Raw genomic sequence first — 72,089 nt, forward strand, 5'->3', positions numbered from 1 at the left:
ACGCTAAATGAAAGGACCTCCAGGAGGTCCCCCATATAATGAGTGATTGTTGTCCTTAATGTTCTTTCTTATCTCTCATCTCTTTTGCTGTCCCTTGGTTATCTCATATTGTTACAGCATTCCTCCTGGTATATTGTATATATGCATATATTGCATATATGCATATTTGGTTATTTGAAGTCAGATGGGAAGGGATGAAAACAAGATGAGGGGCAGGGGCGCGGGGAGTAAAATGGGGACCAAGACATGAGAAAGGTTATCAATGTATATGAAGTAATGCACCGTCTATCTGGTGAATCTAATGTAACCCTTCTATTAATTACAATAAAAATATATGAAAAATATAACCCCATTGACATCACTCCTTAATATATCACACTTATCTTCCTTTTCTCTTCTAACACATTTTCAGCAGTCTTCTGTTTTTTGTTTTTGAAAATTCATGAAAAACACTTTGACCCTCTTCACTGTCATTCACTGACTCTTCTCCATTTTTTCATTCATGTATATATCATCCACTTGTATTTTCTGCTGAAAGCCCTCTTCTCCACTTTTTCATACATATTTTAATTGTGATTAATAGAGTGGTTACAGTTATATTCAGCAGATAGAAGGTGCATTATTTCACACACATTGATACACCTTCTCATGTTTTTGTCCCCATTTCCCTCCTTCCACCCACTCCCCTCCTCTTGTTTTCCCTGTTCCCTTTCCTAATTCAAATATACAAATAAATGTATATACAGTATACCAGATAGAAGGTAAGATATTATAAAAATATGAGAATAATTGAGGGACAACAAAAGAGATAAGAAATAACATAGTACATTAAGAAAAACAATCACTCATTATATAGATCTTGTTTCCATATCTTTTTTCCATATTATTTAGCCTCATCCAATATGGCCTATGTATCTAGGTTTTGAGCTATTGTAATGCTCATCTAGGAGAGCCTAAGGTTTGTACTAATTATTACAAATGAGGGAAACCATTGAGCCTATGCTCCTTTGAGACTGGCTTACTTCACTTAATATGATTTTTCCAAGTCTTTCCATTTCTTTACAAAAGGGGTGATACCATTCTTTTTGATGGTGGCATAGAGTTCCATTGTGTATAAATACCACATCTTGTTGATTCAATCAACTATTGAGGGGCATCTGAGTTGGTTTCAAGGACCTTTATGATGGAAACTTTAAAATCCTGAAAAGGAAATTAAAGCAAAACTGAGGAAATGGAAAAACCTCCCATGCTCCTGGATTGGAAAAATCAACATTGTGAAAATGGCAGTCTTGCCAAAGGCTATCTACAAATTCAACGCAATACCCATCAACATACCAATGTCATTCTTTAAAGAAATAGAAGAAGCAATCCAAAATTTCATATGGAATAGTAAAAGACCCCATATAGCAAAAACACTTCTTAGCAGAAAGAACAGTGCAGGAGGAATTTCAATACCAAACTTTAGACTCTAATAGAGAGCCATAGTAACCTAAACAGGTTGGTACTGGCACAAGAACAGGCCTGCAGACCAATGAAATCGAACTGAAGACACAGAAATCAACCCACAGACCTATGGCCACCTAATCTTTGATAAGGGAGCCAAAAAAATAAAATGGAAGAAAGATAGCCTTTTCAACAAGTGGTGCTGGCAGACCTGGTCTCTTTATTTTCTTACTTATTATTGTGAGTATTTGTTGTTTTCCTTTTTAATTGTTCAAGCTCTTTGTATATTCTGGATATTAATGCTATACTGACTTTTAGAATTTTCTCCCATTTTCTGTGTGGCTTGATTCTGTTCATTTTTTCCTTTACCATGCAGAAAATTGTAATTTTATGCATTTCTATTTTTCAACTCGTACTCTTCTTTTCTAGACAGTTTGAGTCCTATTCATCTATATTCACAAAGTTTTCTTGTAAGTAGTTTCAAATTTTCAGATGTTCCTTTTAAATCTTTGATCTGTTTGAAATTGATTTTGAGTGAGAGGTTTTAGTTTCTTTCTGCCAAATGCCTTTTCTCTGGCATATGTTTATAGCTCCATGGTCAAAAAAAATTAGATGACTGTAGCTGTCTGATTTTATTTCTGGGTCTTTGTTCAGTGTCTCCACAGTTTTTTTATTGTAATTAATAGAAGGGTTGCATTATATTCACCAGATATAAGGTGCATTACGTCACAAACATTGATACTCTTTTCTTATGACATGGTCCCCATTTCCTTCCCCCCCCTCCACTCGCTCATCTTGTTTTCCCCCCTTCCCTATCCAATTTCAAATAACCAATTAAGCACATATAAAATATATCAGATAACAAGGTGAAATACTGTAACAATATGAGTTAGCTAAGGGACAGCAAAAGAGATGAGAGATAACATAGTACATTAAAGACAACAATCACTCATTATATGGCTTTTGTTTCCTTATCCTGTAGGTCCTTATATTCAGTGTCATACTGTTTGTCTCTAGATTTTGTTCTATTGTAAATCTCTGCTAGGAGAGCTTAAGGTTTCTACTGATTATGACAAATGAGGGAGACTACTGGGCCTACGTTCCTTTGAGTCTGGCTTACTTCACTTAATATGATTTTTTCTAAGTCTTTCCATTTCCTTACAAATGGGTCGATGTTCTTTCTAACAGCAGCATAGAATTCTACTGTGTATAAATACCACATCTTGTTGATCTACTCATCAATGGAGGAACATCTGGGTTGGTTCCATACTTTTGCTATGGTAAATAGTGCTGCAATGAACATCATTTTGCTACTGGATTTAGTCTTTCCTTGTTTCTGGACGATTTTACCACACGTTTTAAGTGGGATGGATTATCATAACTTAAAAATTCAGCATAAAGCTCATAGTCAGGATATATAAGAATTTGATAATATTCTGAAATGATGTTTAGGATATTATTTTAATGTTAATATGCATGATCAATTATTTAAATAATTGCATTTCATTATGTAATTTAGGAGACAATAGAAAGTTATTGAATGAAAAGCATAATTAAAATCATTTGGGAACCAGTACCAGTTTATAATTCTAGCTTTTCAGAGTTCAGAGATCTGAGAATTGTGGTTCAGAGCTAAACCTGACAAACAAGTCCAAGAGATTCCATATTTAATTAAGCAGTAAAGTCAGTAAAGATTTGCCTCACATGGGGGAATGTTAGCCATGAATGAAATTGACAAATGACAGTGTGAGGCTTCCACAGCAGCAGAAGAGCATTACAATAGCACAAAATCTAAGTACACAAGGGCATATAGGATGAGACTAAATGAAAGAACCTCTAGGATATGGAAACAAGAGCTTTATCTTGTATGATTGCTATTCTTAATGTACTATGTTATTTCTCTTCTCTTTTGTTGCCCTTTGGTTAATCTCATATTGTTACTGTATCTGACTGTTACCTGTTATATTGTATATACATTTATCTGTTTATTTGAAATAGGGAAGGGAAGGTGGAAAACAAGATGATTGGGAGAGGATGTGGGGAGGTAAATGGGGACACAAACATGAGAGGGTGTATCAATGTGGAGAAGTAATGCACCTACTATCTGGTGAATGTAACTGTAACCTCTCTATACTTTACCTTGATAAAAAGTAAAATGAAAAAAAAGTTTAAATTATCTTTAAAGAAAGTGACCAGAGGGCCAGGAGTTTGGCCTACTGGTAGAGTGTTTGCCTAGCATGCACCAAGTCTCTGGTTCGATTCTTCTGTACCATATATATAGAAAAACCTGCTTGTGGTCCTCTGGCTCAAGTGGTAGGGTTCTAGCCTTGGAAAAACCCAAGGACAGTGCTCAGGCCCTGAGATCAAGTCCATGACTGGCAAGAAAAAGAAAAAGAAAGAAAACAAAACAAAAGAAAAAAAAGAAAGTGACCAGAAAACAGCATTAGAATTACTAAGAGATTTTTCACATTTCCATAGAATTAATATTGTTAGTGCAGAAAACATGACTTACTTAACCTATATCAGGTGGACAGAGTGTTTCATTTCCAGTCTCCTCATTGAAGGTATTTTTGCTTAAAGGAAATGCTTGCAAATTTTGTTTTGAAATTACCGGAATACTTCGATGAATTCTGTTTTATTATCATGTTCTGGCTTACAGTAGGTATATAGATATTAATAAATTTAAGAGATTCCTACTGGAGTATCTTTTAAATTATATTTAAGTAGTTGGACAATGAGTTGCCATTCAACAAAGCAGTTTATGAATACAATGTATTTTAATCAATATCAACCCTCTCAAAACAAACAGCATAGTAAAATTTTCAGTGAGGAGAGACCAACAGTAAAATTTTATATTAGAGGGCTGGGAGTTTGGCCTAGTGGTTAAAGTGCTTGCCTAGCATGCACAAATACCTGGGTTCAATTCCTCGGTACCACATACATACAAAAAAAAGCCAGAAGTGGTGCTGATGCTCAAGTGGTAGAGCTCTATCCTTGAGAAAGTCCAAGGACAGTGCTCAGGCCCTGAGCTCAAGCCCAGGACTGGCAAAAAAAATTTATATTAGAAATAGAGAGTTTCTATACAGATAGAAAATACAGTAAACTTTACCATGGTTCTGGATCATGTTGCAGAAATTGTTAAGTACCAATCTGTAATGCGACAAAATTCCAATACATGTTATCTAATGAACTGTAGTTAAAATGCATTTTCTTTTATTTAGAGAAGTAGGATCTTTGACTATTTTTAAGAAATGTAGGACAATCTGATGAATATAATGTAACCCTTCTATTAATTACAATAAAAATGTAGGACAATGAACATAACCCTATTAGAAAAAAATGAAAGCAGATTCATTTTAACTTGAACATTTTATCCAGATAAAATTATTTCTTGATCTGTTGTACCTATAATGAGTAAATATTAATAAAATAATGTAAGATAAATTGAATTGAACCATTTTCTCTGGAGCAGTAATTGAGTCTTCTTAGAACCTTGTTATATTAGTTAATGTTAATGACTAGCCTTTATTGATTTGGCAGCCCTTTCAGTGTTTATTTTCCCTTTAAATAAGTTAGGGTGTTGAAAGCCTGGAGTACTGCCTGACTGAAAACTCTTCAGTCCTCCTGTCCCCAGTTCCCTTGAACAAAAGATTATCACCCAGGCAGTCAATCCAGTCACCCTAATACCAATACTAGCTGCTTTGTATACCCTATGTAAACTCTGAGGAAATGAGCAGGAAAACCACCATAGCTGCTTGCTGGAAAAGCCCAACACTGACACAACACTCACTCAGGCACAATTGTCTCAAATGACTTATACTGACTTTCCACCATGACAAAGGTTGTTGAATGTTATATGACCAGCAACAATTTTTGCTCAGGCCAGAGAAGGAAAACATTTTCTGGTGCCAAGCAGAAGCTGGTGACTGGTGAAAACAACTCCTTTATTTGCATAAAGAGCTACTTTGACTGGTCAAGTGTGACCCTTCATTTGCATGAGGGACATTCTTTGATTAGTAAGTAGTTCATATAGGACGTGAAGTTCTGCTTTGATTTGCATCTGCATCATTCTTGGCTATATAAAGCAGACTATGCAGCTCACTTTTAAAGTCACCTGGGAGCCAGTCCCTGTACTCTGCCTTTGGTCTTACAAAATTAGGATAAATGAGAGGTTTATAATCAGTAGTCTTTTTGTCTACTTTTGATCTTCATCATTGGTAGAGTTGATGGAGCTGGTAATTCAGAATGAGAATAGTGGAAATAGAAAGAGAGCAGTGGTGCCATGCAAGCACCTACATCAGTGGCATGCACAGGGAACAACAGTATTAGTAGAGATAAGAGGGCAGTTCCACAGAGCAGCTTAGGCAGAATCAGTGGGGAACAAGCCAGGGAGCAGAGAAAGATAACAAAATGCAGTCTCTTATCCTTTGAAGAATTCCTGAAATCTTCCAAGTCTTAAGAGACAGGGATCTTACACACACACACACACACACACACACACACACACACACACACACACACACACTGCATCAGAGGAAATAAACACTTGCTACTTCTAAGGTCTGAGAATCCCAACAGTCTAGCCATTGGAATTAGAATACTCGTGCTTGTTGCTCTATGGCTGTGAATCCCAGCTTCTGAGGCCTGTATGAGAGCCATAATACTTGCAGACCCCCCACCTGCTACTTCTGGCTCTTGTCTCTATCATCACTCAAAGCTGAGAATTACAACAGCTACCAAATGCCAGATCTGCTGCCAGCTGAAGCCCAGAGCAAGAAATCTCCACTGTGACTGCTTATATTTGTGGTCTGTAGCTTCTGTATCCTGAGATTTTAGTCCCAATACTTTCAGGGTTTGGAGTCCTAAGGTTCTGAGTCTAGCAATCTAGTCCCAAGACTTTGAGCACTTAATCTCAAGGAGATTAACCATCATTGGAAAATCTTCACTTCCCAAGGTTCCTATCAGGGTATCAGAAAAGTCTCTGAGAAGCTGACTCAGTCAAATTCATTCTGAAAAAAATAATCTCAAACTACACGAAGAGTTAAAATTCACAGAAGAATTATAGTTAAAATTTTCCCATCTGAAATCCTGGTTCTCAGGAAGCTTTGAAAGTTGTTTTTTACTTTGTCTCCCACCATTATTTTTCTGCCTTTCCATTTTCCTCTTAGATCAATCACTACAGGTGATCATTTCTATATGTGATCATTTCTACAGGTGATCATTTCAAGCATTGAATGATGAGAGGAATAATATAATTTTGGAGATTGATTTTTGGTCAGGTTATTTCATGATATATAGAATGTATTGAACAGAGATGACACTGGTTTTTAAAAATATCTAACTTAAGCCATATATATGTCAAATATTGTAGCATAAATTTTATTGTAAACGTACTTTTGGTATTAGACTCACTCATTTGCAAATGTCAAATGAGTGAATGTGGGTAGAAGGACTTTAAGTCTACATCTTAAAAAAATCTTTTCTTTCTACCATTACATCATCAATATGAAATCATTGCTTTATTAACTATTTTTATTAAAGACCTTATTAACATTGATTTTTACATCATATTTCAAATGACGTGTTTAACAAACAAGTATTCAAGAAGGGAATCTCTATATACAATCACTGGTACTTAGATTTTTAGAACATAATTAAAATTATGCTGAGGGTTTGTATGTCATAGAAGCATATTAATCTATTTTGATTAAATATTTTTAGTTTTCAATTAGAAAATAATTTTAGATTTATGGAAGATTACAACTATAATACAGTACAGTACCTAAAACGTTCATTCTCCAGTGGTTACAATTTTGGTAGCTATAACAAACTAAAACCAGGAGATTTCATACATAAGATATGTGTGTAGAAGTCTCTGATATTGGGCGGGGAGTTTGGCCTAGTGGTTGAGTGCTTGCCTAGCATGCACAAAGACCCGGGTTTGATTCCTCCGTACCACATACATAGAAAAAAGCCAGAAGTGGTGCTGAGGCTCAAGTGGTAGAGCTCTAGCCTTGAGAAAGTCCAAGGACAGTGCTCAGGTCCTGAACTCAAGCGCAAGACTGGCAAAAATAAATAAATAAATAAATAAAAAATAAAAAAAAGAAGTCTCTGATATTTTATCACATATGTGAATTCCTAAAACATTCCTATACCACAATACATAACATTCTACTAAAGTGTAAAAGAACCACATTCTTCAAGGTATCCTTACCAAGTACCCTCTTTTAAGTACTTTTTAAAGTTTTCATTATTTTTATTTTTAAAATATGTATTTATTTATTTATGTATTTATTTATTTTGGTCATGGGACTTGAACTTTGGGCCTGGCCCCTGTCCCTGAGCTCTTCAGTTCAAGGTTACCACCCTGCCCCTGGAGCCAAAAAGCCACTTCTGGTTTTCTGGTGGTTCACTGGAGATAAAAGTGCTTGGGTTGGCTTTGAACCACAGTTCTCGGATCTCAGCCTCCTGAGTACAATTATAAGGCATGACCTGCCACATGTAGCTCTATTTTATTATTTTTAAAGGATTACAGTTTCATAAGTTGGGTTACACAAACATCATTCTCCTTCTTCCTTTCTCTAGCCTTAACCTCAGAATATATGGTTGTTTTACTTATAGGTATAATGTACACTGTGTTTAATGATTGCTTTTGTTCAACCGCCCTCCCTCTATTTGTGTTTCTGCTTTCCTCGCTCTCCCACAGCAAACACGTTTCTAATTCATTTGATAAATAGTACATCAATTTCTCAGAGAAGTTTTATATTTAGATTTCTTCTCTAAGTATACTCAAAGTAGAGCTGGTTTGCTTACGTGGATGTGTGTAGAGCCCTACATAATATACTTTTTACAGAATTTCATTTATACACTGAGAATAATGTGGGATACTAAGACAGATGTTGCTCCACATGTCAAACACAATTTATAAACTCAAGGGAAAAATAAGAATATTTCCCAGAAAGAATAATATTCTGGAAAGAATGTCTAATATTAACCCATATGTTTCTGTTATTTTCTCTCCCTTTCCAGTGATTTAGGATTTTTTTTGTGTGTTTGAAGTTTTTAATTTGTTTATTTATACTAGGGTTTGAGCTCAGTGCTTTGTAATTTTTCTGTTTACTTGCTCAACTGGTGCTTAACTATATGACCCACACATTTAGCTGGCTCTTCTAAGCTTATTTGGGAAATGATTTCTAATGGAATTTCTTACCTAAGTTGGATTTGAAGCACATTCCTCCAGATCTTAGCTACCTGAGTAGACACCTGACCAAGGAGTAAAAATGCTGTATGGTAAGATGTTTTCTTCATCCAAGAAGGCATTTATTTATTTCCCTTTCGATCCCGAAGTACAACTGTCCAATACATAATTTGAGATCCATGTGCTTATCTTCTAATAGTTGAAAAAGTGTTACTTCTCCAAGCATCCTTCGTTTCCAATAAGAAGCCTGCATCACTTTGTTGGGGGCCGAGTAATGCCGTGTCTGATGACTTTCTGGTGAGGCCTGCAGTAGGGGTAAACAAGCAGACCTCTTTATCCTGCCCACATGTTGTGCTGATAGGCTCCCACACCCAATATAAGGAGGGGAGTTTTAGAGAGAAAAAAAAAGATTCCTGCCTTGATGAAGCTGCGTGGCGTTTCTGTTCGTGCTCCAGAGAAGCAAGGCTGAGTGCCGGAGGACAGTGGGCCCTCTCCTCTCGCAGCTTGGACTGGTTGGGGTGTGTTTTTCCCATCCTTCCTCAAGAGGGACTGGGGATGAAGGACCCCAACATCACTTGAATTGTGTTTTCTCTTTAGGTCAAGTGTTATTTCACTCATGGTTTCCATTGGCTATGGATTTCTCAAGGAAGTGGGCAAGAGAGGTACACATCATTGTTACTTTTAATGAAAATGGTACATTCCCATTTGGCCATCACTAGTAAAAACAACTGTCAGTAGATGAGAGGAGGCATGTGTTTAATGTACACATTATCACATAAGAAGACTGCATACATATATGCTAAGCTAAACAGACTCTACTGAAGATGTACAATTAAAACAATGCTATGTAGTTAAAGGCTTTTTTTCTGATATGTTCACAGTGTGATTTAAAAGGGAACTTGAAAGTACTACCTGAAATATCATTTTAGAAGAATTTAATATGTAGTGAGATATATAAAGTCCTATGTCAAAGTTCAAGTTCTTTGGTTCTATAACATGAAATTTGGGAGATCTTTTGTTTTTCAAGAAATGCTCAAAATTTTTTCAGATGTTTACTAAAATTCTTTATTTATATCCTTTAAAGTCATATAGGTAGACACACACATACATACATATCCATCTATCTATCTATCTATCTATCTATCTATCTATCTACACTATCTTATCTCAGGAGCATTTTCTATTCATTACATGTTTTTTTAAAACATTATTGTTTAAGTTTTCTGGCTGCCACAACAAATTATGACATGCTACATGATTTAAAGCAAGATCCATTCATTCTCTTACAGTTGTAAGGTCAGGAGACCCAAATCAGTTTCCCTGAGCTAAAATCGATGTGCCCTAGGACTCCATGAAGCTTTAAGCTGGCATTGGTTCCCTACCCTGGCTAGTTGCTTGTGCATTCCTTGCATTCGTTAGTTCTTGGGGCGAAGAGAGAATTCTTTGTAATAGTAAAATATTGGGTGGGAGGATCGGTAGGTATAAGAACGATTATTAATAAATCCTGAAACAATCCTAAAGCATTATTATTTTTTTCTTTTTTTAAATTTAATTTTATTTTGTTGTAAAGCTGGTGTGAGGAGGGTTACATTTACCCAAGTAAGGTAATACATACATTTCTTTTTTATATAATTTTTTATTGTAATTAATAAAAGGGTTACAAGATATTTGCCAGATAGAAGGTGCATTAATTCACATACATTGATATCCTTTCATATGTCTTGGTACCCATCACCCTCCCCCCCCACCCCCCCGTCTTGGTTTTCCCCCCTTCCCTATCAAATTTCAAATAACCAAATACAAATAAATTCAATATATCAGATAACAAAGTGAGATACTGTAACAATATGAGATACCCAAGAGACAGCAAAGGAGATGAAAGATAACATAGTACATTAAGGACAACAATCATTCATTATATGGCTTTTGTTTCAGTATCCTGGAGGTCCTTTCAATTAGCTTCAAGCATTATTTTTAAGCAAACCATTATAGAAGAATGAACAATTAATTCCAGGGTAGGGAACCAATGCCAGTTTTAGTCAGTAGAAGTTGTGAGTTAAGTTACTAAGTGATAAGACACATTTTGTACATGTAATTAAGGTTTTGAGATTGATCTAGGCATACTGTAATTCTAGCTACTCAGAAGGCTGAAATCAGAAGATCACGGTTCAAAGCGAGCCTTGGCACTGAAAAGTCTGTGAGATTCTTATCTCCAATTAACCACTGAAAAAACAGAAGTGATGCTGTGGCTCAAGGGGTAGGGTGGAAGCCTTGAGCTGAAGAGCTCAGGGACAGCGCCCAGGCCCAGAGTTCAAGTTCCACAACCGACAAAAGGAACAACATCAACGATTTTGAGATTGAGAGATGATACTAGGTTGTTTTAAATGTAGCCACAAGAATCTCTGAAAAGTAGAAGAGAAAGAGGCAAAATATGAAAAAGGAGGGATATGGAGCTAAAATAATATGCTATACTGCTAGTGTTAAATGAATTTTCAAAACTTTTTTTTTTTTGCCAGTCCTGGGCTTGAGCTCAGGGCCTGAGCTCTGTCCTTGGACCTTCTTAAGGCTAGAGCTCTACCACTTGAGCCAGAACCACTTCTGGCTTTTTTCTATGTATGTGGTACTGAGGAATTGAACCCGGGTCTTCGTGCATGCTAGGCAAGCACTCTACCACTAGGCCAAACTCCCAGCCCAAATGTTCAAAACTTTTAAGATAAATAATGACAATCATTTGCATTGATGCTTGTAGTATTGGTATTACTCATATTTAAATAAACACGAAACATAAAATTCAAATAGTCTTTTTTCATGTTTCAGAGGATATTAAAAGCTCTATACTTTATAATAGAGAATTATTGCACTGTTCTAAACAGCATGTGATATCTAATGCACACATTGGACAAAATATAATAGATAAAACATAGGTACAATCTTATCAGAAGTCACGCCATTGAGTAGATTCACTGAAAGTCACTAATCGATAAATAATAAATAAAGATATTATAGATGACTAGAATAAAAAGAGTTCGAGTCAAGTGTTAAATCATTTCTACTGGCTCAAGATACTATTTCCTTTTCTTCCTGAACAAAATTGAAGAAACTACTAGTTTATGTCATATACCTCACACATACTAGGTTTCAATTGTAATTTTTATTTAGTACAATATGAACCTGATGTCCTCATTTTTACAAACAAGAAAATAACATAAAAAGGATAAATGTAGCTTTTTGGGTCCCATTTGTTCTTTCCTTTGTCTAGACTGTTTTAAACTTTATTAGACCAAAACAATGTCAATTATCTTCATGTCTTTAACTGTTTATTGAAGCATCCACACAAAAGAGCAAAAAAAAGCCTGCACTTCCCACCACTCTAAGGTATCTATGCAGATCACTTTGTATTCCTCACCATAGGTCAGTTGCTTAGCGACCAGAGAAGTAGAGAACTACTAATTGAAACTATTTTGTATGGCTGGCAATGCTTGCAGCAGGATGCTGAATTTAGTAATAACGATATTATGTCAGATAAAAATGATGCAGGAGGAAGAAAGAAAAACAGTTCTAGTTTTATCTTACTAGGAGCATTTCTTATTTACTTTACATATAGTAAATTTTGTTGGAAAAATGGTTTGATCTGTTTCTGACCTATGAAAACTAGAATGAATGTTGAATTTTGCTCTTAAAAATCATTGCTACAATTAATGTCAAAATCAATTGTAAAATCAATTTAGCTATAGTAAAATAGGAGGCAAAGCTGGAAAACAAGGAGGAAAAGGAAGTGAAAGCAGCACTAAGAACCAGGTTCCTAAAAAAAGTATCTCTGTGGACTTTTCTAAATGTGTAATAAGGAAAAAGGAAAAGGAATAAAAAGAGGGGATGAAAAGGAGGCAGAAAAGAAAGAGGAAAAGAAGAAGGAATAAAGGAGGAGAAAGATGAAAAACAAAGCCAAACCTATTTGGAAGAAAAGCTCAAAATCAGGCCAAGGTCACATCCTTCTAACAGAGCAACTGTGTAAACAGATTTATTGACAACATTAATTCATCCACTACCTGTAATTGATATATTAGTGTAAATCTAGAAATCTAGATGGTTTACTCTTTTCTGTCTACATATTATACAATTCATGTGTCCACAAAAAGTAAGTGGTCTATAGGATTTTAGATAAAATTAGGTCAACAAAAGTATACATTTCAGTAGATAAACCTAGAAATGAGTTGATTTACTACCCTTGCTACATTATTGCTACATAAATTCTGCTATAATTCTTTATTTGTGAATTTATCTCTATCCATTATTTTATAGCACTTTCCAGGCATAAACATAAAAATATAAACATGTATGTGTGAGAAAGAAAATGAGAGAGGAGATTGAGAGACATAGAGATTTGAGTATAATTTTATATAAGTTCATTCATAGCTTTGGTGTCTCTCATAAACTTAAAAGGAATATATATTTAAAAGGAATTATGGAAAAGTAATACATATGTTAACCAAGTATCTATTCACATGAGAGTTCACCCTTCAGTTTATATGGTTAAAAAATACAGAAGTTTGGAAGTGACACTGTGGCTCAAGTGGTAAAGTGATAGCCTTGACCTGAAGAGCTCAGGGACAGGGACCAGGCCTAGAGTCCAAACCCCATGACCCACAAACAACAAACAAAGTAACAAAAACAATACAAAAGTTTTCAGTGACTTACTAAATGTTTAAGATTGCTGCAGGTGGAACTTCAAGTGTCAATTTCCACACAGTATATGAGATCATAGAGAAGCATTCAGAAGACAAATGGTCAGATCCATGACAAAAGGTGGTATGATCTCATTTTTCATTGGATCCAGGAGAAAGCTGCTTAAATTCTATAGATCAGAGAGCTATTTTATCCATTTCTCATAAAAGCCAAAAATACAAAAAAAAAAGCTAAAAATCAAGTTCAGCACTTTGGTTTTCATTCTTGAAAATTTTGTACCAGCAATTCCACTACTTGGCATTTACCCAACCACCCAGAAACAAGGACATACTAAACCCATTAGCACAACAATGTTCATTGAAGCACTATTCACCATAGCAAAGATATGGAACCAACCTAGATGTCCCTCAGTTGATGAGTGGATCAACAAGTTGTGGTATTTGTACACAATGGAATTCTATGCTGCTGTCAGAAAGAATGACATTGCCCCATTTGTTAGGAAATGGAAAGACTTAGAAAAAATCATATTAAGTGAAGTAAGCCAGACTCAAAGGAACTTAGGCTCAATGGTTTCCCTCATTCGTCATAATCAGTAGAAACCTTGGGCTCTACTAGCAGAGATTTGCAATAGAGCAAAATCTTGATACATAAGGACATATAATGTGAAGCTAATTGAAAGGACTTCCAGGATAGTGAAACAAAAGCCATATAATGAATGATTGTTGTCCTTAATGTACTATGTTGTCTCTCATCTCCTTTGCTGTCCCTTGGTTATCTCATATTGGTATAGTATCTCACCTTGTTATCTGATTTATTGAATTTATTTGTATTTGGATATTTGAAATTTGATAGGGAAGGGGGGAAAACCAAGACGGGTGGGGGGTGTGGGGGGGGGAGGGATACGGGTACCAAGACATGTGAAAGGGTATCAATGTATGTGAATTAATGCACCTTCTATCTGGCAAATATCATGTAACCCTTTTACTAATTACAATAAAAAAATTAAAAAAATAAAGTTATTTTTTTATTCACCCTACAGTCTTTATTTACTTTTATGTGGTTTACATATTTCCCCCAGAGTACAAGTTAGCAAGAGATAAAGCGAGTTAGCAGAACTAAAACAACATACATAGAGGCTGATCGATGTTTTAAGTGGGAGGGACAAGAGTGGAGGTTAAGGCAGTCTTTAAAGTAACCCTCAGTGAAACTGTAATAGGATCTGTAGCCCAGGATGGGCTCAAACTTTTGATCCTCCTATCTTTTCCTCTACAGCTAGGATTTCAAGTATGTACACTCACTCGGAGACTCAAGATTCACAAGAGATGGGTTTTTGTTTGTTTGTTTGTTTTTAATATAGAACATTCTTTACTATAGATATCAACTGACTCTGGGAATCTGATTTATCCACTCATATTTTTTAAATAAATCCTTGCCAATTGTACTCAAGTACTATTGTGTTCCAATGTGTTGTAAACTGAAAAGCACACCACATTTTAACACATAGCAGCTTAAAATACTGAATACCAAGCATTAACTTACTTGTGATTATGCAGGCATCATTAGGCTCAATTGTGTGGCCTGTCTCTCTTCCAGATAAAGTCTGCTGGAGTTTCCATTTGTTTCTACATCCAGTCAACTCCACTGGGTCTGAAGAATTCCTGTAATCTTGTCAGCTGTTATGCAGAGGAGATGACTGAAACTGCCTTCCTCTCTTCCCACATCTTTTTTTAAAAAAAGCAAAAAGAAACACTCTTCCTGGATTTGCTATGGAACACTCTCCGATCAAGCTAATCTAGACATTGTTTCATGTATCTCAAGGAAAAAGAGGGAGTAAGCAAATTATTTAGCCTCTTTGATCCAAGGATATGTACAGGAAAATGTACATTTTCAATTCTGCTGCATTCTGTTTGTTCAAGGAACTCTTTCTTGCATTCAGGTTGGAATGGACAGAAACCATCAGTGTTGGAGAGGTATTTAACCATCAGGGACAACTGCATAATAATTCATTGTAAGCTTGTAAATAGTTGAGATACTGCTTTTTCTGTATTCTTGTATTGATTTCTAAGATTTTCATATCAAATTAGCACAAACTTGGTGATAAAACCAGTAGAAAATAATTCTGTCATTCTTCTAAAGGCAGACATCTTAAATCAAAGTGTTATTAGTGTTGAGTTCTATTGCAGCCTTTGAGAAAGAAGCCAGGCCATGCTATCAAAAATTCTCTTTGTTACTTAGCTTATAGACACAACATTTTAATGGCCCAGTGTCTTTGCAGAGCCTGTTTTTCTGTATTTCTCTGTGGTTTACAATGATAAAGAAATTTACCATTAAGTTTAGCAATTACCATAGTTCTAGATGAACCCACATTCCATTCTCATTTTAATTCAATCTGCAAAGATGCTTATTGTCAATAAGATCAAATGGGTAAGGGTTTAAGTGTCTTTGGGGCAAAAACCATTCAAGCAACCACAATTTCCTTTGTACTTCTTCAGATGTCTTTACTGTCGAGTGGGATGTTTTCATTTCTTTCTTTCCTTTATCCTCTCAATTCATTTATTTTAATATTATAATAAATGAAGCAACACCCACCATCCCATCAGCAAAACAGACAACATGACCTTATATATGCTTATGTGTTCTCTACAACCTACCTCCTATTACCCTCTTCTTGCTCTTACATTTTACAATAGTACCTGTAAATATTCTAAAACAGCAGATTATTTTTAATTTGGGGGTTAAAATTTTTATTTTTTGTGGTACTGAAGTTTGAACTCAGGACTTCATACTTGCTAGTCAGGTGCTCTATCACTTGAACAATTCCCTAGTGGTGGTGGTTTGGTTTTTGAGTCTTGAACCTTGCATTCACAGTCTTTTGGCTTCTACTGCTTGAGTAGCTGGAATTACAGGCATTTGAGAATTGTTTTTAAAGTTGTTTAAGGACAGATAACCATGATGAGTAATTGGGGACTATTTTCAAAGTTCTCTAAATAGTTGCAGTGTATCAGTGACTACTATAATATGCTACATTATAATGTTTTACTAGTGTATACTTTCTTTTTTGGCAGTCCTGGGGCTTGAACTCAGGGCCTGGGCACTGTCCTTGGACACTTTTTGCTCAAGGCTAGTGCTCTGCCACTTGAACCACAGCTCCACTTCTGGCTTTTTTGGTGTATGTGGTACCTGGGAATTGATCCCAAGGCTTCCTGCATCTAGGCGAGCATTCTACTACTAGACCGTACCCCTAGCCTTAGCATATAATTCTTTAAATTTTATTTTATTTTTTATTGTCGGGGTAAAATATAGAGGGATTACATTTACATTTGCTAGGTAGTAGTTATATTATTTCTCACACAATGATACCCTTCTCATGTTATTGTCCCCATTTCCCCCAATCATCTTGTTTTCCCCCCTTTCCATTCCTATTTCAAATAAATACATAAGTGTATATACAATATACCAGGTAACAAAGTCAGATATAGTAACAATATGAGATTGACCAAAGGGCAACAAAAGAGAAGAGAAATAACATAGTACACTAAGAACAACAATAACACAAGATAAAGCTCTTGTTTCTATACCCTAGAAATCCTTTCATTTAGTCTCATCCTATATGACCTTATATACCTAGGTTTTGAGCAGAGGACTACAATAGCTCAAAACCTAGGTACATAAGGTCATATAGGATGAGACTAGATGTTTTCATTTCTAAGTACACTTAGAGGAGCAGATTTCAAAACACATTCTTTAGAAAATGTTTCCAACGTGTTAGTGTATAAACAAAGAATTTAACTCATATGATTTTAAAAATTAATGCTTACTATTAACACCTCCTGGTGTTCCAAACTGTATATCAACTCATTAAAAAGAAGTTATAGGGAGAAATCTTAAAATTATAATAACTACACTTTTCCAAACACATATAAACACCGATTACCTCCATTTTCATTTAACTGATAGCTACCAAAAGCTTCCCAGAAAAAGTTAACAAGAGGTTTATCTTTGTGATTGTTGTTCTTCATGTACCATATGAGGGTATTTCTTTTCTTTTTTTTTCCACTTATGGTTAATCTCCTGTGGTTACTGTATCTGACTTTATTACCTGATATATATATATATGTATATATATATTTGAAATATGGAAGGGAAGAAGAAAAATAAGATGATTGAGGGGGTTGGGGGAGGGAAAGAGGGACAAAAACATGAGAAGTGGTATCAATATTTGAGAAGTAATGCACCCATTACCTGATAAATGTAACTGAAACCCTTCTATACATTATCCTGACAATAAAATAAAATTAAAAATAAGTTAACAGGTAATGGTGTTTGATCTGAATTATGTGATGGACAATATAATATAAATCCTAAAATATTAATCACAAGCAACTGCTTATATTACTAAACATTTATCTACTGGTTATGTAATGCAAAATTGTTGAGAATAGTCTTTTTTAAAAAAAAATCCTGGTTTTTATTTAGATTTCCACAACTTTTCTCAACTTCTGAAGATTTTGTTAAATATTCCAGTGTCTTCTGTTTTTCCTTTCCTTTCACAGATTTAATGTCCTGCAGAATGACTACTACAATTACCTTGCTTCTTGTTCTTTATTTAGTTTCCGTCCACAGGCTTGCAAAGTTTAGAATTGTATGCTTGGGACAAAGCTGTAACTTCCTTAAATGCTTGTTGAAAATTAGATGAGAAAACTTGAAAATGGGTAGAACAGAAGAACAAGGTTAGGTGGCATACATATACCTGAAAGAACTTAAAATAGTCTCCAGGAAAATTACATGCTGTTTTCAAAATAAGTCATCTAAGCAAAATTTTCACACAGTTTGGGATACTACTCCTAAGAACTTTGATATTTTTTGGGGACTATCTTGTCCTAAACACCTGCAAAAAGGTAGACATTGATCAAGATGCAATACACTGATTCAGTGAAGGGCAGCTCATTTGTACAACTACTTCATGTTACAAATATTTAAAAAATTATGGGAAGTAAAATGTTAGAAAAAAACAACACATTTTTCTCCTTAACCATTTGGTAAAACAATTCAAAAATACCTATTTTTTTGACTCAGTCAATCATGACTAAATTAATTTACATCATTCAAACACTAACTTGCCTCAAAGACACAATGCTAACTTGCAAGATTAGGTTATATTTTTTAGGAGAAAAAAATAGCTGCTTTATAATAACCTGTCAATAAAGCCATGCAATATAATAACTGTGATGCTTTGTATACTTGCACACATGTACATGGGTACACATGTACATACACACCAGCACACCAGTACAGACTTAAACTCTGGGATTCATGCTCTCATTTGACTAGAGCTCCACAACTTGAGCCACCCCTTGACTTCTAGTTTTTTGCTGGTTACTTGGAGATAAGGGTCTCTAAGAAGTGTGGGTTTGGGTGAACTCCAAAACTCAATTCTTATTCCTGTGCCTCCAGAGTAGTTAGTTCTTCTTGTTGACACAAACCATTGGCCCCTGGCTGATTTTCTTTTAACTTTGTGTGTGTGTATTAAGAGATATTCATACATATGAACAACTAAAGCAACAAAAGTATGGCTAACCAATAACTTGTATTAATATATGCCAGATACATTTTAGTTAGAGAACATTCCATATCAGCTACTTATAGTCTTCCTGCCTCTTTATTACTAAGAATACATACACTGATAGGAAGGTCAAAATAAGATAAGGCAGAGACTGAAGAGGGGAAGAATGGATGGCTGCAGTCATAATATTCAATATACAAATGCTATAATGGAACCAGGCAACTTGAGGAGATCTGTGGTGTTGAGAGAGATGGGGGAGAATGATGGAAGAGGTGGCATTGACCGAGACACCTGTACTCATATACTGATATGTTGAATTGAAAAACCTTTGTGCAGCTACTTAAAGATAATCTAAAAAATTTAAAGGCCAGTTGTCAGTGGCTCATCCTCATAATCCTACTCAGGAGGATGAGATATGAGGATCATGGTTCATAAACCCAGGCAGAAAAATCTCCATGTGACCAGTGAAAAACTGGAAGTAGAGCTGTGGCTCAAAGTGGCAGAGGGCTACCCTGGAGAAAATATCTCAAGGCGGCACCAATGTCTCAAATGACAAAAGCAAACAAACAAATGAAACACTAGTAGGAAAATTTGTGAGTCATTGAGAACACTTTTGTTCAAATTTTTCTGGTGTTTTATATGTAAAATACTCCATAGACTACTTCACACTTTGAGGGGAAAAAAAAAACCTGCATAGGAGCCATGCTGTTTCTTAAAGTTTGAAAAATAAGTTGAATAAAAGTTTCAATATCATGTATTACTGATAAATAGTACATATAATGTCTGGACTAAAAATCATTTTCTTCAAGTATGTATTCCATCCTTTAAGTATGTTCCACCTGAAACCTTCCACTATAACAGTGTACAGTTCTCATCGCTCTAAAGGGAGAAAAACAGAATATTCTGGAAAGTAATTCATTTACTTGATTCTTCCCAAGATACAAGCAGGCTATGTTCTTGCTTATAAATTGCGGGCTAGAATCTGCCCTACCAAATGTTACTTATGCTGAGTAGACAGAAATGAAGCAATGAGTCAACGTTCTTTGATTTTTTTCCTAATATCCTTACTATGTACTCTTGTTCTCTGGCTGCAATAGCAAAAGCAAATGGGCCTCAATCATTACCTGTTTGTCAATTTCAGCAGGTTGTACTTTTCTAAGTAGTGTTTGATAATAAGCACATGGTAAGCAATTTATATACAACTTTTAGGCTTTCTAATGGGGCTTAGAAGAAAAAAAAACATGTATTTGGGGAGTTGACTATATATTTTTAGTTCTTTGTGAGTTATATTGTTCATTAGCCCAACAATCTGTGAAAGCCCCTCTATGAAGCCTCAGGGAGCATTTCAATAAGTTAGCTTCCATGTTTTCTTTTTGGTTAATGGTGATACTTTCTTGCTTTAATTTGCTAGCAGAAGAAAGGCCAGGTGCTGTTTTATAAGGTAAGAAAACACGTATCATACCTTGTTCCCCTTGTCATAATTTATGCTGTTCATGTGGGGCCCTGAAATTTCAAATCCATCACAAAGGCAAAAACCTTGGCTTAACTCCTACTGAACCAAAGAAAACCCCTACAAACAGAAGTACATTTTAACACTGGAGAATATCACTTGCTAATTTGCAAAACTCCACATCTCTAATGCAATCTTCTAATTTTTACAGCCAACTCAACTTGCTTTAACGTCTTCTGTCAGGGTTCACATCTATCATACATTGTTAAGACAGTTAAGAGGCCCAGCAGAAATGGCTTCAAAATATTTTTGTTTCCTAGGGAAGCTTAGAAATCTATGAAGTCCCTGGATGTTCTAGTTGGAAGTCTTTCATGCATTGTTTTCCCTTTCTTATTTCTCCACACACACATGCAAGCTATTTCGTTGCCTGTTGAGGGTACTTGGCTGACTTTCTGGGCACAGTGCCCAGTTGGGTTAATGCGTGTTTATTATTGTCTACAGCATTCCTGATTCTCTTTTGGAGCTGGGCACTCTATAAATTATTAAGCATTATTATTGTATTTCAGAAACTACTTTGTTTTGGAATTTAGAAACAAAGAAGAACATTGATCCCAGTGGGTAATAACCCACAATAATTTGAAAGTAAGAAAGGAGAAAAATAAATATTTTGAACTGAAAAAAAATTAGGTCGTTTCTGTAAAGTTAAAATGCACAGAAGCAAACAAAAAGACTAAATTTATCACTTGTCGAAGTGTTTACAATGTATACTTATTTCACCACCTATAATTTACCAGTATTTTTTCTATATTCTTTCTTCCTTTTTTTCTTTCTTTATTTTCTTCCAACTTTCCTTCCTCTCTTCTATCTGGTCTTCTTTGTGGTAGGCAATGGTGCTTGAATTCAGGAGCTCTTGCTCTTATTCAGGATTTTCTACTCAAATGTGATTATCTTGCCTCTTGACCCACATATCCATTTCTGGTGTGTTGATGTTTTGTTGAAGATGACAGTCTGGTGGTTTTCTCTTCTTGGGATGACATTGAACCTCACTCACCAGATCTCAGCCTCCTGAGTAATGAGGGTTATAGGCATGAGATAAAAGCACATATCAATTTGTAATTCATATCTATTGATAACCCCATTTATGCTTATGCAGGGCTTGAACTTAGGGCCTGTGTGCTGTCCTTGAACTTATTTACTTAAGGCTAATTTTTTGTTTTTTTACCACTTGAGCCACAGCTCCATTTCTCTCCTTCTGGTGGTTAATTGGAGATAAAACTTTCATAGACATTCCTTGCCCTCACATATCAGCCTCCTAAGTAGCTAGGGTTATTAGCATGAGCCACCCAGCACCGGGTCATAACCATATTACTTTTTAGTTCATAAAAATAAAGAAAATAGCTGGGTGCCAGTGGCTCAGGCCTGTCAGGAGACTGAGATCTGAGGATCACAGTCCAAAGCCAGCCCAGGTATGGAAATCCATGAGACTCTTATCTCTAATTAACCACCAGAAAATTGGAAGTGGTGCTGTGGCTCAAAATGATAGACTCTTACTGGAGCTGAGGAAAGTACTCTTTCCCTTTATTCAGAGAAGTTTTGTACCCAAGATCCTACTGAATCTTAGTGGCACTTAAAAAGTTATTGCTGAATATGTCTGCATGTTAATAAAAGTAAACAATTTGTATTTATTTGTACTTAGTTATCATTTCAAAGAAAAACCACATTTATGAATTATTTACAGAAAATTTTAAAGGTAGCATAAGCTAAAGAAGAAAAATAAAGAAGAATATATAAGAAAAACATTTCTTGTTTTGCAAAAGGAAAAAATATTGCTAGTGAATGGTTCTATAAATTTACTGCACTCTAGTGAGAGTCTGTATCTTAGTGCTAGAAATGTGTAACATTTGGAAGTTAGATTTAACTGAAGAGCTCTACATATTAAATAAAGGGGAAGATGCCATTTAAGAATTAATACTAATGATTTTATACTGAAAAACAACTGTATGAATTCTGTTATTTTCTCTTTAACATAAATATGATAGAATATTGTGTTTTCCAAAACAACTCCTCATTTACCTCCAATACGTGTGTATTGTGCTGAAATAATAACTGCATTTCTTATAATAATTCTTGAGACAGATTAGTATACCAACATTCAGTATTCTAATTGTTTACATTTTTGATCCACAGCAACACATCTGGCTTTTTCTATGTATGTGGTACCGAGGAATGAAATCCAAGGCTTCGTGCATGTTAGGCAGGCACTCTGACACTAGACTACACTTCCAGCCCCCTGTTTATACCTTTTATAGGTTTAATTGCCTCCAAACAAAAATTTTGAAATCCTAAGTCAGGTACTTATATATGCAACCTTACTTAAAAAGAGGATTTTCATAGATATTTGTTTTGTGTGTGTGTGTGTGTGTGCTCTGGGGCTTGAACTAAGGATCTGGATACTATGCCTGAGTTTTTTTCACTGAAGGCTGGTGCTCTACTTCTTGAGCTATAGTTTCACTTCTGGCTTTTTGGTAGTTAATTGAAAATAAAAATCTCAAGGTGTTCTTTCTGTGCTAGAGAGATTTTGATCAATGATTCTCAGCTTCCAGTGTAGCTAGGATTACAGGCAGGAGTCACTGACACCTGACAATAAATGTAATGTATTTATGCAAGTAGACCCTAACTGAGTGAAAGAGGACATTTTGCTCAGGCTGAGACAGGAACTTACAAAGGAGAAGTCCATTCAGTGACAGACTAATGCAGATCTTGGAATAATACCACCTCAAGTCAGGGGATAACACTTAAACATGTCAATCACTGAGTCTGCTAATTAACACACAACAAACCAAATGTGTGTGTGGGGGGGTTATGGTAGGTAAGTAGTAAAAGCAATTACAGGAAAATGTATTCAAATATGTTCTCTATTTCAATTCTTCAACTGCTAACCAAATTCAAGTTCTTGTTATTCTTGTATGAAAATAAAATGTGTCATCAATAAAAGTTAAAGGGACAAGGTGAATCAAGCTAAGGGGAGACTCTAAATCCTTCCAGAGATCTATCTAAGTCCATAAAAAGAGTACTGGTTGATAGGTAACAGCAGGGGATTAAAGACTAAAGCCCTTTACTGCAGGCTGTGAATGACCCGATCCCTTCATCCATCTGTCTTTTTATATGAGAATGTTATGCTAATTAGCTACGTAAATTGTTTCCTGATGACATTAATTTTGTGCCTTTTCGTTATTCTAGGCTTTGACTTTCATTGTGATAAAAATATAGTAAGGGACATTTCCAATTTAGATGGTCCTGATACTGATAAATTCCAACACAGAAGATATGTTTGGGGAAATAGGCATAAATAGCAAACCTAATCTATCCTCAGAAAGACATAGAGGGCTTCGACTTTCTACATAATCGTTCCCTTCAGCTTCTAAAGCATTACATTAACACACTTGAAATGTTGAAATATAACTCAAGTAGAACTTTTAGCAAATGCAATTTTCATTGCTCCATTTTCTTTGGAGAAAAATCAAGACTTGAATATTAACACAGAGGAAGTAATGGAACAGATAGTCGTGATGTGAAATCTTATTAGTAAACAAGAGCTGCATCTGAAAAAATATTGTCATTAAAAGCTATGTAGTAGTTAATTGAGTTTGATATGAAATTTAGTGCTGGAAAGTTAATGACTAATGCAGCTATTTCACAGAGCATGGTTGCTGCAGGCTCTGTAATGATCTCCTTTTGCTTTGGAGCAACAATGAAATTAACCTCTCTTTTGTCCTGCAGGTGTTGTGGTCTGATAATGCATATCCTTTACAAGTTTGGGTAAATTATTTGCTTTGCATTTAAATGAACCCGAGCTGAATCGATATTAAAGACAATGTAGAGAATATTTCTATTCTATGGAAACAAAGATGTATAGCAAAATACATCAACTTCCTAACTATAATTTCAGATGTATCTAAAATATTTTCAATGATCAGAAAGAATAGAAAGAAAACCAGACAAGAAATGCATGGTATTCATAAGAAAGTAAAATAGACTCATATGTAAGGGTGATAATATAGCAGGATTGTGTGTTACTTCATGTCATTAAACTAAATACTATGGTTTACCAAGGGAATTGGCAATTTCATTTGCCTAGACTCAACTTCCAGTCTCAAAACTCAGTCTTCATCCCAAATAGTGGCAGATGTATGCCATTGTGTGAGTGTGTGTTTGTATGTATGCACATGTGTGTGTATATTGGGTCTCAAGACTCAGCAGTTGCAAATACTGACCATATTCATTTTATGTAGAACTGTACATTAGACAATGAAGGAAATAAAAGTTGCAAATGTTCATCTACAATCTTCTAGTATTAACTCTTCTTTTTTTCCTGTGACAGATAAACATAGTATCAAGTTTTATTAATTAATAAACCTTAATGTTCATAAATTTTGCAACAAGCTGCCTACTATAGAATCACATAGGCTGGTATGATTTGTTTCTAAATAGTCAAATAGCATATATACAGTCATCTGAATAGGTCTCCAGTTACTTTTTTCATGGGTTGGGGTATAATAACACTCAGCCTCCTGAGTAGCTGGGATTTACAGGTGTGAGCCATTAATGCCTGGCTAGTCCTATTTTTATTAGAACTAAAAGTAAGTGAAGAAAAATTCAGAGTAAAGGAGACTGATCTAAAAATGGAGAAGTAGCAGGTTTTATTCTGCTTTTAGTTAACTTCTAGGCCCAAGTAAGGAGTCCATTCTTTTCAAGAAAAGCAGTTTCTAAGTCCCTTTTGCAGTACTTTCTGTTGCCTTTCTAAGTGAGTAGCAGGAAAATGAAAATGAAACAAATACTTGACCATGAGAAAACATTCTTAAAGAGACATTTTTTTTGAGGTTGACATGCATCAATGGGGAAAGGCATGTACCTGTATCTTAGAGATGACATAAATTATATCAATTCAGATCTAGATCTACTAGTTTCAAACTTCTCATTACAAGACTTCATGGAAACAGTCTAAGTATGTTAGAAGGGACAAAGGTGAGACTCAAGCGCATACAGAAATAAAAAGAAATTGAAACATTCTGAAATGTTAAGTACCATTAGACTTACAAGAGAGAATGAAATATTCGTATAAAAACGTATACAATGTAGGATGCTAAATTGTAGAACTTGCATGCTAAATTATGTACTTATGGGATATAATGTAATTTTATATATGCTTATTATGAGGAAATATTAAATGAGGGTAATTAGCCTTGGTATTCTTCTGGGCCCTAACCTATTGTACAAATTGAAATTGAAATGAGGACACTGGATCTAATCAGCTCCATCTTGGCCACAGGTGGATGATGGGATATTGGGCTTAACCGCCATCTTGTCTTCATGGTATAGGCAGAGAAGATCCATCCCAGATAAAGGGTACTTGTGAATTCCTAGAGACAGGGGAAGGGACAGGAGTTACAGGACCTGTCAGTCCTGTGCCTTGAACTCAAGAGATTCTCCAGTTTTCTGTGCCCCTATCCCTTGCCTCTGTCTCTGTTTAGGCCCAGGGCCTAAACACGATCTCCTCTCCTGTCATCATGGTGTTCCACTTCGTTGGTATTGTTTTTCTGCTCTTTCTGTCCTCTCCTCCTCTCATGGCTCAATATTCTAACAGTCTTAAGTAAATTTGAGCAAGCTGTAGGTCTATGAGGCAGTAGTCCACCTGCAGACAACAGCTCTCCAAGAAAGACTTTCCACTCAACCTCTCAAAATAAGGTTTCTTTCTTTTTTTATGAGAAAGTTCCGATGCTACAAGACTAAGAAGGTTTTTGATAGATCTATTGAATAATCACTTCTTCCATATTGGCCAATAGAATTATTTTAGGGGGGTAATTTTTATTAATTCATTCCTGGTAAATAGTCATTGATTTGTATTCTTGTTGGACAAATCCCTACAAATAGAGCATAAATTATCCTATTCTCTACTACTTGACATAGGCCTTTATGCCTCTTGTTCTGGGATTTTGCAGAATGACTGAAGATAAAAGTCTCTCTGATTTGGTTCCTTTTTTGAAAATTATGATTTTATTGTTTTTAAGAAATTGTGCAAACAGTTTCAGTTCAACACATCAATTTATGAGTACAATGGGTCTTCGTCAATGCTGTTTATCATCATTCACACTCAACCATATCAACCTCACCCGTGACTCAGTCTTCCCAATTTCATTTTCACACATATACATTGAATGTCACGCCTAATACATGTACTGGCTTTGAACTTCAGTCCTTAGATCTGTCTCCTGAGCAGCTAGGATTATAGGCTTTGATCAAAGGAAATCTAACACTAATTATCTACAATCATATGCTTAACAAGATGTTTGCAAAAAGTTTGACTTCAGCAATTTTGGAAAGTGCTAGTATCTAATTGTTAACTTGATTATCAGAGAAAGATAGTTGTGCATTTAGAGCATGTATTTCTTGAGGTCCTATCATTTATGTATAGAATAGATCACTGAAGAAGCACAGCTTTTTGAACAAAGAAATCATTACTGAATGAAAACCAGGTACTACTCCTGATCTTTTTCCTTCCTTGGCCAAAAATCAAGAAAAAAAGTTTGTGTTTGTGTGTGTGTACACACACACACACACACACACACACACACACACACACACAATGTAGGTAGTATATAATATATGTCAATTCTACAATGAATATACTATGTATATATGTCATGTGTAGACACTTCTGCATGTGACTATATTCATCTACATTAAACAGAGCTTCATACTGATTTAGCCAAGTTAAACACATTTTTACATGGCTTATTTTCTTGTTCTCAGATTATTTATCTGTCAACTTTTGTCAAAAATATAATAAATTTAGCTTTTGACATGTACAGTCCATCTGCTTAATTGCTCATTTGCAGCATAAATGTATCAGCACTATGGGAATTTGGATTTCTATGGGGATACAACTTTATTAACTCTAGTCTTTTTGCCTTTAATTTTAGTTTCTTCTGAAGTCATTTGATTAAATATGCTTTCCTCACTTGGGTAAGGATGCTTCAAATGGTTTAGGAACAATTATATTGTTGTGCTGTATTCTGCATTCTATCTTACTTTCCTCCAACTTCCTAAAAAATACTATTTTTTTGCCAGTCCTGGCTTGAACTCAGGGCCTCAGCACTGTCCTGGGGATTTCTCAATGCTAGATCTCTATCACTTGAGCCACAGAACAACTTCAGGCTTTTTTTTTCCCCTATGTATGTGGTACTGAGGAATTGAACCCTGCTTTTCGTGCCTGCTAGCAAGCATTCTACCACTAGGCCAAATTCCTGGGCCTAAACAATACTTTTGAAAGACAGCATAAGTTAAGATTTATTAGGTACTCTGTAACTCTAATATAGTTATATTTCTAAGCTTTCTCTCTTTCCATCTCTTGAAAACCCTAATCTTTTACATTCAACCTGGCTTTGTTTTTTCACAAGGTCATATATCTGCAATCATTACTCAAAAAGTATGTAGCATTTTAAAGTTCTATCGAAAGTGAGTATGTATTTAGTAGTCACCTTTTAGTCCTTATAGCTTCATGTTCCTTCAACTGAATAGACTGCCATTTATTTATTTATTTGTTTGTTTGTTTGTTTGTTTGTTTTTGTCAGTTGTGGGACTTGAACTCTGGGCCTTGGCACTGTCCCTGTGCTCTTCAGCTCAAGGCTACTGCCCTACCCCTTGAGCCACAGCACCACTTCCTGTTTACTAGTGATTATTTGGAGATAAGAGTTTCACAGACTTTAGTGCCTGGGCTGGCTTTGAACAGCAATCCTCCAGATCTCAGCCTCCGGAGTAGCTAGGATTACAGGCTTGAGCCTAGACTACCATTTATTAATTCAGTTAAATTTCCAAGTTGCTGTCAGTTGATATTAAGACAAAAGACCAAGAAACCTTAATTGAAATCTTTTGACTACGAATGAATTTCAAATTATTTAGATGAATATATAAGGGACTGATGGCTGGTGTAGGTAAATGTAATTATGGATTCTGGAAGACTTGGCAAGCTGTCTTCCAGTATGGCAGTGCCGTTTGCAATTCTCTGCATCTCAGTAAGTAAAGATAGGGTGGATGTGAATTTGAGGTTATTACTAAAAATCCATAAAAATCTATTGGGAACACAATTCAATTGAAACGTAAACTATGTACTGCAACTCTGTGAAACCAGCTTTGCAGATCACGAACAGAAGAATGGTCCTGGTAAGAGGCAATTGTGGGCAAAAAAGCAAAATCTCACCTTAAAAATAGTGATTACAAATAGGAATTGGATAGCAAAATTGAGGTCCAGAATTAAAACCCCATTGTTAACATTTCCTTTTGAACTGTTCCTTCTTTGGTTAGCCTCTGTGTTGACATGTTTTGTACTTTTTTGACTATATCCTTTATAGTCTTACCTTGATTAATACTTCTAAATTCTGTTTTATCATTTAGCCTTGTTGGGTTGGTTAGATTTGTCATCTTTGGATTCATTTCTCCATGCCTTGTGAAACAAAACAGTAACAATGAAACAAACAAAAAAATCCCCAGGTTGTATCAATAAATGGGCTCTAAGAAAGTAGACTTTAATATGGAAATATGCATTCCTCTGTATTGGAGTTGGGCTGCATTCAGTGTTTGCCACAGTTTTCAGTTTCAGAGGATCTATTTTCCTCTACTATGTGTTTTTTCTCTCCTTTCTTGACTTTGCACTTCCCTAAATGTTCATCCTCAGATTGCTTCTTATAATTCTCTGAACTGTAATCTTATTCTTAAACTGGAATAATGTTGATTTATATTTTAAATCCACAGTAAGAGGTGACCGATAGAGAATGTTCTGTAATGTTACGATTGAGCCTTGGTATTTCACTGGTCCTGTGTTCTTAGGTTATGATCATTTCCTCTTTCCCACACCCCTCACAACTTCAGTGGAGACTTACATGTTAAACACAAAAGATCCCTTCTCTCAGCTATCCTTGGGATCTGTTAAGTCTGTTTTCCTAGGCCTACAAGTTTTATTATGAAAGAGTCAGTTTTATCATGAAAGAGTCTATGAAAATTCATCTCCACATATAAAATGTGCATGGTAAATGTGCATATACATGGCTATTCTCAGCTGTACAAATATATTCACAAGAATATCACTTCAAGGCTGATGAAGGCCCAAAACACACAATGTCACCCAAAAGAATAAAACAAAGAATATATGGGGGTGTGGCTGACAAAGTACAGTGTCTGCCTAGCGAGCATGATGCCATGAATTAGAAGACTATCATGTTGTGAAAGTAATTGTTTAAATGATAAAAAGTAGCCATGGTCAATGACTTGCACTTACAATCATTAAGAAATCTGGACATTAGCAATGTGAATGTAGTGGTTCGAAGCCAGTCCTAGGGAAAAAAAATCCAAATTAATTAGTCGCCAATATAGTGGACTGGTGTCCTGCATTAGCACAAGCAAAAGTTGTATGAACTGTCTTATATATCTTTCTCAAAAGAAAGGCTAGCAATAAATTATTGAGCCAACATAGAAGCTCCAGACAAAGCCATGTACAGGTCCTTCCATCATTCTGCTCAGTTATATTCAACTTGAACATATTTAACCCTCTTTATAGACATACATGTGTGTGTTTATGTGTATGTATGTTTGTGTGTACGTGTGTGTGTGTGTGTGTGTGTGTGTGTATGTGTGTGTGCTAAGTAGGATACAGAAGGATACGGGCTTGGGTTAATTATTCTACTACACATTGAAAGTTCACTTAATAAGGAATCAACTATAAAATTACTTTTGCTTCTTAGACAGTGCATGGAAATGAACTCAGTGTCTAATGCTAAAAATAATTTTAAAAATGAACAATGTAAAAATTTGCAAAATCTCATATTACTTTGAGGCACTGTAATCTTTCTGAATTTTGCCAACTTTGTTTTGCTTTGTAACTTTTGTTTATTTATTGGTGGAACAAGTTGTACATGTGACAAAGCAGACTTAGTTTTCATTTTTTTTGTTCCATCTTGAGGCTTGAACTCTGGGCCTGGATATTGTACCTGAGCTCTTCAGTTCAAGGCCACAGCACCACTTCCAGTTTTCTAGTGGTTAACTGCAGATGAGTCTCAAGGTCTTCAGTGCCTGGTCTGGCTTTGAACCTTGATCCTCACATTTCAGCCTCCTGAGTAGCTAGGATTACAGGCGTGAGCCCCTGAGCGCAGCTTAATTTACTCTTGTTAAAATTGCACTTCTAAAACAAGCACCAGTAGCTCACACCTATGGTCGTCCAAACCAGGTTAGGAAAGTCCATGCCACTCATCTCCGATTAACCACCAGAAAACCTGGAGTGGCAATGTGGTCAAAGTGCAGAGCTGTAGCTTTGAGTAGAAACAGCTCAGGGACAGCAGCCAAGCCCTGAATAAAGGCCCCATGAATAACTAAACAACAACAGTGCAAAACACCTTTAATCTCAGTATCAGTGGCTCATGCAAGTGATCCTAGCTACACTGAGGATTATGTAATAAACTACTAAAATGCCTGAAGTAAAGCTGTAGCTCAAGTGATAGAGTTCCACCTATGAGCAAAAGAAAGTCAGGGGTGATGTCATTCTTTCTGACAGCAGCATAGAATTCCATTGTGTATAAAAACCACACCTTGTTGATCCACTCATGAACTGAGGGGCATTTGGGTTGGTTTCATACCTTTGTTATGGTAAATAATGCTGCAATGAACATCATTGTGCTTGTGGATTTAGTATACCCTTGTTTCTGGATGATTGGGTAAATGCCAAGTAGTGGAATTGCTGGGTCATAGGGGAGCTCTATGTTTAGTCTTTTGAGGAACTACCGTACTGCTTTCCATAGTGGTTGAACGAATTTGCACTCCCACCGACAGTGTAGTAATGATCCCTCCTGGCCACATCCCCTCCAGCATCTGTTGTTACTAGTTTTTTTTTGGATCCTGGCCATTCTAACTGGAGTGAGGTGGAATCTTAGAGTTGTTTTGATTTGCATTTCTTTTATGACTAGAGATGTTGAACATTTCTTCATGTGTCTATAGGCCATTCTTATTTCTTTTTCAGAGAAAACTCTCTTTAAGTCTTTGGCCCATCTTTTAATGGGATGGTTGTTTTTTTAGAGATTAGTTTTGGAGTCAGAAAGAATGGCATTGCCTCATTTGTAAGGAAATGGAAAGACTTGGAAAAAATCGTATTAAGTGAAGTAGGCCAGACTCAAAGGACATAGGCTCGATGGTTTCCCTCATTTGTCATAATAAGAAGAAACCTTGGGCTCTCCTAGCAGAGATTTACAAGAGAGCAAATCCTAGATTCATAAGGCCATCTAGTACAATGCTAAATGAAAGGACTTCCAGGTTATAGAAACAAAAGCCATATAATGAGTGATTGTTGTCCTTAATGTACTATGTTATCTCTCATCTCTTTTGCTGTCTCTTGATTATCTCATATTGTTGTAGTATTTTACCTCTTTATCTGATGTATTGTAAACACGCTTATTTGGTTATTTGAAATAGGATAGGGAAGGGGGGAAAACAAGATGATGAACAGGGATGTGAGGCAGGAAATTGGGACCAAGACATGAGAAAGGGTATCAATGTTTCTGAAGTAATGTACCTTCTATCTGCTGAATATAATGTAACCCTTCTAATAATTACAATAAAACATATAAGAAAAAGAAACTCAGGGGCAGTACCCAAGGCATGGGTTCAAGTCCCAGGAGTGGCACATCACACACACACACACACACACACACACACACACACACACACACACACACACACACACACACAGGATATTGAGAGCACAGTCAGTGGAAATCAGGTGAAAACGAATGTATTGCCTTTTCTAACCAGTTTCTACAAGCAAAATATAAATCCTTCTAATAGAAAAACAAATTAATAAGACAATAAAAATTGTGTCATTCTATCGTCACTGCCATTCATTTCTCCCCTACAGGAAACAATAAAATAAGATGGGAAGAGACAAAAATGGTGACACACATTTGAGAAAAAGTCATCAACAGAAAGTATTATAGGAAATTGAACATTAGAAAAATAAATCAAGAGTTCATATGTGGTTTTATAAACTCTCCTGTTGCTAAATTAAAATAAGCACTGAAAAATATTTTGAATTAAATATTCAGTTGAGAATATAAATAGAAAGCAATAGAAATCATAGGTGTGGAACTTGAAAAATAATACAATTTGAAAAATAGTACTAATTTCTACAATAATAGATTAGATTAGATAATAAGTGTACATATGCACTGAAATATGATTAGAATCATAAAAATTGTCTATAAATATGCCATTCTTAGAAACAATAAGTTACCAGAAAAAGAAACAAGTGAAAAGATGAAGCAAAGCACTTTTACTATGGACAAACAATGTGTAATGTAAGTGTACAATGTAAGTGAAATTCAAGAAGAGAGTTATGATGCTGAAAAACCATATTTCTAATTTTACACAAAAACAGGAGAAAAAGCTTAAAGTCGCTGAACTTGTTACCAGAAGCAATGCAAAGAGAAAAATGAATTCCATCTATCAAAGTGCCAAAACTGAGACAGCACAATGAAAAAGTAAAAAATAATTCTGTTAACTGAGAATTTATGGTCAGTAAAATATCCATCAAATGTAAAGTAAAATAAATTCATCATACCATTTAAAAATTGTTAGATAGAGCAGTGAGTGCAATCCTTTAAAATGAAGAAGGAAAAAGAAAATATTATAGGTTTAAGAGAAATAATGCATGTTAGAAATGTGAACCTATAAAACTACGAAAACACACGTAAACCTGCAATAACATTAAGTGAGTTGTAATGATTACTTGGAGGGAGTGATTTTCATTAATAACATTTTCATGTTCGACATCCTCTTTTTCTCATTTTTAAGTTTTAATTACACATTGGTTGAGTATATTTCTATATATTCATATATAATTTATTTTGATGATATTCAGGTTTGCATTGCTTTCTCTTATATTTCCTCATGTATTGTATTTTTATTTTTTTGTCGGCCATAGGGCTTGAACTCTGGGCCTGGGTGCTCTCCTGGAGCTCTTCAGCTCAAGGCCAGTGCTGTGCCACTTGAGCCACAGCACCACTTCTGGTTTTCTGTTAGTTACCTTGGAGATAAGAGTCTCAGGGACTTTTGCTACTGGGCTGCCTTTGAACAGTGATTCTCAGAGCTCAGTCACCTAAATAGCTAGAATTACAGGTGTGAACCACCAGCACCAGGCTTTCCTATTTTTTTTCTTCTTTCCTTTTCTGTTTTTTTTTTTTTTCGTGCCAGTCTAAAAATTTGAACTTAGGATCTGAGCACTGTCCCTGAAAATTATTTTAACTCAAAGCTAATTCTCTACCATTTGAGACACAGCACAACCTCCAGCTTTTTATCTGTAGTTAATTAGAGGTTAAGAGTCTCCATGGAAGCCAGGTGTGGTGGCTCAAGACTGTAATCATACCTACTCAGGAGGCTGAGATCTGAGGATCAAGGTTCAAAGCCAGCACAGGAACAAGAAATGAATTAATATCAAGAAAATGGGTAGGGTTAAAGCCTAGAGCTGAAGAGCTTAGGGACAATGCCCAGACCCAGAGTTCAAGACCCATGACCCACGAGAGAGAGAGAGAGAGAGAGAGAGAGAGAGAGAGAGAGAGAGAGAGAGAGAGAGAGAGAGAGAGAGAGAGAGAGAGAGAGAGAGAGAGGAGAGGAGAGGAGAGAGAGAGAGAGAGAGAGAGAGAGAGAGAGAGAGAGAGAGAGAGAGAGAGAGAGAGAGAGAGAGAGAGAGAGAGAGAGAGATATGAGGGGGGAGAGGGGGAGAGAGAAGGAGAGGGAAAGAGAGAGAAAGAAGGAGTAGGAGGGAGAGAGTCTCAACAAAAATTAATTTTATGTACGTCATTATTCAACTTTTAAGCATGCATGTAGCATACTTTGGGTATTGGTTCTTTTATATCAATATATTGCATTAATGCCCCTTTTATATTAATGTCTTTTGGTTGTTGTTTTTTGCTTTTCTGTCTGGCTCTGCCTAGGAAAAAGAACATGCAGTATTTGTTTTCCTGAGTTTGCCTGTATGTAGCCTAACATTTTGATCTCCAATTCCATTAAAAAATTCTATCATTTTGGAAAGCAATTTTGAAACATAAAATACAACAATGCATAATCCAGTCTTAGAACCCAGTAACCGCACTCAGGAATTTCCACTAATTAAAACATATGTTCATTGAAAGACTTACATGAGAATGCTTATTGCCATTTGATTTAAAACAGCCCAAATTTGGCAAAAACTTGAATGCTCAGAAATGAAAAAGTAAACAAGCAAATTATTTTTCTTGTTATAAGGATACTTCTTTGCCACAGAAAAAAATTTGGTACTGACACACACACAAAACATATTCAAGCATTTTAAAAACACTTTGTCAAACAAAGGAGTAGGACACAGAGAATGCATAGTTTATGATTTTATTTGTATATCATAAAATTTAATAATGAATACACCCCAAAAATAGACAGGAAGAAGATTGTAGGGAAATAAGAACCACTTGCTGAGAAAAAACGAATTAGTCAGAAACACAGAGGAAATTTGGGTGAAGTTTATTCATTCTAACTCAGAGTGTAGGATATATGGTCATATATTTTTATTAATTCATAATATTTATACATTATATATTTATATATTATATATTATGCATTATATCTAAAGTGGCATGCTTTTATTTTTAAAACCTTTCATTCTTACTTATTATAGGAGATTTACTACTATTTGCTCAGTGTTGTTTCCATTGCTTTTTGGTAAATTTCCCTGTAGCAGCTAGGCATCTGAGTCTTATGCTTGCAATGCTAGCCACTCAGGAGGCTGAAATCGGAGGATTGTGGCTTGAGGCCAGCTCAGGAAGGGAAATGTATGAGTGTCTTATCTCCAATAAATTATCAGCAAACTGGAAGTGGTGAGGATCAATTGACAGAGTGTAAGACTTGAGCAAAAGAAAAAGCATAGAAAACACCTCAGGTACATTGTGCTTATATTTACTAACTTTGCCAGTGTAGAAATACTTTACCATCTACTTGTCAAATTGGTAGAGCAGAATGGTTAGACTACAGCTAGCTTCTATCAAGTTAGTTATCATCTTCATCATTATCATCATAATATTTGAAAAAGGTTGAATTCTCATTTTATAACATACTCAAGGAAACATAAGAGGTCTTTTGAGAAACATTTATAAAATAACTTGTTTTTAATTTCCTACAGAGTTTTAGCAAAATGGAAATGTGGTTATAGTACATAAATTCTTAGAACTGAACTGAACAAAAATTCAGGATTCATTGGACAAGCACCTATGTGGAATGGACTTTATGCATATTTGAAAATGTGTTTATTTTCCAGCATTTGCAAGCAGAACAGGATGTTAATATGCTTCTGTTCACATGCATTTTAAAGGGGTCATAAATTGACATTTTATTAGTTATTCTCTGTATCTCCTTTTTAGGAAGAATTAGTAAAATTTATTTAAACATCATGGCTTTGGCAAACTATAGCATTTCTAATTCCTGAAATGTTTTAAAATCTGATTAATTTAATTTCTAGTGGAGAGTCACATCTATGTAGAGACAAGTATCATTTCATCTTGAAATTTATTATTTAAATATAAATTATGCATATGCACAACTCTGCAACTCATTGGCATACAGATGCATGTGTTTGAACTAAGCTAGAAAATCCATAGAAATGCCATTCAACTCAAGAAAAATTACATTATGGTGCTCTCTGTTGCTCATTTGTAACCCAGCAGTCACAGGCTGAAAGAAACCACTGTACTGAAATTAGTATGTCTGCCCCCATGATATTTGAGTAGTAAGGTTATATAAAATAATTCATTTCATCTTTGATGAATAATCTTTCCATAGATTTATTTGTAAGCCATGTTATCTATTGTAGTATGTCAAAACATATACTGATTTTTACTAAATTTATTAAGGCAATTTTACATAGAAGCAAAACTGTTAAAATGATCAACTAATATGCTACTAGAAAGGGAGCAAAGGAAAAACAGAAGAGGAATTTTGATTATCCTCAAAGGAAAGGAGGAGTAGAAAACTGTAGAAGCTTGTCAAGATAGAAAAGTATAAACCACAGAATCAAATGATTGATTAAATCCTAATATATTAATAAATATATTGAGCAGTGATGGACTAAACACAACCAGGTTTTTCTCTGGGTGTTTCATCTACTAGTGACATTGTGTTTAATTTAGATGCTGAGATATTTCAGGTCATTTTCAGTCACTAAGATTATTTTCCCCAGACTGTCATTATAGACATCCAGACAATACTCATCAATCTACTTAAGATTCCAAGCCTTTAAATATAACACCAGTTCCACACACCAGTGCCTGTGGCTTACACTTGTAATCCTATTACTTAGTATGCTGAAAACTGAGGACCATGGTGGAAAGACAGCAAGGGCAGTAGAATCATGAGATTCTTATCTTCAACTTAACACCAAAAAAGCCAGAATGAAAGAAATGGCTTAAGTGGTAAAGTTCTGGTCTTGAGAAAACCCAAGGATAGTGCTCAGGCCCTGAGTTCAGGCCCATGGACTGGCAAAAAAAAAAAAAAATCATTGTAAAGATGTAAAATTTCCCCAAACGATATCATATTGAAAGACTGTACAGAGGATCAATTAACTATAGTTAATGAATTAAGTATATTTTTAACATGACCACAATTTTTACAATAAAATTTTGTGATTATTATTAGAAAACCTTAAGTTCAGTTTTCAGGAGGAAGGACATTAATTATAAAATTTACTTCTACTAGAATATATCATAGGTACATGTGTATCTTTATCATTTTGTTTATTTTCATCTGTCTATTTTCCAGCTAGTCTGTCTCTCTATCTTTTGTTTCTGTAATGGTAAATGGTATCATTTATGGTACTTTTTGTGGTTGCTTTATGATATGGTGATACAATAGCCAAAAGAAAAATTAGAACTTTTTTTCCTAGTTAAACATTTAGATTGCCTAATAGCTAATAATTATTTCTGGCTATTCCCAAAACAATTTCATTTTGACTACTATGTGTATACTATAAAACACATTGAGGGCTCTAAACTTCAGACAACTAAATAACTCCACTGTTTAACGACCTAAAATGTAATATAGTTATTAATATGAGAAAAGAAAAAGTATTGGAATTTTACTCCAAAAAGTGAGAACCAGGTTTTGCATTAATATGACAATTCTAAATCCTGCCTTCAGGCAGCAACTCACTATAATGCTTTATTTGCCACCAGCGAATCAGCTTCACTGCAGGCAAACGTAGATTTAGGGATGCAGTGTGAATAGAAATGTTCCAAGTGTCATTCTGGAGAAGTGTTAATTGACCTCCTGAGAATGCTAAACTCTAAATGATGTCTTTTTACTTTGAAATATTTCTGAGTGCTTCAAATGTTCTTGATAAACTGATTAGCAGCATAAGCCAAGCCTGATTTGGACTGCAGGTTTCCTGTAGCGAAGGTTGGATTCCATCAAATTCTAAAATGAGAAGAAAATATAAGAAGTGAGTTTCTTTCCTATCTTTCTCCTCCTCTAGGAAGTGGCAACCCTCTTTCCTGGCCAATTTCCTTGAGGATCACTGACCCATGTTATTTCTAAAATTGAATGTAAAGAATATGATCCAGATGATTGTGCCAACTAAAAATCTATCTCTACTTCTACCATTGGAAGTTTCTGAAGAAAACTGTGATGATTTAATATTTTAAACCTTTGATTTCTAGGCAGATTCATATTTATTTTTTTTTCCTTTGAAAAACATTGACCTGAGAAGTAAGAAAATAAAAGCATAAAATAAAATAATTTATACACCTAGTTGTCCTATGTATACATAATTTGAGCCAGGCTACCATTTCTGACAGTTTTGCTTCTTAGTTGTAGACAAGAGATTTTCAGATTAGTCTGCATTAGGCTGGCTTTGAACCTGGATCTTCAGCTGTTAACCTCTTGAGTAGCTACTATTTTAGGCATGAACCACCAGTGCCCAAATACAAGCAGCTCTTGCAAATTCCTGTATCTCCTCCATAGTACAGTCTAGAAGCAAGAATGGGAAGAGGTAGTTTATTATAGAAAAAAAAGCCTAATTTCTATTGAGCAGTAATTGTATGTGAATCATTGCTACATACTTTTCAGCTAATCGGAATTATAATTCTGAAGGAGAAAGAAGTGGTTTTCGACTTATGACAATACTGGTATGAACTCAAGAGCCTTGCACTTGCAAAGCTGGTGCTATACTACTTGAACTACTCTGGTGGTATAGATTGTTGCAGATTTTTTTCAAAAATAGGTTTTGCTTTATGCTGGTGTCAGTCTGGATTTTCATGCTACTGTTTTTGCTTTCTTTTGTCTCTAGGGTGACAGGAATGTAACATTCCATCTAATTAGTGCTAATGGTGGGATCTGGAAATGTTTGCAGCCCCAGCAGGCCTCAAATCACCATCCTTCCAAGCAGCTACTGGCTTGAACCACCATGTGTGGTTAATGATTAAAATACAACTGTATTTGGTTTCATAATATCCAAAATTTATCCACATAAATTATCTCATATTATCTGAGGTAATTGTAGTCATTGTGTTGTAAATTTCTAAGAAGTCTCACTATAGATTAGGCACTTAGTGACCTCATTAATCTAGAAGGACAGTTGAAGAATGAGTCTCAATCAGATTCTTCTAATTCTGGAAAAAAATGTTTCGCTTTGAAATCATGTCAGACAATAAAACACCAAACTGTTGAAGTGATGTGTATTATTCTCATGGAACTAGAAGCTCTGATGTTTAACTTTCATATTCTACTTTCTTCTTTATTTCTCCATTTCATTTAGACACTAGATACACTAGGGTACCTTGAAAATATTTGTTGAAGGTCACATATATTTCCATCAATCTAAAAACCTCACAGATGAATTATATCCCATCAGTTTGCTTATTTCTCCAGTATGACTATATGAGCAGATAAACTATTGTGTAAAGAAAACTGTACTCTAGAGCCATTTTTATCATACTTAGATGTACATGAGAACTATAGCATCACAACCTTACCCTGATGATGGGAACATGGACTTGTTAAATAAATTTGGAAAATTCTTGAGCAATGTATTATTACAAAGTAACCTATCAATTCCAATCCCAGTATGTGACCAACAGATAGCCCATTCTTGTATCTAAATGCTTCTAAAAAATATTCCACATAGTCTTTTCTTAGCCAGCATGTACTTGTGAACATTGTTTAAGCTCTTTAATAATAAAATGGACAAATTCTGGTATACTAACCTATTAAATGAGAAATAATTACTTTTATCTACACAAAAATATTAACTTATACAAATAAACAGAATGAAAAGCAGTATAAAGCAGTATGCTGTGTGTGTATATTGATGAAGAATTTAGTCACACATATTCCAAATTACAATACCCACATCCGAAGGGCTTTCTGTTTTAAGTTTACTATTTTCTGAAGTTTGAAAGGTCAATAAGGGAGTTAAAATTTACTGTGACCATCTAGGTAGCCAATGCATCATGTTGAAAGTCACTCTGTCAGTCATTCTCCCCCATTCTGTTTCCTTTCCATCAGATTCATTTTATATTTCCCATTTCAATATTCTACCAGAGAATGGCATTTTAGATTGCATGCAGCGATCTAAAATAATAATGAACTACCCTGTAGCATAATAGAATAATTATCTCTCAATACAAAAAAGGAAAAAAAATTAACTTTTGAAACATCATTAAATAAGTTTTGGCAAATGAAGTTAATTTGAATGCCTGAAAACTCTAAGACCCTTAAAATACACAAGGCATCGAACAGAATTAGAATTGTCTTGCATTGAAAAGATATCAGTGGAGCCAAACAGTACCAATCTTACAGCATTTGAATCAAGATTTTTATGGTACCATTAGATATTGATACTGGCTACTAAAACCTATAACAAGGTATTTAGAATTTGGTTCTATACAAAACTGGGGCTCTGTAAACTGAAGTTCTGAAAAACTACCAGGGCTGCTACATTCTAAATGAGAGTTACCAAGTGGCATGGAAATGCTAAACCATGAGTTCAAGTAATATATACATAGTATTAATCAACTTCCAAGATATTTTTCCAACTATGAGCATTAGAACCATGAGTTATTTTAACAAAGGTATTTCTCTTGAGTCACCTTTTAAAATAAAAACTTCATGAAATGTGCTTTATTTGAATTTCTTGTATTCATTTTAGTATCTCTTGAGAGGAGTATCTTTGTTCCTTTTCTGCATTGAATTCCAGGACATTTCACATTTTTGAGTAAAATCTACATCAAATTTACAAGAAACATAAAGCAAGTACATAAAACAATGTGCATGGGCCACACCTATCCCAGAAATTTCAAGAATATTGGTGTCTATGATGCCAGCATAAATATATAATGAGACCATTAGCCATTCTCTCTTATTGGTTCTCTAAATTGCCATTATGGCTTTAGTAAATATATTCTACCAGGTTCTACTATGGGAGACACGATTCAATAGCAATGGAGTATAGTGCTGTTGCTACTAAGTCTTGTGTAAGTAATTATTCTACTGTTGTGGCCTATTGCACAGGAAGCAATGGTATCTTCCAAAGGATAAATGGGAACTCACAGATCTAGAACAATAATCAAGTTGAGCTCCTGCTGTGAGCACAGGTATGGCGTTTTAATATAATCTCAGGCAGGGAGATGCTTCCAGGCATATTTTCTCAGTCAGGAGTGAAAGGGAACATATGCATAGTGGCAGCACCAGCAACTTGCCTTTGGCAGGTTGAGCGGTAAAGTCATTTAAACCAAACAGACTGGATGTCGTCTGGATTTGTGCTTAAAACACAAACTGTGGTTTCACATAAAGGCTGAAAGTCACAGAAATGGAAAACATAATTTAGAGAGCTCACATGATAGGTGATCTTCTCCCTCTGCAACTGATATTTAGTATAAGTGCATTGTTGTTTTTATTTTAGTTTCAGAAATATCTATGATGAGCAAATCATGAAATGAACCACTAGCTTTGAGTAAGGAAAATATTAAAGTTAAAAAATTAATATTCCATATAAAATGTTTAGTTGCTTACTCTCAATTTCTCTTTTGCTATGAAGACAAAGAAAAGCAGACCTCTGTTTTATCAAAAGAATTATGTTTATCAGAAATGCTTCTTGATTATAATAGTCATCAATAAACACATACACATGTGCATTCACACATAGAACATAGACCACCTGACTGCTTAAAATTTATGTTGGGATACATAAAATTTCCATAGAAAACAAGTTTGTCTTAAAAATGTTATTTGTTGGGCCAGGAGTTTGGCCTAGTGGTAGAGTGCTTGCCTTGCATGCACAAAGACCCGGGTTCGATTCTTCAGTACCACATACATAGAAAAAAGCCAGAAGTGGTGCTGAGGCTCAAGTGGTAGAGCTCTGGCCTTGAGAAAGTCCAAGGACAGAGCTCAGGCCCTGAGCTCAAGCCCAGGACTGGCAAAAAAAAAAAGAAAGAAAAAAAATGTTCTTTGTTTATTGTTATAGTATCTCACTTTGTTATCTGATATATTGGATATATTTGTATTTGGTTATTTGTACATAAATTCATCCAAAATTTCATGGGTTAAATTTTTTTAAAAATTCATGGAGATGTAGAACTAAGATATTTCATGTTAAGGAAAAACTAAGCTGTTAATTAATAACTTATATGACAACAATAATAATTTATTTCCTCTTCCTAAAACATTATTCTTTATGGTTTCAATTCAAATTGAAAAATATTGATTGGAATATTGAGATATTTGAAGATTGATTGGATATTCAATAATTTAATATTGAAATATTGGAAAAATGATTCTAAAACTCTGCTCTTAGGATGACCTGAGAATAATTGGTTTGCTTATAATCCTAGCTAATTACCAAGTTAATATATAAAGAATCCTGGTCCATTTCTCTCATAAGCTGAAAAATCCTTAAGAGTACACCTGCAAATAATCAGCAAAAAGGTACTATTCATAAGTAGGGAGCAGTTCAAATGCAAATTCAAGTCCCCATACTGGCATGAATGAATGAATGAATGAATGAATACAAAAATTAATAAAATGACTCTCAATAGTAGATTACCTGCTCAGTATGTGTAAACATACAGGATGTCACTCGGCACTGAAAAAATAATACGTAAAGAAAAAAATCCTAAGAAAGAAAAAGGAACAGCCATTTTCTCATATTAAAATGAAAATTCTAGTGCTGGGATGTAATGACTCATGTCTGTAATCTTAGCTACTCAGGAGGCTGAGATCTGAAGATTAATGTTCAAAGGAAGCCTTGATAAAAAATAAGGTCCCCATGAGATTATTATCGCGAATTAACCCCTTATAAGCCTGAAGTGGAGCTATGTCTCAAAGTCCTAGAATGCTAGCCTTGAGCAAAAGTGCTCTGGGGATTGGAGGGGAGAGGAGCTCATGGGTTCTGAGTTCAGCCCCATGATACATACATACAAGCATACATACATACATACATACATACATACATACATACATACATAAGATTTTATTTTGCAAGTTAGTCACAATGGCCTGGATATGGTAGTTCATGCCTCTTAGCCTGTTTACTCAAACCAATGTAAAGGAAAAGTTCATGAGAGCTTGTCTCACCCAGTAAAAACAGGGCATGGTGGAGTGTGGTTGTCCTCCCTGCTACATAGGAAGATCCTGGTGCACCATACAGTAAAATCAAGGCCCTTTTCCAGAAATAGCTAAACCGAAAAAGGCTGAGGACATGGCTTAAGTGGTTTACCACTTATTCTGGAAATATATAAGGCCCTGAGTTCCGACCCAAGTACAATCAATTTGTAAAAATTAATTAAGTGAAAATTCCTTTCACGTTGAAAATAACCCAGAGAAAAAAAATAAAACGTGATGTGATGCTAGCTTTGAGGAAAATACAGTTCCTGAATACTTAGAATTTTATAAGATTAATCTATTTATGTCGGTTAAAATGTTAGAAACATGTATATAACAGTCTAAAACAGACTTATGGAATAACAGCTTAAAATTCCAATTTCTAGCATTAATGATCCTTTGGGGCTTGTTTTCATGATATCCAACATAAACAGGCAACTTTAGTAATCATAGGTACCAGCCACAGGTATAGAAATTCTATCCATTGATTTATCTTATAGTGTTGTGCCAAATCTGGAGCCCCAGCAAATTACCTGCATGCTCAGTTGCTATTTGATTTACTGAAGCATATCAAACTTTTATCCTAATATTGTTAAATGAAGAATTTAAAACAATGTTTAGTACAAAATGCAAATATCACACAGTAATGCGGACTATCCAGAACTCATTTTGCAGAAAATATAATATCTAAAAGTTTTGCCTAATTCAACTTCAAGTTTGAAACCAAGGCTTACAAGTGTGGTCTCCTGGTTTGAGTATCTTATCATTCAATTGTATATTGTCTCCCAATATCCTTTTCATCCTTCTCTTTTAAAGTTATAGAAGAATAGGTTGAATGGCAGGCACTGGTGTAACTATCATTTAACAGGCAACTTATTCTCTTGTCTTCTGAACAAAAATGAAAGATGAAAATCCAAATCTACAGTTATCATGTGACCGGAAAATGCTTCCAAATATGCATAAGGATGAATTTATATGGAACAAATATGTCCTAATATAATATAATTAATGTACTGGAAAAGACAACTGTATTATCAGGGATTTTGTTCTGTAATAGCTAGGAACCTACATATGTCATATTTCTGATATCCCTACCAAAATTTAAAGGTAGATCAAGAATTAATACTAATTTTTCAGGAGACTGAGCTTTGAGCAATTCAAAATGAACCTGGGCAGAACAGTTCAATACTCATATTCAACTAACAACCACCACCCTCATTTAAAGAAAAAGGTGAAGAAGGAGGAGGACAAGCAGAAGGAGGAAGAGGAGGAGGAGGAGGAGGAGGAAATGGAAGTGGAGTGCTGTGGCTCAAGCAACAGAACAATAGACTTTAGCAAATAAGTAAAGCAAGAATGCTAGGCTCAGAGTTCAACATCCCAAACTGACCAAAAAATAGCTAAAAGAGTGATATAAATATGAGATGCAAATACAATATATTTACCCACTGCTTTGCATTGCCAGAAACCTGGAGAATGGACTTTCCATTTTAACCATCTCTATCTTTGATCTAAGTCCATATTTCATTCTGACAAAATGATGCTTTAGAGAAATTACATATGAAATAGAGGATTATATCTTTATCAATTTTGGCTTTTTAATTTTCAAAGTAGATGAGTTGTTTTTTGATAGGTCTGACAAATCTGATGCTTAAATTAAAATGCTCTCAATAAGTACATTCTCTCAACTTCCAGATCTCAAATGATTATCCTTTCCTTCTCTTTAACCTTGTAGCAACAATTACAGTGAGTTTCCAAAGATGTCTGCAGTAGGAGAATGCTAGAGGTTTAGGAAATTTCCCACAACAATGAGATATTTTAACTTACATAATCTGTCAGCAGTATCTTTTTATTTCTCAGAACCTTGCATAAGGGAAGAGTAAAATGATGTGCATCGTTAATTTCTATGCCTGAATCAAGAGTTTCTCAGCAGGTTGCACATGAGATACTTAAACCAGAGTGGTGGTGAGATAGTCATTAATTATCCAGAAATGAACCTTGAGAATGTGAACTTTGCAAAGCTAAAGTATATACACTCGGAGAGTGCATATTGTTCAGCTAAAAGCTGATCTTTGAGGCAGTGGTATCCAAATCCAAGAAGTGTTATTTCATATACCAGACCTTTGAGTGAGGGTTTGGGAGTGGCCTGTATTTACAGAATTTCATTGTCTATCTGAAACCATGAATAGAGTTATCTATATACATATAAGCTGTAAGGGCTAGAAGTGTAGCCTACTGGTAACATACTTGCCTAGCATGACAAAGCCCTGGGTTTGAATCCTTGGTACCACATATACGGAAAAAGTCAGAAGTAGTGCTGTGGCTCAACTAGTAGAGCACTAGATTTGAGAAAGCTCAAGGACAGTGCCCAGACCTTGTGTTCAGTCCCCAGGACTCACAAAATTTTAAAAAATTGGTTTAATGAAATATATAAAATACACAAGACCAAAAAGCAAATATAATTATCACTTGTCCATGTTCATAAAGCATACACTTTTGTTTCTTTGAAGTTATTACCTCATATAATAATTATATAAAATAAGACTCTCTTGTTTGTTCATTTATTTCCCCTTAAGATGGCCCTTACCAAATTAATTACCATGTATCAATTATCAAGACAACCACATAAAGTAGGTATCAAGTAATAATATTCTTAACTAGCTAATAGGGACAATGAGATGGAAGAATTCTGGTGACTCTGTTGCCATTGGTAATATTTTGACCCAGATTTTGTTCTTAAAGCCACAGAAAGACATAACATCATATTGTTTCCATGGGCCTGCTCTGAGTTCCTCTGAGGCCTGGAGTCTACCTTTAAAATCTTTCATGTTCAAACAAGATCGGGAGCAATTCCACTACTTGGCATTTACCCAATTGTCCAGAAACAAGGGCATACTAAATCCACTAGCACAACAATGTTCATTGCAGCACTATTTACCATAGCAAAGATGTGGAACCAACCCAGGTGTCCCTCAGCTGATGAGTGGATCAACAAGATGTGGTATTTATACACAATGGAATTCTATGCTGCTGTCAGAAAGAAGGACATCTCCCCATTTGTAAGGAAATGGAAAGATTTAGAAAAAATCATATTAAGTGAAGTAAGCCAGACTCAAAGGAACATAGGCTCAATAGTTTCCCTCATTTGCCATAATCAGTAGAAACCGTGGACTCTTCTAGCAGAGATTTGCAATAGAGCAAAACCTAGATACATAAGGCCATACAGTATGACGCTAAATGAAAGGACCTCTAGGATATAGAAACAAAAGCCATATAATGAGTGATTGTTGTCCTTAATGTACTATGTTATCTCTCATCTCTTTTGCTGTCCCTTGGTTATCTCATATTATTACAGTATCTCACTTTGTTATCTGATATATTGGATATATGCATATTTTGTTATTTGAAATTGGATAGGAAAGAGGGGAAAACACAATGAGGGTGGGGGTGGGGGGAGGGAAATGGGGACCAAGACGTGAGAAAGGGTATCAATGTATGTGAAGTAATTCACCTTCCATCTGGCAAATGTAATGTAACACTTCTATTAATTACAAGAAAAAATATATGGAAAAAAATCTATCATATTCAGAAAAATCATTAGTGTTAGGCAGTGATCATAATAAATTCCCTAGTAAAAAATTACAATGGCCAAAGAAAGTAGTAAGGAATATTTATTCTTTAAACAAGAGACATTTTCTGTATTTGGGAGTCTTATGCCTTTTTTAACTTTATTTTTTGGTATATGTAAAAATATGTAGGCAGAATTTCAATTTTTTTCTAGTTATAACCCAAAACTCATCTAAGGTTATAAAGTGGCTTGTCAACCTGCTATTAAATGTATTTTAATCATTCTTTATTATAATTTCCTGACAGAAGCCCTGTGAAGAATATACAGAGGTAATGAATATTTCATAAAGATATGATTTATTGGGACTTCTTTTCCTTGGCTTTCAAATTATCCATCGTGAAAAAAGCAAACATACAAAACTACCTGCTGATATCAGAACTAAACCAAATCCTCTGAGGGCAAGTCTGGATTTCATGATCATTTCTAGGCCTCATAGACCATGCAAAAGTTAGTTAGTCAATGTTATATTAATATTTTAGCTTGCAAAGAACTTAGATCTAAGCTACCACATGTGGTTGTCAGTAATGTCAGGTACACTACTATAAAATTATCAATTATTTAATGTTTCACACCTCTTTATCTGAAAATAAAATTGATTTTTAGGTCTAAAGATAAATAAAATCTTATAACCATTTCTTAATGTAGCTCAGTCATTCAGCCAATTCCTTTTCAAATATTTTCTTTGGCTAATGACTTTTCTGCCTTTGGTAGTTGAATTTACATGAATTATTCTTGCTTGTTTATGAATGGATTGACTTCTAAATGAGCACCATTTGCTTTGACTACAATGTTAGTATTGTTGCGAAATCTCAGCTATCTATAGTAAATTTGGACATACTTTGGCCCCATCATTAATGATTATTTGTAGATTATCTACACAATGAATGTCTCCAAGAGCAACTGAATTTCTTAAAGCATAAATGAAGATGAATAACTCTAATGAATCATTTTCTATTTTGGTGTAACTATCATTTAACAGGCAACTTATTCTCTTGTTTTCTACATATTCTTCTGAACAAAAATGAAAGATGGAAGTCCAAATCTACAGTTATCATGTGACAGGAAAATGCTTTTAAATATGCACAAGGATGAATATATGGGGCAAATATGTCCTAATATAATCAGTTAATGTGCTGGAAAGGACAACTGGGTAATTGGGGATTTTGTTCTGTAACACATAGGAACCTACATATGACATATTTCTGATACCCCTACCAAAAGTTAATGGAGACTTGATGTTAAATATCAATGGTTCCAGGCTTGGTTCGACTCATTAAATTTAGAAGTCCATAGAAATTCCATGATTCTTACTAACTTAATTCTTTGTATATTTTTATTGTAATTAATGGAGGGGCACAATTTTATTCACCAGATTGAAGTAGCATTACCTCACACACATTGATACCCTTGACCATGTTTTTGTCCCCATTTCCCTCCACCCACCCCCTCCCCTCTTGTTTTCCCCTCTTCCCCTTCCTATTTCAAATAAACAAATAAACATATATACAATATACCAGATTAAAAGGTAAGATACTGTAACAATATGAAATAACTATGGGACAACAAAAGAGATGAGAAGTAACATAGTACATTAACAACAACATTCACTCACTATATAGCTCTTATTTTCATATCCTGGAGGTCCTTTCATTTAGCCTCATCCTATATGGCCTTATGTTTCTAGGTTTTCTGCTATTGTAATCCTCTGCCAGGAGAGTCAAAGGTTTATACTAATTATGACAAATGAGGGAAACAATTAATCCTATGATCTTTTGAGTCTGGCTTACTTCAGTTCATGTGATTTTTTTCTAAGCCTTTCCATTTCCTTACAAATGGAGTGATGTAGTCCTTACTGATGGCAGTATAGAATTCCATTGTGTATAAATAAATACTACATCTGGTTCATTCAGGTGTCTACTGAGGGACAGCTAGGTTCTTATTAAATTTAAATTGCCTAATTAAATACTTGTCATTTCCTTATAACCTAATACATATTTTAGGTGTTTGAGGATATCAGTGCTTTGAACGCAAGGATTTTGTGATTTCTTTTTAACTATTGAATCACACCTACATGTCAGCTACTTTTGTTGTTTAATTGGAGATGGAGTCTTTTGGACTACAATCTTCACATCTCAGCTTGCTCCGTGGTTGGGATTCAATTATGATTCCTGACATAATTGAATAAATTTTTCAGCAGTTTCAGCAAAAAATAGAGTCAGAGTAGGCTCAATCCTGTAACCTAGCTACTCAGAAGGCTGAGATCTGAGGATCACAGTTTAAACCCAGACCAAGCACAAAATTCCATGAGACTCTTGTCTCCAATTAACAACCAGAAAACAGGAAATGAGTTGTGGGTCTGCCCCAGAGTTCAAGTCCCAGGACTGGTCCCCCACTCAAAAAAAATGAGTCTGACTGATTAAACAACACTCAACAAACTCAACCCCTCAAATAGAGACCTATACTTAAAAATATAAAACTAAACAAAACGTGATGACCTACTTGTTAAGAGCATTCTTCAATGAGTGGTTAAAAATTCTAGAATGATTAACAAAGTACTGATTTACACAACTGGCTGAATGACAATGAATATAATATCCCTATGTAAAATGAGAAAATTCATTATTTTTCGAAACTTTCTATTATTGATAATTGAAGTTTTCTAAAAAATGGAAAGATGAAGTGAACCTTAGGTCTAGTTAATATGTGAGAGAGAGATGGATGGAGAGACAAGATAAAGAAGTATAAAATTTAAGACAGTTGTTTGGCTCATTAAAGGATTTGAATAATTTATCCAAGTATTTTTGTTATTAAGACCGTAATCTTAAACTATTTTTATTTCATTTTTTTCTATTGTAAAGGTGCTTTACAAAGGGATTACACAAAGGGGAACACATTTCTTGTCCAGCAACGTTACCTCCCACCCTTCTTTGCTCACACTTTTCCTACCCATACTCACTTCCCCTCAAGTTGTAAAGCTCATTTCCAACCTACTGTCTTGTGAGAATTGATGTTGCATTGGTTCACCCTTTACTCCTTGTTCCACCATTTTGTTATTCCTCTTCTCCTCCCCAAATCAGATAAACATATATATATGTATATATATATACATATATATATATATATATCATACAGGGTTCCAGAATAAAAGATCAATGACAATAGTGGATAGACCAAAAGAAAAAACAATAAAAGAAAAGAAATAATTTCACACAATATATTGGGAAAAGAGCCCTCTGCTTGTGTATCTTGGAGTTCATTTTGCTTAGCTTCATTTTTTGTGGTCATATATACACAGCTATTGAGATACTTCCTTTCTAGATATATACTAATCATTGCAAATGAGTGACACCATGAAGCATATAATTCTTTGGGTCTCTTACTTCACTTAGCATGATTTTTTCCCAAGTCTTTCCATTTCTTATGAATGGAGCGATGTCATTCTTTTTGATGAGAGCATACAATCCGATTATGTATGAATACCACATTTTCTTGATTCTTTCATCTACTGAGGGGCATCTGGGTTGGGTTCTATACCTTAGCTATGGTAAATAATGCTTCAACAAACATAGTTGTGCTGCTAGCGTTAGAGTGTCATTGTCTGTGATCATTTGGATAAATTGCCAGGAGTGGGATTGCTGAAATACAGGGAAGCTCTATGTTTGGTCTTTACGAACCCTGCACTTCTTTCCAGAGTGGTTGAACCAGTTTACATTCCCATCAACAGTGTTCCCTTCTAGCCACATCCCTGCCACATCTGTCATTATTTGTTTAAACCATTTCTTAAGCTCACTTCTTCATCCCAAGAAAAATATGCATTTAATATACATCAACACGTAGCAGTTTCTTTGGCATAATAATCTACAAAACACCGATTTTTGATAATATACTAAGTAAAGAACAACATATTTACTTTTAGGTTTTAATGCTAGTGGTGAGATAGAATCTCTAAAATCTACATGTTTTTCAAGTATGTCTTACAATTATCCATCCCTATTCTTAGGTCATATAATCTAGTTGAATAGATCCTGCCTTTTATCTCAGCTGTAAGTAAACACAGGTATCTGACCTAGACTTACATAGTCTGATTATTTAGACCTACTCAGACTGGGTAACTTAAATTTTCCATGTTAATTCTACAAGAACTATGGGAAATTCCTTCTTGTTTAGTCTCTTTACTATAGAAAATATCCAAATTCCTTGAAATTGACGGTAACCACCAAACAGCCACCCAAAAGAGCTTCTTTGACATTTAAGATCCAACCAAGAATAGAGAGAGACACATATTAGTTGACACTTTGGACTTAGGTTTTAATAAAGCCTCTTTGGAGTTATGGTTAGATGAACTCAAGCATATTTTGTTTAGGGTAATATTAAATGTGTATTTGACAGAAAATATTCTGAATAACATGCTGCTGAAAATATGCTGCTCTCATAACAGCATCATACTGAAGCTACAGAGCTCATGTTGAGGTTGTAGAACCTTTACGAGAAGGGGCTAGTGAGAGACTTTTATATCACGAGGCCTGTGTTGGAAGGGGATTGCATGTAGCAAGTTTTTCTATTTCTTTCATATATTTTTATTGTAATTAATAGAAGGGTTACATTATATTCAGCAGATAGAAAGTGCATTACTTCACAAACAAGACATTACTCATGTCTTGGTCCCCATTTCCCTCCTCCTACCCATGCCCCTCATCTTGTTTTCCTCCCTTCCCTATCCTATTTCAAATAACCAAATAAGCATATATACAATATATCAGATAACAAGGTGAACAATATGAGATAACCAAGGCACAGCAAAAGAGATGAGAGATACCACAGTACATTAAGGACAACAATCACTCATTATATGACTTTTATTTCTATATCCTGGATGTCCTTTTGTTAAGCATCATACTATATGGCCTAGGTTTTGTTCTATTGTAAATCTCTGCTAGGAGAGCCCAAGGTTTCTACTGATTATGACAAATGAGGGAAACCATTGAGCCTATGTGCCTTTGAGTCTGGCTTACTTCACTTAATATTGTTTTTTCTAAGTCTTCCCATTTCCTTACAAATGGGGTGGTGTCGTTCTTTCTGACAGCAGCATAGAATTCCATTGTGTATAAATACCACATCTTGTTGATCAACTGAGGGACATCTGGGTTTGTTCCATATCTTTGCTATGGTAAATAGTGCTGCAATGAACATGGTTGTGCTAGTGAATTTAGTATGTCCTTGTTTCAGGACAATTGGGTAAATGCCAAGTAGAGGAATTGCTGGGTCATATGTTTAGTCTTTTGAGGAACTGCCACACTGATTTCTATAGTGATCGAATGAGTTTGCACTCCCACCAATAGTGTAGTTGTGATTCCTCCTGGCCACATCCCCTCCAGCATCTGTCATAGCATGTTTTTCTGTTTATCTCTGTTTTTGTTTGCTGAGCATGAGGTAAGCAGTTTTGCTCCATTCCTTGCTGCCAATTCATCACAGGCCTAAAGCCACCAGGACAGTTGATTATGAATTAAAACCTCCAATGCTGTGAGCCAATATAAACATTTCTCATTTAATCAATTACTCTAGACATTTTGATTAAGAAATAGAAAGTAAACTTAGAGGCTTAAATAGATCATATTCAAATTCATGTTTTGTAATGTCATAACTGATATATGACATAGGTTTTTTACCCATATAATGATTGTATAAATATCAGCTGCTATGGTCCTTGCAGCACAGCTGAAAGTACTTCAATTTTTCTTTCACAAAGCAGTGAAATTTTTATTGTAATATATTTTTATTGTCATATATTAATGTGAGGATAGTCAATCACATAATTAATATGTTGTATACAGTGAGCTTTTGAAACTATCAGATGCTAGGACCCTCAACAATGAATGACAATTCCTCTAAAGCCACATGAAAATGAATATTGACCTCACAATCATGGATATTGACATTTCCCAGGGAACCTGATACTGATGGGGAAGAAAAATGAAAATAAAATCCAGAAATTGTAGAAAATAACTGTAATCTAATTGGAATTAATATGCTTGATGTCTTGAAATTGGATAAGGAAAGAAATCAAGTTGTGAAGAAAATAAAGATATTGATTTAATGCAACACACTATATGCATAAAATAAAATTGAACTGTTTTGCATTAGTAAAAATTTTGGAAAGATTGAGGATATGTATTGAGATATTAAAAATTGAATGAGAATATTCCATTGTAATTGTTTTACATTTTTGATTTTTAAGTGTGCACAATAAGTATATAATAAGAATAACAATGAAATAAAGGAAGATTGTTTGGACAGCAAGCATATTTTTTGTTGAAGAAATTACAATCTTACATTTAAATATTTACCATAGTGTTTGTGTCTGCAAACAGCAAGACTTTTCACAAAAGAAACACCATTCAGAACCTTTCTGCATTGACCTCATGGCAACTGCAGCAAATGTCTGTGATGTAGTTGTAAGGACGGTACTAGTGACTACATATGGTAGCCAATTAATTGTCAGCCACAGCAGGTTTCTGAAAACCAATTATACTTTCTACTGACCAAGGGATTCCTTATATTGTCAAGAAAAGAGACACTATATTGTGCTCCTTCTCCTGGTACGTATAACACTATCTCAACTCCAACCCATTATTCACTATTTTCACTATTCACATTTTTTCACTATTGAATTGCAATGGTCTCACTTTTTGTAATTTAGGAAAGCGTGCACTGTTACAAACTAAGCAAATACTGCTGTGTGTGTCATGCTAGGATTTGAATAGGACACAAAAGTAAAACAAATAAACAAACAAGGTGATGGACTTGTTTATTTCTACCGCAGAAATGTTTTTTTTTTTCCCTAGCAGTTACAATCAATATGTCCTATATGTGTCCAGTGCCTCTAGATAAGAAAGTGTTTTTTATTCTCTCCAATTCCAATTCTATTCATATATTAGTAGATCAAGATCTATATTGGGAAGCTTTTATATTATAAATTTACCTGGCCATTTACCCATGAAAACCCAGAAGTAGCCAGAAGATGACTTGGCAAAATTCATTGCTAAAGCATCAATGTTCTAACATTTTCATTAACTGGCAGCACTTTACATTTTACTGAACAAAAAAAACCTTATCCTATTGTATTATTATTACTAATAGTACTGATTTAGAGAACTGAGATTTTTGATGCAATACCTCACTTTTAACAGAAAGATACCCTACTACTTAAACTGCACCCCAAATCACTTTTATTCAAAAAAATGATGTCCACATTTATAGTGGCTAAAGCAAGCCTCAAATCACAATCTTCCTGATCTATACTTTCCAGGCAAGTAGAAAGCCCAGATAACTGGAATTCTAGTGTGAGCCATTGTATGTGGCTAGAAATTGAAATCTGAACATAAAGTCTTATAACATCCTGAAATCACCACACTGTTTACCCCAGAAAATACTAACAGTTCATATTCAGAAATGAAAGGATTTAAATCCTTATATCTGATTCAAATCTAGACTGATTGGTTGTTTTATCAATTTTTTCTTAAATTTAAGCAATTAACTTTAGTAAATATTCCAACCAATTGAAATATAAGAAATAAGCTTGCAAGGATGAATCAGACTAACTCACAATGTACTTTCTAATGTGAGTAATTGCATGGTTTCACAAAGTCAAGGGTAAGAAGACAGTATTCATAGGGTTTTGTGTTGTGTATCTTAGTAATTGTGGACTTCAAGGCCATTTCTAGAGAAGGGCTAAGCCATCTTAGACCTGCCCCAAATTATGTTCTGATGCCACTAAAAGAAATTATTTCTTTATTTGAAATTTGATAGGGAAGGGGGGGAAACCAAGACGGGTGGGGGGTAGGGGGGGAAACGGGTACCAAGACATGTGAAAGGGTATCAATGTATGTGAATTAATGCACCTTCTATCTGGCAAATATCATGTAACCCTTTTACTAATTACAATAAAAAAAAAGAAAACCAAAAAAAAAGAAATTATTTCTTGCTTCTGTTTTGAAATGGTGAAATCAATTTTACCTTACTTTTTTTCACATCATATTTGGGAAAATTTTTAACTTTTAAGAATGTATTGTAAAATTTATCTCTATGTTATGTTCAACATTTCCTTCTTTAACTTAGCCAAAACTTTGTAACTCTATCTTCCCCAATAGGTAAAGTAATTCAGAGCAAGTTCTCCTGATATTTTTGTGCTCAAAATCCATCTCCCAAGATCTATAACAGGCATAAATAGGGCTTGTTTGGATTTCAAATTCTTTAGTAGATGGACAGGCATAAACACATAGATTATACAGAGGTGTTATGTTATTTATATAAATATATTTATAATTTTCTTATCTAGCTATCAATATGTGTATGTTATCTTTATGTTGCTTTACCTGTTTTTATTGAAAGATTTTATTAACACTGATTTTATAACATCATATCTCAAATGTCAAGTTTAACAATATCTTATCTTTTCACTCAACATGCGATGGTGAACTAAAAATAAAATGCCTGAACACACTACTCAGAGTTAGAATGGAAATATATAATCCACATATAATTGTTTGTATCTTGTAGTAATTTTGAACTACTACTGGACATATGTTTTCTAATATATTTATCCCATAGCAAGTGACTGTACGACTTTTCTTGACTCAGATCTGTTTCGGGTGGCTAGGAATGATTTCTTAGTCCTTCACATCAGCACATTGCTCTTCCTTCAATCTGATAGCCTTTCATTTCCATTGTTCTTCATGGTAACAGCAAGAAGAATTATTAGACTATAGGAAACACACACACACACACACACACACACACACACATCAGCATGCTCCACATTTCCTCGTATTTGTTGACTACATAGTGAAAAATACATTCACTTTTTGGAAAAGTCTTAGTCTCTAAATTCAGAATGTTACTTCCTATGGCAATAGAATGTCAAAATCTTAGTGGATTTTTAATGTATGTGATACCTCAAATAAAATCTATACCTGTAAGAGACTTTTTGCCATTATTCTTTTTATTGATTATGTGATACTTTGAACACATCAGATTGCTTCAGAAAATATACTTGAGATTTTAAAAAGCCTTTTTGTAAAATTGCTAAAAGATTAACATTTTATTTCCTAGCAGCATTTAATATGGATAAAACAATGAATTCACCAGAGACCCAGTTTAGCTGATAGTTTTCTTTGCATTCTCTGAACAAATGTTAATTTGAAAATATATTACCAAGTAAAAAATAAAAATGATTACATTGTAATTTTCTGTAAATTTTGTTTGTATTGTCCTACTTGACACTGAAACTGAATTTATATATATTTTTTTCTTTCTTTCTTTTAAGCAGTCCTGGGGCTTGAAATCTGGGCCTGGGCGCTGTCTCTAAGCTCTTCAGCTCAAGGATACCACCCTACCCCTGAGCCACAGTGTTATTTTCCATTCTCTTGTGATTAATTGGAGATAAGTCTCATGGACTTAGTGCCCTGGCTGGCTTTGAACCTTGATTCTCAGATCTCAGCCTTTTGAGTAGCTAGGATTACAGGTGTGAACCACTGAGACTGGCTGATTTCACATATTCTTTTTTTAATTTCTATTTTATTTACCAGAGTAATGTATAGAGGGGTTAAAGTTACATTCGGCAGGTAGTAGGTGCATTACTTCTCACACATTGATAGCCATTTGTCCCAATTTCCCTCACCTACCTCCTCCCAATTATCTTGTTTCCCCCTCTTCCTTTTCCTATTTCAAATAAACAAGTGAAGGTATATACAATATACTAGGTAACAAAGTAAGATACAGTAATGATTTGGCTGTTACCCACTACCAAAACCACTTGTATATACTTAAGACTACTGTGGCACTGCTTTTGCCATAGTTCGACACAGGTGACTACACAAACATGCATACAGGTCTTTATTCAGCTCTAAGAGAGAATCAACTGAAAGATGTATGTATATATTAAACACTGTAGTAGATTTGTCTTTGGGTGGTGATAGAGTTTTAAGAAACCAAGAGCCATAGTATAAATGTTTCAAGAGCTTTTCTCCTATTGGGCCTGATATTTTACAATAACAAAAGCAAACAATATTACCAATTCCAAAGTCAAATAATAAAAAGCTCATGTCTCTTTGCTAACAAAAACATACCTACAGCCAGGCACAGGGGCTGACACCTGTAATCCTAGCTACTCAGGAGGCTGAGATCTGAGAATCAAGGTTCAAAGCCAGCTCAGGCACAAAAGGACCTGAGACTCTTAACTCCAATTAACCTCTAGAAAATGGGAAGTGGGGCTTGGCTTAAGGGTAGGGCGGTAGCCTTGAGCTGAAGAGCTCAGGGACAGAGTCCAGGCTGAGCTTGACTCACAAATAAAATTAAAAAAATAAAATAAAATAAACTTACCTATACAAAGAACCATAACTCTACCCCATAAGTGAGCTCAGAAAACAGGTTATCTTTATTTTAAATAATTACATAGTGCAAATCAAATGAGTGCTATATTTTGTGTCTCCCTTCCTCTCTTACTCATAGGTCCTTTGAATTGAACAGTTATGCTAACACAGTAGATGACTTTTCCAAATTTGAGTTTATTTTTATATCATTTCACACATAATGGTGTTATGTACATATAGAGCTTAAAACATGATATTATGGATTACAATTAGATAATAAAATGATTGCTATAATGAAGAAAATTTGCATATCCATCATCTTGAACATTGAAAGGAATCAGATGAAATACAGATATCTTGTACACATACCATCTAACACCAGAAATTACACATGCATTCTTAACTTGTCATTTCCTGGAATTGAGATTTGCGGTATATAAACGCCTGAACCATCTACTTAAAAGTGCATTTTGTGAATCTGAATTACCACATTCAAAATAGGATCTTTTACATGGAAAGAGTGTTATTCCTTGTTGCTATGGAAACTATCTCCTCATCCTGAACAGCATTCATAGTTCTCTTTTTTTCTCTCTCTCCCTTCATGTTTTACCCCTCAGGTTCCTCAGCTGCCACTTTGTGTGTTCCATTGTCTCACTTTGATTGAGTGGAGTTTTATGACCTTCATACTACTAGTATAATCATTTCATTGATCTGAAATTTTGCTTTGTGATCCAAAAAGAAAAGAAAAAGTTTTCAAAATCATATTCCATTTTATTTCTATTATCTCTTTTTTTAAAAAAAGAAATTAGACTGGAGTCATCATAATCTAAATAAATCTTGAAAGGAAATAAATATTTAAGTAAATGAAATAATTACTAGTCACTGAGCACAGGTTATATCATCATTTCTCATCTATTTTGGGTTTTGATGAAGCATTAATCAGAACCCTAAACTCAGCCAACAAACCCCTCAAAACTCTACCATTTTCTGAAAGGCTTTTGTGATTAAGAAAAATGCTGCTATCAATTGTGCTGATCAACTGCTTAAAAGATTCAAAACACTATTCAGCACACTATTTTGGTCTATAAACTCACAGCCAAAACAAAAGAGACAAGTGCTACTTCCAGCTTGATTTTTGGTAATACCACCAATCCCCTATTATTCTTTCTATTGATATACAATGTTTTGATGGAGAACTGTTTAGAAATAAGTGACCACACTCTGAAATTCTTAACCACTTTTAGGTACAAAATAATCAATAATGTACAAATATTGGAATAATGACAGGCAAAAGAGCGTGCCATCCATTTATGGGACATGCATTTCCATCATTCTTACACGTGCTCTTATGGAGTATTTAATTTACCATGGATAATACAAACATATCACTTCAGTACTTTTGATGACCAATATCATGTTCCAATTTAGCTAGTATATGATGCCTAGGTATTTGTTGAATCACCAGTCCAGATATAATTTTTCAGATGTAATTAATTTTACAATCAATGAAATTTAAATAAAAGAGATAATCCTATGCCAAGTGACTTAGGGGAAAATGAATTGGAGGTCTTATTGACTTACACTAAAGTTTCCAGAAGGTATTCTGACTCAAGTCTGGAACAGAATTTCTAGACTGTCAATCTACACTTTAGATTTGACTTATCAGCCCAGTCAATTTCTTAAATTAAGTGGAATCCTATATATAAGCAAATCCCACTAGTACGTTTTCTTCTGGAGAACTTTTAGAAATACACTGACAAGTATTAAAACAATTCCTAGTACTTAACTGAAGACCAATTCAAGGTATTTGCAGGGTGAGATGGAGATTAAGATACTATTTACAATGCAAGTATGAGAAATGTGAATCTACAATCACAAATCAGGGTGACAGAGGAAAATTACTAAGGAGAGACAGCGATGTTTAGGGAATGCAGCAAGACAGTTATTGAAGGTGTACTAAGAAGATGAGATATCACGAGTGGTCATTGAGGTATTTAGTTAGCTCATCAAAAGCTATCATATATCTTGGTGGGCAGTTTCTCATTACAGTAAATCATCAGAAGGCACAATAACACTGAACATGAAAGAGCTAAATTCACAAGGCTAGAGTTAATTTCTGGGTCCAGATTATACTCAAACTAGACTCAAAGCCTGACTACACTTTACTCAAAGATTATCATTGTCAGAAACTTGACTAAAACATTGTTTTTTTCCTCAAAAAAATCCCCTCAGAAGAAACATACAGAGGCTACATTCACTTTTAAATGAACACGAATCTTTTTTTGATTAAATTTTTTATTGGTCTTATAAAGGTGATATGCAGAGGAGTTACAGTTCCATAAGTCAGGTAATGAGTACATTTCCTTTTGCACACTGTCACCCCTTCCCTTGCTCTGTCCTAGTTTTTCCCGTCCGTTCTCATCCATAGGCTGCATAGCTCATTTTCAATGTAACTGTCCAGTGAGTACTACTGCAGTATTTGTTTACCCGTTGTCGTTTCAGTTTGGTGCTTCCCGTACACTCTTCAAAGACACTGGGACTGGGAGTTTGGCCTAGAGGTAGAGTGCTTGCCTAGCATACACGAAGACCCGGGTTTGTTTCCTTGGTACCACACACATAGAAACAAAACAAAACAAAACAAAACAGAAGTGGTGCTGTGGCTCAAGTGGTAGAGTTCTTCCTTTAGAAAAAACCCAAGGACAGTACTCATGCCCTTAGCCCAAGCCCAGGACTGGCAAAAAAAGAAAAAGAAAAAGACATATTGACTTAGATTTTTTTTAATGGTCTTCTGTTAATTAAACCTAATTATTAGTATATGCACCTTGTAAGATTATCCTCTAAAATGATTCTGATTCCATTTTGTTTTTGCTTAAATGTCACCCCAATTTGGAAGTAAAGCACGAGGTCACCAACAACTATCTTGCGTTTTGGCTTTGTCTCATGTTGAGAGATTCTTTTTCCTGTGAAGAATAACTTTTGTGTAGGTTATGCAGGAGAACCCTTTAATCAACTGGTAGATATTCCGAAAGGGCAGCTTCATGAACATGAATCTTAACCTGAAATATCTGCCCTATTTAAAGAGTTTATATGTGTGAACAAAGGTTTGATAAAAAAAGTTCAATAATTTTCTAAGTATAGAACTATTTTACCATTTATGAAAATATCTGTGGCTTACAATGAGCAGATATTTAATATAATGAGAGTGAATATAAGATTAATTTTCCATGTAAAGAATATTTTAAATGTGTTGAGCTTTAAACATACTGTGTATAAAGATAAACATTATTCTCATGTCAAATAACATTTTATACTATTAAATTTTTCTTTAAGAGATAATAGCTGACTTACCATGGAGAAACTGCAATCTCAGCTACACCTATTTTTTGAAATCACTAGAACTGGAACTGAAAAATAAGAGCAGATAAAACTTTATTAGCAAATACACAAAAATGTACTCACTTAAATATAGGCACATAATTCTAAAGAGTGGTTTTATCATACATACGAAGGCCAACCCAATAAAGGCTACAGCTATGAATACTCATTTCTGCACATTTCTGTACCTCTATCTATAATGGTGCAATAATAGTGTCAAGGGATTCTATGTAAATGAATCTCAATGGCCTTGTAACAGCACATAATAGAAATGACTTTCTCACCTGGTAAATGACTTTTTAAAAGGCCAGTGGTGGCACAAAATTCAATTACTAGGAATCCGTGAGTTTCTTCCCTCTCTCTTAGCTAATCTGTCTTTTGTGTTTGTTTGTTTCCTTGACAAAGGAAAGTGTTAGAAAAGTAGTAATGGCAAAAAAAGGGAAACTAATATACAGAGAGATAGATTAATACATATTTTATACTATAAATTCTAGATTCTCCATTGAAGTGATAAAGGGGTTATTTCTAAGACAATGAATGCCAAGAGGATTCATGTACTCTTTTAAAGGTAGTATACTGATATTTTTAACAACTTGATACTTCGCAGAATTTTAGAACCTTGATCTCATCATCTGTAAATGTATAGATGTAGTTAATCATAGTACTGTGGATAAACTCCATTACAATAAAGTTTAAAACTTCCATCCAACTGCATACTACAACAAAAGTAAATGTATTTGATATATTTAAATTCATCATGATCTGCAAATAAATATTTCACAAAATTTCAAAGTTTTTTGTTTTAGTCAGGATTTCTTATGACACTAGTATAGATGGAATAAGTGTGATAAATTATATCCTAACCAAATACTGGCTCCATTATCTGTAAGTAGTTGATAGGGTATTTTGTAATATCACCACCTTATGTTAAAATTAAAGATAATTTCTTGTTCTTACAGCTTGTCAACAGAAGTGATGTGAGAAATGATGGGAAGCAATCAAATCCATCGGTTGAATATACTTTTGGAAAACGCATCTCAAATGAAAATACGTACATAGGTCACAAATTTATGTTGATATACAAGGCTCTAGTTAGCATAGAAAGGACAGAGAGTGACACATATTATATGATTGTAAAGCAAATAATGAAAAAGTTTGAGCAATGCTAATATAGTATATAAATGTAGATCTTTGCAATTAATATTTTTGTACACTAATCAAATAAAATATTTACTCATAAAAGGTTTTATGTTGATAGAGAAATAACATGATTTCAGAATGATAAATATAAAGTTAGAAAATACAAAAGTTTAAGTTCTAGAAGAAATAGTAATATTTATATACATACACACATACATATATATAAATGTAAAATGTCACTTTAGGTCTCATAATTAAATTTCCACTAACATCCAAGTATTATCAGTGCTTCTTTGTTATTGAATAAATTTTCAAATTTTCAAATTCCAGACTGGAGACTCAAGGTATCCATCCTGAAATACAATGTTTTTTTTTTCTCTTGACTATTCATGACTTACATTTCTTGCCAAATTAGAAAAGTTTTGCCCTATGTAAGAGTTTTCTGATGAAAATAAAACACAATCCTCAATGTCTAGATTTTATGTTTTTCTCATATTCAATATGGTCTATGTTTCTATCTGTAGTATACCCACCTTCCATTTCATTCTATTCTAAATGTCCCATTTTTATTTTAGCATTCTCAATTCAATTTTATTTGGCATCAGCAACAGGAAGTAATAACTACATATAAAGTATATTTATCTTAAAAATGAATATTTCTCCCCTTATGTGATAACATTACACAGTTAGCATAATTCCATTTTACCTCATTTCCACCAAGGTAGACATTCTGTAGCCTAAATACACTAGATCTTACATGACTAGTTCTGTTTCATGCATACTCCAAATTAGAATTTAATAGTATGCATGGTATTCAGCTACTGCCTTTTGGGGGAAATTAATGAGTTAGAAGCAGTCATGACTTGCACAAAAGAATTAATTATTTAACTTTTCATGTTGCAACATTGAAATTGATCATATCTTTAATTTGAAATTCCACTTTACTGAGTATCTCATAATGATTTTGAAATTTTATAAGTTAAAATAAATTTTGTAGATATTAGGTTAAAGGTTATTCATGTAATAATTAGACAAGTACTGAAATTATCTAATGAATGCCAAAAATGCAAAAGTGGAGAGACACACAAATGTAAATCTTAGTATTATTTCCGGCCCTGTGTGCCATTTTCCCTTTTTTTTTCTCAAAGGGAAAATAATCTGCTACAATGTCCTTGGATTTTTTCCTTTGTCTTTTCTTGCTGCATTCTCTTCCTTAAATGTATTGCTTATATCAATCCATTTCTGATATCCTAAATTTGGTAAAGCCTTCTTGTCAATTTGTTCTTCAAAATAATGCAGTGACTACAAGACACAGCACTGCAAAGAGTAAGAGAAGCACAGATTTAGGAAAAGTCATCTCTTTTCTCTTTTGCTCTCTTCATCTTTGAAAATAAAATTAGGATGAAAATATAAGACTTATAAATTTGAGAAATAATATTGTAAATGAACTATGTGTAAATTCTACACTATTGCAAGTGGTATGATGTTAAGACACAGATGAGGAAAATAAGCTGAAAAAAATCCTCATACCTACTCTCACTTCTACACACTCATATATGTGTGCTTTTTTTTACTCTCTGAGGAAATAGAATCACTTCAGTACACCACACTACATATATAAGGTAAGTGAAATGAAAATAGGATCTTTGACACTAGCACTATATTCTAAAACTAATTTGTGAACCTAATTTGCTAGAATAAAACTAGAATATCTCCACAAATAAGGAACATATTCATTTTGGAAATTGAAAACAAAAATTACCTATAAAAGAAAAAAATGACTTAATTAAAATGTGTAACTGCTATACAACACCAACAAAAACATAAAAATCAACTTGTTGCATAGAAGTCTGATAGAGCATTTTAATACAGACAGGAGAGAAAAAAACTGATATAAATCAGCACTGAAATTTTAAAAGTACATAACATCCTGTGCATAAGGATGAATTCAATTTCATCCACAAAAGAAAGCTACCACAACCACATCTTAGTGGTTGCTGTAAAAAGATGAACGCAATTATTTTCTTTGAATTTATAAAACAAAGATTTCAAAGTAATTTCTCAAAATATGTTGCATTTTGGTGAACTAGACAATAACATTAAGGCAAGATGCAGTTTTCTGCAAACATAAAAGAATAAATATGTCCATATACATAAAAATATTCAAGCCAGCCACCGGTGGCTCACACCTGTAATTGTAGCTACTCAGAAGGCTGAGATCTGAGGATCATGGTTCAAAGGCAACCCGGGCACCAAAGTCTGTGAAACTATTATTTCCAATTAACCACTAGAAAAGTAGAAGTGGTGCTGTGGCTCCAGGGGTAGGGTGGTAGCCTTGAGCTGAAGAGCTCAGGGACAGCACCCAGGCCCAGAATTCAAGCCCCACAACCAACAAAAAATAATACTTGGTAACATTGTTTACAATAAAATCTAGACACAACAAAAATATTCATCTAGTGAAAACTGGATGAGTTAAAACCCATAAAGAAATAAAAATGAATGATACCATGTGATTACACCGTTTTAAATTAAATTTTATTGCCAGGGTGATGTATAGAGGGATCACAGTTACATTCATCAGGTACTGAGTACAGTATTTCTTTAACATTGTTACCCCTTTCCATGTTTCTCCTAATTTCCCTCCCCCACCTGGTTCCAACTTGTAAAATTCATTTCCAACATATTGGCAAGTGAATATCACTATAAATAAATGTATATACAATATACCAAGTACCGAAGTCAGGTACAGTAACAACAAGGTATAAAACATAAGAGGAAAAAAAAGTAGTAATTTCACATAGTACATTAAAATAAAACATAAATATAAAACTCTTGTTTCCATATCCTGGAGTTCATTTCACTTGGCCTTATCCTATAAGGCCATATGCATGCAGCTATTGAGCTATTGTGATCCTCTCCTATGAAAATCCTATATGAATAATAATTATTACAAATGAAATACACCTTTGAGTATGGCTTAGTTCCACTTAATATGTTTTTTTCCTAATTTTCTCATTTCCTTATGAATGGAGTGATGCCATTATTTCTTTGGCAGCATAGAATTCCATTGTGTACAAATACCATATTATCTTGACATGTGATCACACTCAGAAAAATTATCATTTTGATTCTTACATTAACATGTACATTTCTACTTGCAAAAGCCCCAAAAAGAAAAGGCTACTCTATGATGACAGAAATCAGACTACTGTTCAAATGAGAAAGGGAATGAGGGAATGTCTGGAAAACAATGTCTCTACTCCATAGTTCAGCATCTAACTGTTACAGCACTGTGTGTCCCTGTAGAATAAATGCTGGTACTTGTAGAAATTAATACATCTTACAACAAATGTAAATTCTACCATTTATGATGGGAATCTCAGTGCAAAAATAATATATATGTGTATATATATATATGTAATTATGGAGACAATCCTAAAAATCAGTTGCAAATTAAATTAAAAATGTATTCTCTTGGATAATTACAATACATGTCTCCTTTCTCTACTCTTTTTTAGCACCATTCAGTAGCTGCTGCCCTCATACAGTCATGTCTTGGAACCCAACAAGGGGTTCAAGCTCATTTTTTCCCACTTGTTTTCTCTGTGGATCCTAAAACTCTTATAGAATATGTAGGGAGAATACACTCATTGTACATAATGGTATACTTATACATATGTTTACTCTTCCTATATTTTAGTCCATTGTTACATTTTCCTTTAGTAAATTCCTGTTGGTCCACTTTGCAGTACTATAATAAAATTATAGGACACATAAATATTTGTAAAATAGAGGGGTTTATTTGGGCTCATGATATCAGAGGTCCAAGTAGAAGACTGGCAACCCCATTCATTAATAAGGATGAAAACAATGGTGGGAAAAATCATTGCAGCAATCCTAGCACAAGATTCAAAGAAAGAGGATAGTCTAGATTCTATTCCCTTTGGAAACAAGCTCAGATAAACTGACGTCCTTTCTGAAGTTCCATGCCACCCTCTAACAATATCACCCTGAAAATCATGCCCACGAATCTTGTGAAACATCTACCATATTCAAACTATGCCCTTCTTTCCTACGTTTATGTCTCTCTAGCCAATCATCTATGAAATGTGGCATTCGTGACTTGTATAATTTTTTAACCTTGACGTATACTGACTAAACAAAAACCTAGCAATTATTTTTAGTCACACCATTCTGAATAAAGATTGAAGTAGGTTTCCATGCCTGGGATGAAGACGGAGAAGAATAAAGAAAGACCTTAAAGAGAAGTATGTGATGGAAGAAAGTTGACAAGGTTGAAGACAAATGTCTTCAAACTTTGCTTTTCTCTAAAGCAGAGGGTTTACAGTTACATACGTAAGGTAGTGAGTACACTCCTTGTTGGAACTTATTACCCCCTCCCACATTTTCTCCCACTTCACCTCCCCCAATCTCTCCAAGAAGTTGTCAAATTCATTTCCATCATTATGTTTTGAGAGTATCGCTGTTACATTGGTTCACCTACGGTCCTTTGTCTCACCATTTTGTGTACAAGGAAATGTCATTTTGAATGTGCATGTATTATACAGTTTTCTTCATTACTCTTTTTTTTCCACCCACTTTCTGAACCAATAAGCTTTATTGCTGCATTTCACACATACATCTAAAGTATCTTTACTACATTCTCCTTCCTCATTCCCATTGTTGTCTGCATCCCTGACAAAATCTATTTTACATTCTGGTTCTTTATTTTATTTTTATGCATGCTATTTGTTTCACAAAGATATTTGGTATATTCATGTAGAGTATTTGGTTAAATTGACTCCTTCTTTTCTCTTGTTTTCCATATTTCTTCTAACTCCTTTCATCAACAGGGGCCAGCAAGTTTTCTTTTCTTTTCTTTATACACAGATTCTTGTACATCTATATAATCAACTTAGCCGGTGATGCATGAGGTTATCCAACTCATAAGAATTTTTTATGTAAAATATGTTTAAACTAGATTGAGCCTAAAGAAGAATCCCATTCATGACATATGATATTTCACTTGGTTTCTATACTTCAATGGAGTTAAGTTAGATTAAATGAAATGATATCTAGGATATGGAAACCAGAGCTTTATATTGTGTGATTGTTGTTCTTAATGTACTATTTTATTTCTGTTCTCTTTTTTTGCCCCTTGGTTAATTTCATATTGTTACTGTATTTGATTTTGTTACCTGGTATACTATATATACATTTATTTCTTTATTTGAAATAGAAAGGGAAAGGGGAATTAAGATGTTTGGGAGTGGGTAGGGGGAGGGAAATGGGGACAAAAGCATGAGAAGGGGTATCAATGTGTGATAAGTATTGCACCTATGACCTCGCAAATGTAACTATAACCTCTCTATCATTATCCCAACAATTAAAAAGAAAGCAGTTTATGTCCATGCTAGTGAAACTTAATAGCACCCAGAATATGATAACAAATATTTCCTATCATTTTGCTGTTATTGAAGAGCTAGGGATCTAGAAGCCTAAATATAGAAGTTTTTATTTTAAGATGCAGCAATATTGTGGAATATTATGAGTTTCAAACTACAGAATTATAATTAAGTATGAGACTCTTGACCTTTATTAAGAGACTAGTATCATCTCAAATAATTTTACAACACAGAATAATTATATCTACTGAGGTCAATAAAGATTTTTAAAAAAATATTACTAGTCATTTTAAAAAATTGATCAGGGCAATTACGATTGTCACTGTTTTTTCACTTAATGTATCAGTAATTATTTGTGAATAGTAAGCTGTATTTAGGATTTTGATTCACTTTTCAATAATAAAAATCTCAAATGCTAAACAGATCAGTTATATTTGGTTTCCACAAAATATAACCAAAGTTTCCATGCATCAAGCAAAGTAAACAAATAATGTCTACTAATTTTATATGACATTTGCAAGCATATTAAAGCATAAAATGTACAAGGGAGAAGAGTTCATGATACAGAAGACAGATTATCCTTTAATTGTAGCATTACTAAACAAGTTCTTAAGCTATTATCTAAGTGTCAATTTCATCATATGTATTTAGTAAGGAACTTTACACATTTCTCCATTAATCAAAGGTAAAGTAAATTTGTAAAGAATGATTCAAATTAATGAAGAAATTACATCTAATACAATTTTGACTTCACTCAGGGTTACATAAAACAATAATAATCTTGTTTTGAATATGATTTTGTGATTTATTCTTTCAGAACAGCTTTCCAGGGAAACCATAGAGATAAAATCTTGGCCAAGAAGAGTTCACAAACCCTTTTTTATGTGACTTGAAATTAATAAATGGAGTTCAGTAGCTCTTATTAAAGAAAAACTCGTACTGGGTTGTAAAAATTCTATTATGCAATGACTAATGCTCATATTACAATTTATTTTAGACTGTGTGTATGCTTGTTAGATAGCACTCAGAACAACAAGCCACAGTTGAATGTCAAAAAAATTGAAAATATGTGCACTTTTATATTTGTATGTTCTATTGAATCCTTCATGCATATATGTACTAAAATTCAGATTTGCTATATCCCACACATACATATACAGTAGTCATTTCCTATATTTGGAATATAAGGTCCTAGACCTTCATTAGTTTCCTGAAACCATATATATTAATGAACCCACCAAATGCATATGAAAGTATTTCAATTGTTAATTAGGCATAGTGGGAGATTAACAATAATAACTGTCTATTCTGGCAATATCAGTATATTTACTCTTTTTTTGTGTCTTCCTTTCTTAATAGGAATCTGTTTGATGGAAGCACTCTTTGGCATATCCGAAATAGCCATCATCATTTCTCTCAGGATTTGGATCATTAAGTATAATAACTAAGATTCCTTAAGTACAGGCACCTCAGTATTGTGGCAGGAGACTCAATAACTCAGTATTGTAGCCACTAGTGGGACTGTAACCCAACCTATGTGAGCTCATCAGGCCAAAGGGTGATTCTCAGCATTGACAGCACAGAGTGGGAAAGTAGATTTCCTTTGGTACCAAGGCTAAATATATAATTCACAATTTATGAATTTTGCTGGGAGCCAGTGGATTTCCTGTAACACTTGGTAGTCAAGAGGCTGAGATCTGAGGAACACAGTTCCAAGCACCCAGACATGAAAGTCTGTGAGACTCTTATCTAACCACTAAACAGCTGGAAGTGGAGGTGTGACTCAAGTGGTAGCATGCCATTGAGTGAAAAAACTTTTGACCAATAGCGAAACACTGAGTACAAGCCCCAGTTAGGGCACAAATTCACACACACACACACACACACACACACACACACACACACACACACACAGAGACACAGACATACACACACACTTCTTCTGCAATTTTCTTTTTTTCATATATTTTTTATTGTAATTAATAGAAGAGTTACATGATATTTGCCAGATAGATGGTGCATTAGTTCCCATACATTGATACATTTCACATGTCTTGGTCCCCATTTCCCTCCCCCCCACCCCCACCACTCATCTTGTTTTCCCCCCTTCCCTATCCAATTTCAAATAACCAAATACAAATATATCTGATATATCAGGTAACAAAGTGAGATATTGTAACAATATGCAATATGCAATTTTCTCTTCAAGATGGTTAGTGCAGTTTACCAGAGTACAAGCTGATTTTCCTAAATAGGATCATCTTAGTTTCAATATTTCATATTTAAATACAAATGAAAACAATATTATAGAAGAGGAATAATATTAAACAAGAGGACCAGTCTGGTTGTTACATTTTATTTTTCATTCTGTTATCAGTGGATTTATTTAAAGTATCTTCATTGCCAATATGAGTAAGGTAGTTTAAGAAATTCTAGAGGAGTTACCAAATCAACTCAATATCCAGTGATTGCAAATCTCCAGTTCATAAACTATTCTTCACAAAAAAAAGATTTTTCAGTGTATTTCATTTAAAAAAAAAACACACTAATTCACTAGGCTACCAAATATGTTCCCCAAATGCTCTATCGCCTAATAGTATCACTTTGGGAATATAATTAGATTATATGAAATTGAAAAACTTCTTATTTATGTAGCACAACAAGTTCCATTATAAAACAATTCCTGCCTATTTTTATAACTATATGAGATAACGGTATAACATATAATTTACACTTCTGATAGGTTCATAAGAGAGTTCAACTATTCCTTCTGTATGCCTTCATATATAAAGAGCAGAAACTATGTCTCAGAACCTTGCTACAGCTGCGCATGGTGGGGCTTGCTTCCTCTCAGTCCCCAGATCCACGATAAATGAATCAATTTGTTTCCCTCACCTTACATTTTTGATAGTAATTTCACCTTCCAAATCAATAGCTGGCAGAGATATTTTTTCACTCTGCATGTTGTCTATTCACTATTTTTATTATTTTCTTTAGTGTTTGGAAGTGTTTTTATTGTATTTTATTGTATAGAGGGGTTGCAGTTACCTTCATCAGGTAGTATTTCATTACATTATTTCTTACATTATTTCTCGAACATTGATACCCCTTCCCATGTTTTTCCTCCCAGCTTCTCTCCCCCAAACCCCTCTCAATCATCTTTTTTCCCTTCCCTTCCCTATTTCAAATAAACAAATAAGTGTATATGCAATATACCATGTACAAAAGTCAGATACAATAACAACATGATATTAACCATTAGGTGGGAAAAAGAGAAAAGAAATAACTGCCCACAGTACATTAAGAATAGCAATCACAAATTTAAATCCCTTGTTCAGAAGTTTTAACATGGTGTAATCTCATTTTTTTCACTCCTTCCTATTATTTCCTGAGTATCGAGTCCTCTTCAGAAAGTAATTATCTCTGCCTGTATCTTGAGGTATTGTCCCTGTGTTTTCCTGTAGTGATTTCAATGTTTCATATCTTAGGGAAAGGACCTGGTCTATTTTGAGATGCTTTCTTGTACAGGCTGAGAGACAGGTTGTGTTGAATGTGGAAATATTTAGTTTCTATGTCTTCTTTACTCAATTTTGATAGGTATTACTATCTAAAAATGTCTTCACTTCTCCTTGATTTCTCCAAATTACTAGAATGTAAGTTTTATAAGTATTCGCTTCTGAGTTTCAGTGGTATCTGTTACAATATCTACTGTACCTCTAATCCCTTAATTCTGGTATTTTTCCTTTTCTATTTATTTAAAGATTTGCCAACATATTCTCATTTACTAGAGAAAGCTCTTTGTTCCATGGAATCTTCGTGTAGTTCCCCATTTCATTATTTTCAGCTTTAATTGTTTTTTATTAAAGAATTTATTAACATTGATTTTTACATCATATTTCAAATAACGAGTTTAACAAACAAGTATTGAAGAAGGGAATCTCTCATACAATCACTGGCACTTAGGTTTTAGAACATAAGCAAAATTAGGCTGAGGGTTGCTTTGTCATAGATACATATTAATCTATGTAATAAAACATTATTTCTATAGAGTCGTAAGTTTTTATGACTATGTAGTTATGTTTATATTTCCATTACCATGTCCGTAGCATTGGGTATGCAACTTTTGAGTTCTTGCTCTTGTACTGTTTGGATCTAATAGCCACATATTAAGGATACCATGCTCTTTTTGTTCCTATGGTCTTGACTTGTCTCACGCAACATGATTCACTCTAGATTCATCCACTTCCCTGCAAATGCCATTATTTTATCTTGTCTGTTGGCTATGAAGAATTCCATTGTATATATATACCACATTTTCTGTATCCATTCATCTGCAGTAGGGCATCTGGATTGTTTCCATTGCCTGGCTATTGTGAATAGTGCAGAGATGAACATAGCTGAGCAGGTGTCCTTATCATATCTTGGGTTATGATGTTCAGGATAGATGCCCAGAAGTGGTATGGCAAGATCGTAGGGAAGGTCAATTTTCAGTTCTTTAAGAAACCTCCACACTGCTTTCCAGAGTGGCTGAAATAGTTTACAATCCCACCAGCAGTGTAGTAGGGTTCCCTTTTCTCCACAACCCTGCCAGCAACTGTCATTGTCTGAGTTCAAAATCTTGGCCATTCTTGTTGGGGTAAGGTGGTATCTTAGGGTTGTTTTTATTTGCATTTCCTTTATGACCATAGATGATGAATATTTTCTCATATGCTTTTCTGCCATTTTAAACTCTTCTTTTAATAAGTCTCTTTTTAGTTCCCTTGCCCATTTAGTGAATGGTTTGCTGGGTTTTGGGGGGGGGAATATTTTATTGAGTTCCCTTTAGATACTGGATGTTAAGCCCTTGTCAGATGTATTATTGGTAAATATCTTTTCCCAGTTGGTTGGCTGTCTCTCTGCTTTTGGGACTATGCTTTTATCTGTGCAGAAACTTTTTATTTTTAGCTAGTACCATTTATTGAGTCTCTCTCCAATCTGTTGTGACCCTAGGATTCCGTTCATGAATTTTTTGCCTGTGCCTATGAGTTCCAGTGTCTCTTCTACTTTATCATGTAGCAGTTTCACGATTTCCAGTCTGACGTTGAGGTCTTTGATCCACTTTGAGTTAATGCTTGTGCGTGGCGAAAGGCT

This window comes from Megascapheus bottae, chromosome 14 (assembly GCF_031878675.1).
Source record: "Megascapheus bottae isolate mThoBot1 chromosome 14, mThoBot2.hap1, whole genome shotgun sequence".
NCBI classification, from domain to species: Eukaryota; Metazoa; Chordata; class Mammalia; order Rodentia; family Geomyidae; genus Megascapheus; species Megascapheus bottae.